We start from the raw sequence: 72,089 nt of genomic DNA, 5'->3' as shown, positions 1-72,089 counted from the left end.
CTTTTTCACCACAGTTGCACAACTTTGATTTACACGATATTCCCAGATCATACACAGAAATTTTACCACATCTACAATACCCAAATAGTTTTTCTCCACCACACTTCCCCTTTGCTACTCTTCACCCTTTTTTAATCAAATACACCTTTTTTATTTTAATTTACCTCATAGAAATACTTCCACCAAAAAAAATACCTGACACTTTTTATAACAATTTTTTTAACTCTCTTCACCACAAAAAAAAAACTCAAATTACTCCATAAAAACAACTTGGAACGTTTTCCTTGGCTTCCTTTAAAAATCAAATCATACCTTTGAGCAACATCGAGGCAAGAATAGTGGTGAATAAATATTCACTTTCATGTGAATTGTAATGCATAAAATATTCACTTCCACGTGAATTGTAATGCAGGACCTCCAATGCACTTACCGTTCTGCAAATTAACCTGCAGCGACACCTACAAAAATACAAAATTAGTTTTATGGAACCACTCCCACATGCACAATAGTGCCTCCTTACCAGTACAGGCACAAGCTTTAGATCGTATTAAACGACTCCTCAACTGGTTCTCAACTCCACACCATAAACTTTGATACTATATTAGAAAATCAGAGAGATGCACAAGAATGAAATCAATTCTCATTCAACAAACTGCTTGGACAACAAGTACATTATATAGGCACACATAGCCAGCTTCTAGGACAATCTAGATCCAAATAATTCGGATCACCAACTCACAACACAAACTATAATGACACAACTCATGACAGATAGACTCAACACTAACTACGAGAATACAACTCATCAACTCTATCTGGACATATCATTTCTACATTATTCCAACATTATGAGGTTCTATTTATAACAAAGGGTGGGGTGACCCTTGACATTCCCCTTTGTGACTCTTGGACTACCCTCATGGCCCTTCAACTTCATTACATAACTCTTTACATTGCATATGACTGTTTGCATTCCACTAATGACACTTGTAATTTCACTTTACATCATGTTTACAAAAATGATACATTTTCAACATATACTCATGTGGGACAAAATTGGCTTGAGTCAGCCAGACAAGACAACACTAAGACTCGAACGGCAATGGAAAGACCAGCTCATCGACATCCTCTTTGTGATCCTCGGTGATGAACTCATGCCATGCTTGGTAGTGCGAAATGGTGTCCACGTACTCTTTGATGATGTCTTTCTGGAAACGAACTCTTACCTCTGTTGCTTTCAGGTATACTAATTTGGACCCTCTGTCCAAATTATCCTGTAACATGCGCAGCTTAGTCTTGAGCAAGGTCAGATTGGCAATGTACATCCACATGTTATCTGCGCCGATGGCCCTCAGCATCAACTGATCAAAGTACATGTTGAGTTCCAGTTTGACTTGGTTCTTTTCTTTGGCCTCAGTGAGTGTACCAATCGATGAGGTCCCATACTCTCTCACCACGATGTCCAAACTCATGTACAATCATGCATATGAAGCCTCAATAATAGTGATGAGCGGTGGGAGTTCCTCATAGTTCTGGATTAGACTCTAGATGCGTACTTTTTCCAACTCTACATGCAGCTTCATCATCTTGTCTAAGTGAAGCGGGGCTCCCTTGTAACTCATTGTCCATGTCTGTACATGATCAACTACAGTATGTATATCTCCAAGTGTTCACGTTATCTTGATGCAGCGCTGTTGATGACATGTAAATGGACAATTTTCTTGTGCATGGTGCCGAACCTGCCATACATTCTCCCCATGATTGTATCAAGGGCTAATTATTTAAAAAGAATGGCTTTCTTCGTCTTCTCTTGCAGATCTTGTTGATTGTTCCTCTCTCTGCCAAGTTGTTTGCAAATCCTTAGCCATGTGCTCATTTTCTGCTATCAATAACTTAACACTCGAGCTTGTGGCTTCGACATAAGCTTTTGTAGCGTTGGCCAAGGTAGTTAGATGTCTTCGTACACCTGACACAATCACCCTTTTTTCAAAGTACGTAGGTGATGCATGTTCATTTGGGGTACGCGCTCTACGTGCTTGTACAACTCTGTGTTGTGACTCATCAAAGGTTATGTTGTACATATATTTTCCCATATTATCTTCAAGGAGAATAGTATCCCCTTGTTCACTTGGGACTTTCTCTGTTGTTGGAGCTAGTGAGGCTTGTGGGGTGACCTCGATTTCTTTTGGCATGATGTCGATGTCCTAATCCTATTCCAGCTGGTCCATCTCCATGTCCATCTATTCTATTATCAGTTCATCCTGCCGATCAAGTTCATGTTCCTGTAGTTGCTCACTATGCTCCTCATCTGCTGTTGGTTCAGAGTCTTCAACCTGTATCGACTTAGTTTTCTCTGTCTGTGCACCTTTCACTTCCTCTTATTCATGTTCTTGTTCTTGTTCATGTTGCAGTTCCTTCTCTCTTCTGTGCAGCTCTTGTTCTTCTTTGAGCTTCTATTGTACTTCCTGCAGCTTCCTCTCTGCATCTTCCCATCTTTTCTTCTCCCTCTTTCTCTGCGTTATTTTCCTTGTCGCGTTGTCCCCTCTTTACATCCATCTCCAGAGGTACTTTCTCCACAAGTGGGTCTTCCTTAAATTTGTAGATTTTCTCCTTCTCTGTGCTTGCAGTGATCTTCCTCTTGCCGTTGTCTTGCACAAGTTTGTTGCTTGTTGTTGCTCCCTATGGTGTTGTTGCCTTAAGTTCTGTTAGCCACTCTACTACCATGTTGACCGGTTCATTGAGCCTAGAGGAGTTATAATAATATCTCCATGGGTATTCCTCTGGCCAATGACACACCTTGTGGATCCAAGAATATTACACTCTCACACAGTGGTCCCTACATAAACCATGTGGATCGTACGAATTGAAACTCTTGATGCCAAACTTAAACTTCTTGAAGTATTCGACCTCGACATCTGCTTCTTTCAAACACCCAGTCGCATACAACCTAATTCGCACAGGAAGCATAGGCCATGGTGCCTTATTCTTCATGTGCAATCCAGTTGATAGCCCTGTCGAGATGTGGTATGCAACCTCCTGCATGACCAAATTGTCTGTGGCAAACCTTAGAAACACATGCGGAGCTTTATCTGCGTTGTACATCCTTATGAAGGTGTCATCGAGTGAGGTGTACCAATCTACAATGTTCAACAACACCGCCATTACCGCCTGGGACATGCAAGGCAGATCTTGTTCAAAGATCATCGTGTACAGAGGGGTGATGAAATTGTCAGGTATTCTAGCCATGACTCCTCGGTAGCTGCAATCTGAGAGAAACTTGCAATATATGTTCACAACACTCTCTGAAGGTGTCCATGCCTAACCCATGCCAGGAAACTGTTGATAGGCACATATTGAATCGAGCAGGTAGGCAGACATGAAGAATCTTGCTTGTTGATCCTTGGGCGGACTTTGGGCATTGGATACATGCACTTTTAGCTGAAGAGCCAACATATCAGACCATTTGAACAATTTTCCTTCACTTTCCCATCGATCCAACATAGCAACCCAACTCTATGGGAATGTATTCATACTCCCTTGGTCATACAAATGGCATGAGAAGATGACCAAGAATTGGTAAGCCTTCCTGAGTGTCTTCATCTTGTATATATGGTTGGGTGTCATCCTGAACTTTGTTGGCTCCCTTAACCAATGCTTCAAGGTGTATCTTGTATTCATGTTATTGTTGGGAGTGCAAAATGATGCATCCATCTTACTCACCATCAATGGAAAATGATACATTTGTTGATAATCTTTCTTCTTGAAGGAAGCAAGATTTGCTCCACAGACACTGCTCAGTATCATCTTCTCAAGATCAGTGTGTGATACAATCTAGTGGATCACATTTGCGCATGGAAATACAGGAAACTTGCATGCAACCTTGTACAATCCCAACTTATGGATATTGACATAGACCTGTAGGTCCTCTAGATTCTCTTCAAAGTTGCCTAAGAATATGGTGTTGATGTCTTTGCCTAAGAACAGGTGTGTGTCTATGTACACGGGCAAGCTCATAAACCCTTTCTCAACCACATCCCCAGTATTTCTTTCAACTGTGTCTTTTGATCCAACTCTCTTAAAGGCCATGATACCTATATTGCTGAGAAGCTGCTCAAAAACATGTGGTACCTGGAGATAGAGAAGATACTCACAATGAGACAATGTCAGATAAAACACATAAAGCAACTCGAGAATTGATCAGGAAACAAACTGGTGATTATTGAGTGAGATTTTGCAGCATTGACTTTGGGAGACTAGGAGACTATCAACTCGAACTATGAATTACACAATCTCATCTACCATTGAGGTCGACTGCTAATTAGAATTGCACAATGCGCAATACAGTGAGGTTGACTACTAACTAAAACTGGGAAATGTGTAGAACAGTCAGGTTGGGTTGCTGGTTGGAACTGCACATTTTGTAGTTCCAGTGGGCAGGACTGGACACTGCTTCCCAGGATTACACAGAGCACATCTAGGAGCTAGTGTGGGTAGCCTTTGTGCGATTCCTAGAGGCAAGGTAGAGACTTGACTGCCAAGAATGCGCAGAGCATGCTGGGAGACACAAATTCAGGACCAAGACAAACCAGATCTGCCCAATGGCAACCTAAAAACATGAAGTATTGAGTGTGTGTGCAAATATGGTGCAGATATGAGTGAATAGGCATGCATACAATTCAAAAAAGTGCAGAAATCATTCAAACAACAAAACCAAGAAGCCCATGAAGATAGTCATTGTAATGGCAACTGTTAGTGCAGAAACAGTGTTACGCGTGCAACACCAAGGAAAGGTAATGAAAAACTTGAAACAACACTTCTACAAGCTCAAACACATTGAAACTCCAGCGTTCATTCAATAAAACCAAGGAAACAACACTCATACAAGCCGAAAACTGAAAAGCTACAAAAAAAGTGGCAAAAGGCATGAAAAGCAAAACTTGCCCGGAAAAGTTGTGCCGACTATGCCAAAGGTTACTATATGCCTTGAGAATAACAGAGATCCAAGATTGAATGTGAAGAATGAGGTCTGAGGCATTGTTTAAATAGATTTGGTGAAATTATGGTTTATGATGTGCATGCCACAAATCTAGGAAAAAGTGACACTTAGCAGGGAGATTCTAAAAATGATTTTTCATGTAACTCATGTTGCTAAAAACATATCCCTAAAATCTAGGGATGCGTTTTATCTTTTTGCTTTTTTGCTTTTTTAGGAAAAGCTACCCGGCATGCAAGTCAGGATTGTGCAGTTCTAGAGGGAACCAGACAACCTACTGGCAGACGCAACGGACAACCATTGAGGGAAAACTTCTACGTTTTTTCTGGGCTCAATGGTCCTCATTGGCTGGCCAGCTCTGTGCAATTTTCCAGAGCAGTGATGTTGGGATACTCTGTGCATTTATAGAGAGCAGTGCATCTGGCCAGTTCTGCACATTCTTGGAGAACATTATAGTTGGCCTGGGCTACTCTGTGCATTTCTGGAGAGCAGTGCAGCTGGCTAGTTCTGTGCATTTCTAGAGGGCAATGCAGCAGGCCTGGCCTGCTCTGTGCAATTTTGGAGAGAAGCGCTAGCTGGCTAGAACTGCGCATTTCTAGAGAGTAGTGTTGGTTCACCTGCTCTATGAAATTTCCAGAGCAAAGCTGGCTGGCCTGCTCTGTGCAATTTATGAGTGTAGGGCAGTTGTTGGGCTTCTCTGTGCAATTCCTAAGGGGAAGACAAACTTCCCTTTAGGATGGCACAGTTTTTCTGGACAGTCGATTGGCCAAATATGAACCAAGTGTTGGGTGAGCTTGTGGTTGACCGACAATACAAGTGAGTGAACTCAAGTTGTTAAACGATAGATGAAATGAAATACACACAACTACCTGATCAGTACAGGATAGTTGCGATGATTTCGAGGAGGGAGGCTCAAAAACAAAGCGAAGGAAAAATTTTGGATGATTGTTGTAGCCACTACAACATTAGCAACACACTAGTAGAACTCCAACTCTCTATATGGACCTTGTTCGTGAAAAGCGAGTCTAACTCCTCCAGAAGTATTGTTTGATTCTTCGATCATCATGGCTTCAACACTTAGCTTGAGTTAAAGATATAGTCCCTTCCATTCTCTTGATCGGTCAGCACACATACCAATCCAAGTCAAGTCAGTTGTTTCGATTGGGGATGAGCAGTATATTGGTGCACAAGTAATATATATGTCAGAGTCTTAGTTTCATCTCTGGTGTTTCTTCGCTGCTGGCAGGCCTGGACGGTACCCCGGTGTAGTCACGCGGGGATACAAGCGTCGCTCCACTGCCAGCGAGCCTGGTCAGGACCCCAGCAGAGTTACTTGCATCACCTTCCTACGTAGGAATCCTTTCTCTTCTTTCACCTCATTTGTTTTTTCATTTTTCATTTTTTTCATTTTTCAAAGAACTGTGCATATGCACTTATTTATTTTAGAGGCGGAAGAGGGATCTCGAATTATTGAGAGCAGAAGAGGTTGTCTCTTCAGAGAAGTATTTTATATATACCTCTGACAATATTTGTGAAGGTTTTCCCCCTCACCTTACTCTACTTGACTGAGCTAACAAGGGTTAACCCAATAGAAACGATTAGAGTAGGCAGTACTAGTTAAAGTGCAAGCGTTGTGTTTTCACCAAGACTCACTTTGAACGTAAAGTATTTTCTATCAGGGTATCATCAACTAAAGACAACAAGCTCTTCATAAAGCAAGAGGATGATAGATAACCAATTGTTGATAGTTGTACAAGTCCTCTTGTACTTTACCTTGCTGGTCTCAAAAGCCACACACGGTTTCATGTGAAACTAAACCTATGGATGAAAAACAAGCAAACAAAAAGAAAGAAAAGGATGGAAGTAGATGAAGGCAAAGAAAGAAAACAAGCAAAGCTAACAAAGTAAACATAGCAAGCATGCAAACAAAGCAAAACAAGTAAGTGAACACTACTCCTACTCCTAAACTAAATAGTGCATGGGCCTCTTCATGTAAAGTGATATTTCTAATGCAGCCATTGGCGCATTGGTTGACCCATGTTGGTGAAGCCGTGGTTTATGAGAAAGATAAGCGTGTAAACTAGCAAACAAGCAAAATATATCAATGAGGACCAAAATTCTCCAAGTTTAAAAATATCCACAAAAAATAAAATAATAAAAGCGCAAGATAAACATTCTACGGACGTATCAAGGTTATGCATCACACTGTGCGCAGACGACAAGCAAGCACACTCTTTTAACCGTGACAAATGAGAAAACATGCGAAAGAAAGACAACTTATGTTTAGCAAGAGTGCTCGTTGTGTATGATTCCTCCAATGCATGAGTGATAGGATCACGTGATACAGGTGGAGGATGTGAATTCCATGAACTAGATTGATCTTCAATGTAAACATGAGAGTGATGAGGAGCCTTTTGTGTTTCAACAGATTTCTAATTTGAAGTGGATCGACCGCAAGACAGTGACGGCCTAACATAACCATCATCTCGGGCTGAAGTGCCTGGACAACTTGTGGGGTTTCTTCTTCATCAATAGGTATATCATCGAATACGGGTGGTTTAGAAAGATCAACAATGAATGTATCACCATCGTGATCGAATGAAGGAGAAAAGAGATCACGACAACCATGATCATAAAATTTGAAAATTTCATTGACATCCTCATGATCCAATGAATCATACGGGGGGTTGATGAGAAGCAATAATTTTCACCCTTTGCGTTTTTGAAAATGACAAATGAAATATTGAGGAGATTTGCAAACACATATGTGTCTTTTGTGCTATGCAATGACATACTGACATCTAGTGTATCGTGTATATGATCAGAATTAGATGCATCCAGGAATAAATTCTCACATGGAAAATTAACAATGGCAGAATCACCAAAGTTGTCAAGGAAAAGCAGATAAGGCGCAAACAGAAGGAGTCACCCTTCACTGTAAGCTCTTCTTCAGATTCCCACACATACTCATTATAAATGATAGTGCAAGTTGGCTGCTCAACACCAACTCCGTCGATAACTTGATCCTCATGAACAACAAGTGTGGAGTTCGGAATGGGAGAACATGTTTTCACTTCCATAGATAGCCTCAGATTTCTTACAAGACCAGTGCCTGGAACATCTAGATTTTGTGTGTCTCATATGATTCTTGGGAAACTAGGGACATCACATATATTTTTGTATATATATATATATATATCTATATATATATATATATATATATATATATATATATATATATATATATATAGATATATAGATATATATATATTCACATATATATAATAAACAGCTTGGTTTGGTTCATTCATCTAAAGGCATAATCCATGCATTTCTAGTACTTCTTCACATATATGACTCACAGAAATATATGATAAAATAGTGGAGGTCGAGTAGTTCAAGGACCTACAGTTTAATAATCTTTGGCAGAGAAATGAGAGAGGATAAGGAGATAGAGTAACTCATCACATAGAGCTTGAAGCGTCAGGAATTCTACACTTATTGCATAGAGCTTGAAGCCTCCAGAATTCTACACTTTTGAGCTAAAGGTAGACATAATGGATGAAAGAGGATGGGAGCGATGATTCATGGAGCGCAATTTTAAAGATATAATATCAAATATCCATATAGGCACATGCATTAAAGAATCAATACAAATGAATCTGTAAGAACATATGAAGCCTTTCTAGTAGCTACGATTACATGAATTCAGAGAGGAAACATGAACATAATGGAATTTAATAGAAGGATAACATATTGTAGTACTCGAAGGAGGAATCACCACCATTTTCTTAATATTCTAAAAGACGCATATCATAAAATCATACAATCATGAAAATAACATATAGTTCTTTCTTTAGAATTTTGAACCTTTGTGAATCGTTGATTCCCCCTATTTATCTAGGGAGGGGGCCATTGAATAGTAATTACAACAAAATATCTTAACCGAGCCTTAGCTATCAGATCAACTAGCTGTCTCAGCCTGGGATGACTCTGTGGCCCAAAAATGACTACAAAAATTAATTGCTTCAATAAATGGCAACACATTATAGGAAAAAAACAAGTCAATCAATCAGATGAACATGCCAACAAAATATCTCCATGCCCATCCCTGTGATTGCCTTTGCTTCAGGTTGTTGCTTGTCCACGATCTGGTCACCTATGTCACAAGTCGATTCCCGTCGCTTCTTCCTTTACTGCTCGAATCATTCATTCTTCAAAACTAGGAGCGGTCAACTATCAATTTAATGCCACAGTACAAAATCAGAGGTTGCCTAGGCAGTACTTCGTCTTCCCTTTGCATGGAGCACCATGCTGGATCATCAAGTCCTCCTGAGCTTCCATGTCTTCATTTACTCTATATTCGTCGACCTTGGTTTCGTGTCACAAGGGGCCTTTCTGGGTCAACCCATGCTGATTTTGAATGCTACACCTCCTTTCTTAAATGCCTTGGTTGTCGACCCACCACACCTTTAAATATTTGCGTTACTTCATCGCAAAGTTATCACATCGGGGTTTTCCATTAAAGGTCCTTATGGGATGGGACATTTTGGTCTACTTTAGCCCCTTTTGCTTCATGTGACCGGGGGCTACGACCAAGCTTTTATTCCTTGGGTGCTAGGACCTTTGGGCTCATGTCTATCAAGCTCGGCCTTTTGTTAAACAAAATCCCGCATATCAGTGATTCTTGATGCTCACCTTTGATGCCTCCCCTTGACAATTGTGATCGCTGATATGCGGGGGTTGGGACCACCTGGGATATCGCAATTAGCCATTACATGGTATTACCTCGGTTTGCTATGTTTGATTATTGTGTTGCTGGATATACGCCAAAAAACACCCTTTTCATCCCACTGAGCGGAAGTGAAATGGACGTTTTAATTCTCATTGATCTGGGTTGTTGATCTAGGCCTGATGGTATCGCAATGGCAATGCAGGAGAGGGACTTTTTACCACATTTCATAGTGCTTGCCGATTGTCTGGATGTGAAACTTCCATAAAGCATGATACATAAAGTATCGCATCAGGAACTAGGTCTCGCATATAACCATCAGAAAGGGAAAAGGGGCTTTGGCGAAGGGGGGAATTTGACTTTTGTGATCCCTGATTGCGATATCGCAATCTACAGGGGAAGGAATTATCGTGATCGACGAAAAATATTTTATCACAATCAGTGAATGGAGGAAATATCGCAATCGACAAGACTGAGGAGGGACTTATGATGTGATAATCAGCGAAGGACTTTGCAATATGCGAGATCACAATCGTAAAATTCAAATAGGGAGACAGGCAGATATCCCAGGCCTTCTTTTCAAACATGGATTTCATCTTCTGTTGGTAATTTTCCAATTTAGCCCCCACCTGTTCTCTATTTTCATGAAGTTCGACCAATTGGTTTATCCTTTGTGTCAAGGCACTTGGCTCTTCCTCGACTTGTTGTAGTAACTTTGCCAGTGGCACTACTAATTGGATTGGGAAGACTACAACCTTATCATACACTAGCTCCAAAGGCGATTTTCCAATGGATCATTTAGGAGTTACTCGGTTAGCCCAAAGGGAAAACTTAAATTGGGAGTCCCAATTCCTCTGATTCTCAATGATGGCGTTTAGTCAATTTAGTGTGTCCTAAATTGCTACATAAGTTATCAATCTGCGAGTCGTAAACTGATGAAGTGTAGTGCACTGTATGTGCTAGACAACCCTTTTCTTACCTTACTATTTTCAGTTTTTATCTTGTTTTGGGGTTTTGTTCTTGTTGGTCTCCTAAAGTGTTTAATGCAAATGGAAATCCTAGTCTAAAGTTTTAAGAATACTTTTAAAGATCAAGTGTGGATGTAGAATTGAAGACAAGGTTTATGCTTCTTATGGTAATTTCCAAACTTAGAACTTCAAAGATCTCAAAACATGCTGTCTACAAAATCAGAATTTGAACAAGAGTGTAAGCATGCAGCTATGTAAACCAATCTAAAAATGAAGTACTGAAAATGATTTTACTATCTCTGTTATCCATCCTAATTACAGAATTGAAATCTAATTAACTACTGCACTCAAAACAAAAAAGTAAAGAAACTGGAATCTAGTCAATGATTTCACCCATAATCACAATATTTCGTCAATTAACTTCTAAAACGGGGCTAAGCTAAAGGCTCCGGTGATATCATCATATAGCATGAAGAACTAATATCTAAACTATCTTAATCAGTAAACAAATCTCACTAAATAAAATCATAACAATTGGAATTGAAAACTAAAGTTCAGCAGAGGAAGCAAGTCTTAGATCACCACTTGATGCAAAAACTACATGAAAAAGCTCGAGCATAACCTATTCTGAAATGCACTGATCAGTATTAGTAGAAACTATAACAAGCTGCAAAAACATGTACAGGATTTAGAATGATTAAAACCATAAGCAAAACATGAGAAATGTATAGCTCAAATAAGAGAAAATATACATGAAAAACTATACAAAACTAAAGAACAACCTCAGCCACACAGGGGCCCTCTACACAGCATTGGACTAACACGTTGTCACTTCAAACCAGGCTTAAACAACCATGTGAAAAACAAAGTTTTTGTATTATGAAACAAAGGATATGTCTCTCGGTTACACAACGGCAAAGTAACGCTAAAACAATAGTATCAAGAACTAAGAACTAACTATCTGCATTACAAATGCTTATATTTATAGAGGAAAATAAATAATTGTATTCTAGAGGAAATTCTTCAGCAATGGACACATGAACAGGTCAAAATCCGAAGATTCAGCCTCTTGGTTGCCATGAGCAGTAAATCTACACAAAGTGGATGTTGGATTGCGTTATGGAGATGGCTTGCAGGCGGCAAAAATGGATCCACGAGTTCAAGAAGGGCTTCAGGCTTCTTTTACGTGCAAGAATAGAGTCCTAGTTGACGTGGGACTCTCTGTTGACCACCCCTTGACCGGTACCTTTCTTCACGAATTTGGCTAAACAAATAGGACCTCATCCATGTGTGGATCATTCCTGAGCTGCCCATGTGTCTCGTTTCTCCTACCAACACCTGTAACCTACAAAACAATGGAAATGGCTGTGGAATTGCGAGTTAGCTGCGAAAAGTGGCTACATTCCGTAGCTGATAAACAAAACCTAGATCAAATAGCACACACAATGATATAATTTGAAAATCACTCAAATATACTCCTAAAATCAACATGTAACAACTTTTGATAGCTTATGAGGCACTGATATGGGAAAATAGAAGAGAAAAGGTTTAGGAAAATGTGTAGAAGAGAGGTAGTTTTGGGGCTCAACATACCCCCACTGTGAAGATGTTGCATGTCCTCATGCAACCAAAACTGTAACTATCCTTCCTTCAATTCATCTGTTCTGAGACTTCTGCTAAGACATCTAACCTTTTCTTCTTCTTCCTTGTTGTCACTGTCATCCTGGGCTTCATCATAAGGCATCTGTACTTGAGATTGATGAGGGCTCTACTCAACCTCCTATTCTTCTTCTTCAGTTTTCTATTCTTCTTGTGCCATAATCCTAAATGCAGCATGGTATTGTCATGGATAAATTTGTCCAATTTGTTTTTCTCTTTTAATGTCTCATTTTCCCTTTGAATATGTCTGTTTAAGACTTCCAGCTCATAAATTTCTTGTTTTAATGACTAGATCAAAGTTTCCTGAGCTGTACCTGGCTGATTAGATGAAGTTCCCTGTTTTGTTGCAGTCTTTTCCAATGATTCAATGAAATCATACATATGTTGCTGAATTTGATCAACTTCTGGTGTTGTCTTTCTTGGACTGATTTCAAAATCTAATTGAGGATAAGGAGAATATTGTGGACTTTGATCAGGGGGAGTGTTATCTGGTGACTGATCTGGAGTTTCACCTCCCAGGTCTATGAAGTGAGCTCCTTTGATTTGTGTTTTCTTCAATTTTCCCTTTAATCTAGAGCTTCTTCTTAGACCTTGTGAGCTTGTGTCTCCCTTTTCTATGCTCTGTTTCTCCTTTCCTTTTTCTTTTGCCTTAGTTGATTGTTCTTTAAGATGAATTAATCTCTCATAAAGCACTTGATCTTCTTCTAAAGAAGGCTCAGGAGTCTGGTAAATATCTTCAATATTCCTCTTTCCTTTCTGTTTTACTTGTTTTCTAATCTCAGTCAATGTTTCAGAAGGCAATTCTTCTTTACTGGTTTCCTTGGTCACATTAGTAGGAGTATCTTGGATTGTTAAATTTGTTCTTTTGCTCCTACTTTTCTTTGTTGAACTTCCCTCAGGCACTTCAGGAGGGTCTTGGAAGAAATTCCTAACTAGGAATTTTTCCCATGTATCTTTCCTCTCTTTCAATTGATTCTCAACCAAGATCTTAATAAGGCCATGATGATAGAGATGAGGCTCCACATCATCTATATTCTTTTGCACAGTAGTAGACATTTTTCTCAAACTACTCAACAAGAAATAAGGAAGATTGATAGTTTCATTCTCCAAGAAATTCATTAATAATCTGATATGATACATGTACATGGAGCCATACCTGCCCTCGCATGTAATGAATTTCTGAATTATCAACAGCAGACTAGTCCATTTTTCCTTTAAGGCTGAAACAGGAATTCCTCGTTTAAAAATTGATACGTCCATACCTGGATTATGAAGAATGACCCTCCAGACCTTTTCATCGAAGTCCTTATTCTTAAACCATCATTCTCCTTCTTATGGAAGCTCTGTTGCTACTATAATCGATGACTCTGTCACTGGAAATTTGATGTCCCCAATTTCAACTTCTACACCATTGAAAGATCTTGCAAACGTTTTTGTAACTTCCTTATTATGACCCTTGAACTTCTTAATAAACTGCAACCATCTTGCCTTCCTCAATGTGCTCTTTAGCTGTGGGTATCCCTCCATGAATTTAGATCCTTCAGGCTTTGTTCTCACTATAAGACCCATTCCTCCTTCTTACTACAAAGATACCTTTGTAGATGATATTTTTACGGGAGTAGAACGGTTATGTGAGCAGAAAATGGAAGAGGGCTATGGAGAAAATCAGTGATTACGAAATGGGAAGAATACTGAGCACCAAATGAGAGTGGGTTCTCGGAGCAGAAGTCTGTGTAAACAAACCATGAACCAAAAATTGTAAAACCTGGTGTGGAATTTTGTTAGGCCCCTATACTACTAGTGTAACCCCTTATTGTTATTAGTACAACCCACTTATTATATTGATGTACCCATGTAGTGCCCATATTGTTACTATTGTGCCCCATAGAAGCCCACTATTGTTATTATTGTGCCCTTACATTATTATTGTTATGTCGGCTCTGATTATGTTATGACCCCTTAGACTCCTATATATAGAAAGGAGGTCTTTTCATTTGTATCATTGAAGAATTGCTCATTTATGTAATGTAAAGGAGGTTTCCCCCTCGAAGAGGCTGAATTCTAAGGCGTGGATCTCTCTTTTCTATCTTTTTCTGAGTTGGTTTCATAACAAAGTGTGGAGGCAGAGTATCACTCATGAAACTTGTGAAAGTGAACAGAGTTTGAGTTCATAAAAGACTGCAAAGTGGACGTCAGTGGGTTCATAAAAAGGCTGCGGAGTGGAACGTCAGTGGAAGAGAGCCGTATTCAATCAGCTCACGTCTGCATGATTAGCCATTTTAACAAGTGTAATGAGGATGTACGACTAAGTACGAGTTAAACTCGGGAGTGGATTATGAGACCGTTAGGATTGATGTGAAGGATATGGTGGAGTTAAAGCAGCCATCAAGTCAAATCATTACACATTATGGAGCTTGTGATTTACAAACTATACAAATTATGCGTTTTGAAATGTTATTTGAAAATGGTTTTGTTCATACCCTGGAATCATACCTCTTTCGTTTTGCTAATTTTTAATTGGCTACCTCTATAGGTGATTTTCAGGTGTTGATGTCTTCAAAGATCTTCTTCTTCCATACCTGCATCTTGCTTTTATTATTATTTGGCTAATCACTTGACTGTCACTGCAAAGTAACAGAGGATTAGCTACGGAATCAGAATTCAGCTGCAGAAACTGACATAGTGAATAATATATGACTTGGCGAATGAATGGAAATGAAAAATGACTGTATGAATGATATATGGAAAGGTGAACATGAAGATAAACAAAAAGAAATTTTAATGATGGAATGTGGTGGCGAGATGGAGTGAAATGAAATGAAATGGAATGAAAACAACTATGAGTGAAATGAGAGATTTTTATTTTTGGAAAATATAGGGCGTCAAAAGCTTCTGATTTTCACCCTATATTTTCTGTATAAGACTGCCAATTAGTGATTGGTTTTCAGGCTTATGCATTATTATTTTTATTTTTTATTTTTTTAGATGATGATGAAAAGAACAAAGACTAGGCTAGTGGAGAAGAATGATTCTTCTTCACCAACCTCAATGCAGAATTATCTTGAAAGATTTTGATAAAATCCTCCTTTGAGATTGGCTTATGATAGATCTTCAATCTGTGACCATACACAATGAGAGGAGTTTGATGCTCATCAATTTTTTTATTCTTACTGCTCCATTGCTAAAATAAATTTCAAACTCATATGGCCCAAGCCAATGAGTCTGAAATTTACCTTGAAAATCTTTGAACTTTGAATCGAATAGAAATGCCCAATCTCCCTCTTGAAACTTTTTGTCCTTGATGTATTTGTCATGCCACTTAGCTCTTTGATGCTGAACTAGATAAGTTCTTTGAATTGCTTCTTGCCTGATCTCATCTAGTTCATTCAAGTGCTCCAGTCTATGCTTTTGAGCTTTTGATAGATCCATTCCCAATTGAACTGCCATCTTGAAGGTATTGACTTGGAACTCAATGGGGAGCAGAACTTCCTCCCCATAAACAAGTTCATAGGGAGTGTGTCATATTGTGTTCCTCCATGTAGTTCTCTAGGCCCATAAGGCTTCAGGAAGCCTTTTTGCCCAATCTCTTCTATGTAGATGCACAGTCTTGGTAATGATGCCTTCAATTACTTTGTTTGTGGACTCCAATTGACCATTTGCTTGCGGATGATAATGAGTGGATTTTCTATGCTTGACCTTTTACTCTCCATCAGCTTCTCCATCATTCTGTATGTGAATTGACTTCCCTGATCTGTCACAGTTTCTCTTGGAACACCAAAGCGAGTAAAAATATCCTCATAAAGAAAATTAACTATTGTATTTTCAGTAGTAGAAAATAATGCTTTGGCTTCTACCCATTTAGTGACATAAACAGTACATACCAATATATACTTTTTCTATTTGGATGGAGGATTAATAGGTCAAATAAAGTCTAAAGCCCATTTTTCAAAGGGTTCGATGAGTACCTGAGGTTGTAATGGCATCTCATTTGAGGGAGTAGGTTTCCCCACCCTTTGGCAGCTGTCACACCTTTTGACATATTGTTTTGCATCTTTGAAGAGGGACAGCCAATAATATCCTAAAGAAAGGATTTTATAGGTTGTCCTCTTGTCAGTAAAGTGTCCACCGCACAGTTCATCATGACATGCTTTGAGAATATCAGGCATTTCATCTTCCCTGACACATCTTCTGATCACAAAGTCTGGCCCTGTTTTAAAAAATTCATTAGAAATCCATGAATATCTTGAACTCTCCTGAATAATCTTTCTTCTTTCACTAGGAAATAAATGTGGAGGTAGTTTCCCTATAACCAAATAGTTAGCCATATCTGCAAACCAAGGAGTTTTAGTAGTTACTGCAAATAAGTATTCATTAGGAAACTTATCCTCTACAGGAGAATCTTCTTTGATATTCTGAATCCTAGACAAGAAATCAGCAACTATGTTTTGTTTCCCTGGTCTATCTAACACAGTAATATTGAATTCCTGTAAAAGTAAGAGCCATCTTGTAACTCTACCATTAGTAATAGGTTTGTTCATCAGATATCTAATTGTAGAATGATCAGTATGAATAAAAGTTTCATAGCCTGTTATATAATGTCTGAACTTATTAATTGCATGAACAACAACTAAGAACTCTTTTTCAGTCACAGTATAATTCAACTCAGTGGGAGTTAAATTTTTACTGGTATAGTAAATGGCATAAGGAACCAAGTCTTTTTGTCCCAATACAGCTCCTAGAGCTGTATCTGAAGAATCTCTAGAAATATGGAAAGGAAGTTTCCAATTTGATCCTCTCAAGATAAGTGCTTCAGATATTCTTATTTTCAAAGCTTCAAATGTTGATTGGTAATTAGGGCCCCACTTGAATTCACAGTCTTTTGTAAGTAGTTTGAAGAGTGGAGATGCTATTTTGGTGAAGTTTTATATAAATCTTCTTAATATCCAGTAAATCCTTGAAAACTTCTAACATCTTTTTGACAATTTGGAATAGGTAACTTGGAGATGACTTCAACTTTGGATTTGTCTACTTTAATCCCATCCCCTGAAATATGATGCCCCAAAACAATACCTTCAGTAAACATCATAAAGCATTTTTCATGGCTTAATGAAAGGTTTGGTTCTTTACGTCTTACAAGGACTTTTTCCAAATTTTCCAAGGCTTCTTCAAATGTATTACCATAGACTGTAAAATCATCCATATATACCTCTACACAATCATGGATTAGATCAGAAAAAATTCCTAGTACTCCTCTTTGAAATGTTGCAGGTGCATTACATAATCCAAAAGGAAGCACTCGGCAGGAAAAAGCTCCCCATAGACAAGTAAATGTGGTTTTATCCCGATCTTCAGGTGCTACCTGAATTTGATTATAACCACTAAAACCATCCAAAAATGAAAAGTACTTTTTGCCTGCTAATGTATCTAATACTTGATCGATAAAGGTCAAAGGAAAGTGATCCTTCAAGGTTGCTTTATTCAATTCCATATAGTCAATGAACACCCTCCATTTACCATTCTTTTTGGGCACTATCACCAAGGGAGAAACCCATCGGCTATCTGAGATTGGGTAAATGAAGTTCACATTGAGTAGTTTTTGGAGTTCTTTCACAATCTCCCTAAGATTTGGATTCATCCTTCTCTGAGGTTGTCTGATTCTTCTACTGTTTTCCTCAATATAGATATGATGAATGCAAGTCTTAGGGTCAATACCTTTCATATCAGTATACTCCCATGCAAATGCAGCAGAATGTTTTTGTAAGATTTTAGTTAGCACTTCTTGTTGTGACTCTTCCAAGTTTTTGTTGATATTCAATGTTTTACCTGGAAAAATTTCAACTGTAGAACTGCCAAACTCTTCCATAGAGTAGAGAGACATTTGCCTTGATGAAAAGTATTCAATATCAGAATCTAACTGAAATTGTGTGTGATCGCATTCTGAAGATGTTTCAAAATTTTCTAATGTATTCAAGATTTGACTATCTTCACTAACTTCAGAGAGAGTAAAGACAGGTTGTATAGTATCTTCATCATCGGCCCATTCATTGTCTCCTACTTCTGTAATTGCTTTTGCTGGAGGATACAAAGTAAATTTCTTTGTTGAACTACCATTAGAAATGTACATGTCACCAGATCTACAACTAATAAAAGTATCAGCTATGGCTAGCCAAGGTCTTCCTAAGATGAGTGTGTGTCCTCCTAGATTATTCTTGGGAGTCAAAATCATGAAATCCACCGGATATTCCCAAGAATCTAAGGAGACCGAAATATCTTCTAGTACACCATCTAGTTTGATTACTGATCTATCTGCAAGTTGCAGTAAGGTAGGTGTGAAAAGAAGATTAGGAAGTTTAAGTTGATTCATAGTCTGTCTGCTCATAATGTTTATAGCAGCCCCTAAGTCAATCAATGTATTTGGAATTTCTATTCCATTTATGTGTGTCTTGACAATTGGACTACCTGGATCTACATATTTATGCATGGTAATCTTTCCCATCATGATATTTTCGATTTTCCCTACCAGGTGGATTCTTTTGTGTCTCTTGGTTTCCTACCTGGTCTCTTGATACTCAACTTCTTTATTGTTTTTACTAGAATAGGAATCTCTCTAATGGCTTGTAGCAAGGGAATCTTGATACAGACATTCTTTAATTCATCTAGGAAATCATAGTCAGGCAACAAGATTTGTTTTTCCACCCCCTTTTCAATTTGCAATCTCTCGGGAAAAGGAGGTGTGGATGTAGATGCAGGCTGCTCAACTATAGGAGTTGTGGGGGTTGACTCTTTTTGTTTTTCTTTTTGAATGAGTGGGTTTTGAAGGGATGCTTCTTCAGAACGTTTATTGACTTTCAGAGAATCCTCCTCAGAAACAACTTGCTCTTGAACATCAATAGAAGGTTTTTCCTTTTCTAAAATCCTACCAAATCTAAGTTGAAAATCATTAAGATCTAGAGGAACAATCATGTAGGTAGGAAATGGTTGTCCTTCTACCATGTAAGCATTTTGAGGGTTTTTGTTGTTTGGCAATGGTTGGGCTGGTAGTTGATTTGGTTTCTATTGAAATGGAAGCAAGAGCTGAGGATTTTGATTTTGTTGAGGAGGTTGTTGTTGTGGAAATGGCAATGAAAGTTGTGGGCTTTGACTTGGAAGTTGTGGATTTTGTTTTTGGTTTTGTGGGGGAGGATAGCCCTGATAAGATGGAGGATATTTATAATATTGAGCAAATCTCCCATAAGGATTTTGTGCCCCTTGTGTCCATGATTGAGATTGATACTGATTTTGAGGTTGAGGCCAAGGTTATTGCCAAGAATTCCAATTTGGTGGGGGCTGAAAATTCATTGGATTTTTAAATCCTTGATTTTGTTGCCCTTGCCAAGGTCTTCTTGAAACAAAGCAAAGAGATTCTACCAAATTTGGATCCTCTTGAAAGACAGCTTTGAGTCCTGGGATTGAAGGACAATCCTTGGTCTCATGACTTTATGAGAAAATCATACATGTTTCTACAACTTTTGCATCTAAAGGACATTCTCTTAGAGCATGTTTCTTTCTACATTTTGGGAAAAAGATGGATAAGGCATTAGCTTCTATTTTCTGCTTGTTTTGAATTTTGAGGGTGTCTAGCTGTTCATTAAGGCTCCCTAGAATATCAGTTTTGAACTCATCAAGCAAATTGCCAATTTCTGCCCTACTTATTGTCCCAGTTGCAGATTTGTTTGCTCTAATAAGAGAAGGATCTCTAGGCCCTTTTCCAGTTTTAGATTTTCTCCTTGAGAGATGGACACATAGTTCTGCTATGTCACTTAGTGGAAGTTGAGAGATGTATCCCTTCCCCATCATGTTTAAAATATCTATCCATTCATCTCTAATGGATTTCAATAAAAGGGCTTTCAAGGTTTCCTCATCTAAATTGTTCATTTTTGCTCTCTTTAAGTTGTATTGAAACCTCTCAAGAAAATCCTCCAAGTTCTCATCTTCTTTTCGCATCATTTTGAATACCTCATCCTTATGATTAGTAGGCATACAATAATCCAGGCATCTATCCAAAAATGTCTGCCTCATATCATTCCAAGTCCTAATAGATTGAGTGACTAATCCCATAAACCATTTCAGAGCAGCCCCTTTCAATGTTGAAGGGAACAATTTGAGTTTTTGAGAGTCTTCTAGATAGTCATAGGTTCGGCATAAGACTTCAAACTCAAATAGAAATGTTTCAGGATCCTTACTTTGCAATCCATAAAAGTTTGGGAGGACAGATGGTGAAATGTTTTTCATTGTTGTATGGGTTTCTTCATCGACTATAGGGAATCCAAATGAGTTATCTCCTTCCATATTTCCCCCATTATTACCTCTACCTCCTCCATTGTTACCTCTACCACCTCCATTATTTCCTCTACCTCTACCTCTACCCCCTCCTCCAAATAGTGTAAATTCTCCATCTTTCTCTTCTTCTACCATGATAGTTTCCTCAGATTCCTCTAGCTCTTCTATTAATGGCTGATGAGAGAGAGTTTCTACCTCCTCTTCTTCTCTAGGTAATTCTACTTCTTCCACTGCAATAGGCTCTCCTATGGAGGTGAAGAAGGGTCCTTCTCCTAGGTCATATTTAGTAGATAGTGTGGGAGAATCTTCTAATTCAGTTGCTTCCCCTTGAATTTCAGGAATCCTAAGGCTAGGAGTATGAATCTTGGATGGAGGTGTATCTTGTCTATTCCTTGAAGTAGTTGGAGTTGTAAAAATTGAACTTTTGCCCCTAGCTATAAACCTTCCCCTAGAATCTCTTTCTCTATGCATGTCATTTTTTTTTTATTTTTTAATGATTTTTAATTGGGCTTATAATCCTTTTTCTAGTCTTCCAGATCACACTAGGTGCAAGAAGAGAGCATAATCAAGGAATTATTGAACTAATAATTCTCTTTCCTGATCCTACAGATCACACTAGGTGCAAGAGGAGAGCATACTTCAAGAAATCACTAATTTTTCCCTTTTTTTTTAATGTAAGAAATAGGCTACCAAGTTACACTTCCCCGGCAACGGTGCCAAAATGTTTAGTCAATTTAGTGTGTCCTAAATTGCTACATAAGTTATCAATCTAGGAGTCGTAAACTGATGAAGTGTAGTGCACTATATGTGCTAGACAACCCTTTTCTTACCTTACTGTTTTCAGTTTTTATCTTGTTTTTGGGTTTTTTTCTTGTTGGTCTCCTAAAGTGTTTAATGCAAATGGAAATCCTAGTCTAAAGATTTAAGAATACTTTTAAAGATCAAGTGTGGATGTAGAATTGAAGACAAGGTTTATGCTTCTTATGGTCATTTCCAAACTTAGAACTTCAAAGATCTCAAAACATGTTGTCTACAAAAACAGAATTTGAACAAGAGTATAAGCATGTAGCTACATAAACCAAACTAAAAATGAAGTACTGAAAATGAGGTTACTACCTCTGTTGTCCATCCTAATTACAGAATTGAAATCTAATAAACTATTGCACTCAAAACCAAAATGTAAAGAAACTGGAAAGTAGTCAATGATTTCACCCATAATCACAATATTTCGTCAATTAACTTCTAAAATGGGGTTAAGCTAAAGGCTCCGGAGATATCATCATATAGCATGAAGAACTGATATCTAAACTATATTAAGCAGTAAACAAATCTCACTAAATAAAAGCATAACAACTGGAATTGAAAACTAAAGTTCAGCAAAGGAAGCAAGTCTCAAATCACCACTTGATGCAAAAACTACATTAAAAAGCTCGAGCATAACCTATTATGAAATGCACTGATTAGTATTAGTAGAAAATATAACAAGCTGCAAAAACATGTACAAGATTTAGAATGGTTAAAACCATAAGCAAAACATGAGAAATTTACAACTCAAATAAGAGAAAATATACATGAAAAACTATACAAAATGAAAGAAGAACCTTAGCCACGTAGGGGCCCTCTGCATAGCTTTGGACTAACACATTGTCACTTCAAACCACACTTAAACAACCATGTGAAAAACAGATCTTTTGTATTATGAAACAGAGGATATGTCTCTCGGTTACACAACAGCAAAGTAACGCTAAAACAACAATATCAAGAACTAAGAATTAACTATCTTCATTGCAAACACTTATATTTATAAAGGAAAATAGATAACTGTATTCTAGAGGAAATTCTTCAGCAATGGACACATGAACAGGTCAGAATCTGAAGATTCAGCCTCTCGGTTGCCATGAGCAGTAAATCTATGCAAAGTGGATGTTGGATTGCGTTATGGAGATGGCCTGCAGGTGCCAAAAATGGATCCACGAGTTCAAGAAGGGCTTCAAGCTTCTTTTACGTGCAAGAACAGAGTCCTAGTTGACGCAGGACTCTCTGTTGACCACCTTTGACCGATACCTTTCTTCACGAATTCAGTTAAACAAATAGGACTTCATCCATGTGTGGATCATTCCTGAGCTGCCCATATGTCTCGTTTCTCCTACTGACACCTATAACCTACAAAACAATGGAAACGGCTGCGGAATTGTGAGTTAGCTGCAGAAAGTGGCTACATTCCGTAGCTGATAAACAAAACCTAGATCAAATAGCACACACAATGATATAATTTGAAAATCACTCAAAAATTACCCTGAAATCAACATGTAACAACTTTTGATAGCTTATGAGGCACTGATATGGGAAAATAGAAGAGAAAAGGTTTAGGAAAATTTGTAGAAGAGAGGTAGTTCTGGGGTTCAACAAATGGTCTTCTTCAACACTCTCACCATAGTTTTGTTTGAGGACTCGACTAAGATGTTACCTTGAGGATAGTAGGTAGTTGAGTGCCTGATGATGATATTGAATTTCTGACAGAAGCTGATGAATTTTTCAGATTTGAATACTTGAGAATTGTTAGGTGATGATTTTGATAGGGCAGCCAAAGCGAGATAATATGGTCTCCTCCATAAACTTGATTACCACTAAGTCTATGGCGTTTCTAGCTGGGATGGCCTCTACCCACTTGGTGAAATAATTTGTGGTCATCAATATCCACTTGTGTTGGCCACAGGAAGGTGGGTTTATTTATCCTATGAAGTCTAGTACCCATTGTCTGAAGGGTTCTTCTACATCTACTAGAATCAGGGGGAGAGGAGAAAGTTTTTTTTCTTAGCAAACACTTGACACTTCTGACATGTCCTGACATGGGAATGAACATTTCTAAACAGTGTAGACCAGTAGAATCCCGCCTTGAGGATTTTGTGAGTTGTGGTCTTCTATCTGTAATGACCTCCACAAACTCCTCTATGAAATTCCTCAATCACTTTATGAGTTTCACCTTCTACCAAACATAACAGCAAAACTCCTACCAGGTCCTTCCAGTAGATATGACCATTGGATATGATATAATTTTGAGCTTGCAATCTCAGAGTTTTGTACTTGGATTTATCTATCCCTAGTGGGTACCTCAGGAATACGAGATAATGGACGATATTCTTATACCAGGGTGATCCTTCACATTTAGCATAGATATTTTTCTCTGATGTTTTAATCTCGTTTTGCTAAACCTATGTTCTACCTTCCTTTGTTATCAAGTTTATCCCTAAAGCTTGGAAATTAGATTCTGATAAAATCTTGGCCAACCCCTGGCCTTTTATGAGCTTAGTAGGCTTTATGTCAAACTCATATTCATGTATCATTTCTATCCATCTACCCCTTTTTCCTTCATTGCCTCCTTGCACAAGGATGCCCTTGACCGTTGTCGTTGGGACAAATGCTGTGATTTCTGATTGTAGCACATACACTCGAAATGCCTTCAAATCCTTGACTAGAGCATAGTCTTGTTTCTCCAAGATGTTATATTTTAGCTCAGCATCCCTCGGGACTTGGCTAAAGAAGGTGATAGGTTGTTCATAACCATCTTTATTCTTCTGTAGCAGAACTACGGCAACAGTATGCGAAGAAGAAAAAGAAAAGATATAGAAAGGCGCTGAGTAGTTAGGGTTGACTAGTATTGGGGCTTCGACCAAAGCTTCTTTAATTCTAGTAAAAGAATCTTGGGGGGTAGGGATCCACTTGACTTCATTTTCCTTTTCTACCATATTTGTAATACCCTTCACTATTTCTGCATAGTTGGGTATGAACCTCCTCAAGAAATTGATTCTCCCCAAAAAGGCTTGGACCTCTTTCTTATTTCTAGGTAGAGGAATATGACTGATAGCTTCGACTTTCTTAGGATCAATTTTCACTCCTTCTTGTGCTACTATGTGTCCTAGTAGCTTCCCCTCACTCAGGGTGAACTGAGATTTCTTGGGATTCAAAGAGAGACCATATCTCCTGCATTTCTCAAAGGTGAGCTTCAAAAGGAGGATGTGTTCTTCATCAGTCTTAGAGAAGACTGTGATATCGTCCAAATATGCCAATATGAACTTATCTTTCTCCCCTACAAAATCTAAATCCATAGCTCTCTGAAACGTGTCCCTTGCATTAATAAGGCTGAAAGGCATGCGAGCATACATGAATGTTCCCCACAGGGTGGTGAAAGCAGTCTTCTTCTGATCATCAGGGTGAATTACCACTTTGTTTTAACCAGAGAACCCATCCATCATGGACATTCTGACTAACCAACCCACCTTCTGCAATATGTAATCCATCTTAGGAAGCGGGTAGTTTTCTTTCAACGATGCCCTATTAAGGTTCTGAAAATATACACATAACCTTATTTCTCCATTCTTTGACTGGGACTAAGTTGGCCACCCACTCTAAATACCTTAAAGTCACTTTGATTTTAGCCTGTAGAAGTTTCCTCACTTATTTTTCAATGGAGGGGAGTAAGAGTGGATTAATCTGTCTGAGATTTTGCTTGCATGGTTTTATTCCACCCTTTAAAGGAATATTATGTTGTATGATGTTAGTATCAAATGATTGTAAGTCCTCATACGACCAATTAAAAACATCATCATAGTTTTTGAAGAGATTAATACCTTTGTTTATATTGCACAGGGATTCCTTTTGATAGTTTGACCATCTGGGTTTCATCCTCTGAGCTGATATTGCAATCTTCTACTTGTTCTTCCATCTCCAAAGCCATTGGTTTGGAGGCTAAATCATCCTTATTAAATAAGCTTTCCAGTGGGACTAACCCACGAGGAATAATATTCCCTTTCAGTTGTAGAATTTTATGTCTAGCCGATGTGCCTTCCCACGAAGTGGGTTGTTGATTTGCCTCTTTTTTTCCTCTCCTTGATCAAAGTTTGAGTTAGTGAAGTCCCCAAATACTTCTATAAATCATTTGATCTTCTCATCGTCCTCGAATACCTGCCAGTGTTTGACATTATCAGGTATAGAGGATTTGTGTCTAACCTCCACCTTATACCTGAGAAGCGGATTTTGAGGGGATTTGAAATTGATTTCTTCTACAGCAAGGGAATTAGCTATTATGTTCCCTTCTCTAGGCATAGATTGGATAATAAAGGCCAGGAAGAAGTTATCAATTAAATCCAATACTTCATTTTGGTAAGTCCTCAATCTAGGGTGTTTAGCCTAGTACTGATTTATGATCTGCTTTACAATCAGCTCAAAGTCTCCATTCAAAGTTAAGCGTTCAATATTCATATTCCTTGTTGTTTGTAGCCCAAGGAATAATGCTTCGTACTCTTCCACGTTTTTGGTTGCCTTAAACTCTAGCTTGAATGAGAGGGCTATCAGGCTGCCCTCGAGAGATACCAACAATACTCCTGCTCCATTTCCCTCTTTGGACTTTGCTCCATCAAAGTATAATTTCCACACTTTGTTTTCATCTGTGTGTTGGTGTTCTAACTGCATCATTAGATGTACTGGTGTTTCTTCTAATATGATCTCATATTCTTCTAGGAACATGCAGGATAGGTCGCTTTCTTTTCCATATACTAGAGAATTTTTAGAACCTTCAACTAGGGTCATAGTTTTTACAAATTTGGACTCTCTGTACAACCTCCTTTCTTTGCCTCCAAAAGTGGGAATAGTGGCATAAGTTAGATCTAATTTGATAGAGCCCCCCACCTTGGAACCCCAATATCTAGATAGGATCATGTTAATCGAGGGGGAATATCTGCCACTACGATGTCCATCACTACGCTCTTCATAGGGATCTAAGCCAGTTTTACCACCAGATCTTTTATCATTCCCAAGCATTTGACCCTCTTAGATTCAAAGGAGTATAGGTCCTTGTAGGGCCTGGTGATCTGCACGCCAAGCTGTTCCATCATGGCTAAGGGCATGAGGTTATCCGAGGCTCCAAATTCCAACATGTAGTTATGCAATAAGAGGTCATGAATTACTAGGGTCACATAGAAGGGTGCAATAGAAGGATCAAGTTCTTCAACATGAGGCCTAAAAACAACCATTGGTCTTTCTTCTTGAAGGTTTAAACAGCCATGGGTCGATGCTGAGGTGGATGGAAGCATGAACTGAGAGACTTAAGCTTTATAAGTGGGTTGCTTTAGAAGTTCAATTAGAGGGACAGGAACCTTTACCTTTTCGAGTTCCTTCTGAAGATTGAATGCAAGTTGGATTTTTTCTACACCTCCTAACTTTGCTTCTCTTTCCTTATCGCTCGTAGTTTTTATCAGAATAGGTGCCCTCTCTTCTGTGTGTACCTCAGAGCTATTTCATTCCTTATTTGAGGGGACTTTTACCTTGGATAAGTCACGATTCATCTTACCTTTCCCTTTATCTGGCACTGGGGGAATACCTTGGGGAGCAGTTCCCTCTTGTTGTTCCAGTTCCCACGACCTCTTTCTTGAAGATCTTAGGTCATACCTTTGGTGTAGTTGTGCTTGCATGAAATCCGCAAATTGTTTACAGTAATCATGTATGTCCTGCTCATTTTTTGTTGCTTCTCTATATTGACTTGTCTCCTGGTGAGCCATATTTTCATGTTTTTCTTCAGAGAAAAAGGAATACAAGTTTCCCTGCATCTCATCTGTATTTGATGATTGTTCATCGGGATCATCTTCTAAATATAGAGGATGAAGGATCTGATCAAGTTGGTCCTTTATTTCCCTTGGAATAATCTGTAATGGTGGCCTTCGTTACTGTGGGTTATAACCCTAGTTGTTACCTTGAGCATTCGATATCGGGGGACTCTTGTTCTCCAGCTCAAGTTTCATCGCCTTCTGTGATAAGCGCTTGATGAGTTTATCCATTTCTTCCCACTTTAGATCTGGAATTTCTTTAGCTTGACCAGAGGAGGATGTTTCTTCTTTCCCCCTTTTCTTCTCAATAGGTTCATCCTTATCCCTTGACTTCCTTGTCGCGATGAAATTTGCTTCTACCTCAAGAGCATCAACTTGGATTTGATCCAAAGTGCAAGACTTCCTTTCTTAAGGTAAAACCAAAGTCAGATTCAAAGGCTCCCACAAAAACTACGCGAGTAGTAGCTTAAGGAGACTTTATCTCACCAGGCAGGTTATTATACAGCTTATTGAACCTTTTTATGAATTCTAAAATCTCTTATTCTAGCTTCTTCCTTATGGCATCGAACTCTATGAGGACATGTTCATGATTTCTCTTTTCGCCCCACTTTTGAGTAAAAGAGTTTTTTAGTTCCTCCCAGACAGTGATGGAGGCATTAGGTAGGGCTTTAAACCATTTTCTGGCTTCTCCATCAAGGGATTGTATGAAGAGTCTCAAGACCACATCCTGTTGTTCTACATTTAGATTCTTAGCAAAAGCACAGAAGGTTTCAATGTTTCTTTGTGCAGTATTTTCATCCTCCCCATTGAACCTAGGCAAAAGCTTTAGGTATTCCTAAGGCATAGCACTTAGGGGTTGAGGTAAATCAAGATGGGCATATTTATTTAGTAAAAAACCTAGAACAACCATATGAATTAATGGAGGGGGGTTGACATTTTCCTGATGAACCTAGGCCAAGACCTCGGTGGTTGGAGTGGCTAGACTAAGAGCAGGGTATGTAAGGATCTTAGGAGTAAATTTGAGTAGTGAATGACAGCGGGTTGGGCGCTGGATGAGGAAGCTTCAAAGAATGATGAGACATTAGCGTAGGTAGTAGGATTTTTCTCCTTCCAGACTCTCCTGAAAATCAATTTCTCTCAATGATATACAAATGGGGTTTTCTGCTGAGAGGTATTTGAGCGAGTGTGAGGCTTTCTAAAATACGGGATGATAAATGATAATGGGGTTTGTGGAGTCGCCAAGGTAATGAGGATGAAATAAGAACGCCTTTGCTGACCTACATAAAGAGTGCTTAACTTGTCGTATCCCATGGGAAAAATCCTTCAATACATTCCTTGGCAACAGCGCCAGAAGATGTTTTCGCTTCCAGAGATAGCCTCGAATTGCTTACAAGACCAGTGCCTGGAACATCTATATTTTGTGTGTCTCATATGATTCTCGGGAAACTAGGGACATCACATATAATTTTGTATATATATATATAGATATATATATATATATATATATATATATATATATATATATATATATATATATATATATATATATATATATAGATATAGATATAGATATAATAAACAAATTGGGTTGGTTCATTCATCTAAAGGCGCAAGCCATGCATTTTGGTACTTCCTCACATATACGACTCACAGAAATATATGATAAACTAGTGGAGGACGAGTAGTTCAAGGACCTATAGTTTAATAATCTTTGGCAGAGCAATGAGATAGGATAAGGAGATATAGTAAATCATCACATAGAGCTTGAATCATAAGGAATTCTACACTTATCGCATAGAGCTTGAAGCCTCCAGAATTCTACACTTTTGAGCTAAAGCTAGACATAATGGATGAAAGAGGATGGGAGCGATGATTCATGGAGCGCAATTTTAAAGATATAATATCAAATATCCATACAAACACATGCATTAAAGAATCAATACAAATGAATATGTAAGAACATATGAAGCCTTTCTAGCATCTACGATTACATGAATTCAGAGAGGAAACATGACCATAATGGAATTTATAGAAGGATAACATATTGTAATAATTGAAGGAGGAATCACCACCATTTTCTTTATATTCTAAAAGACGCATATCATAAAATAATACAATCTTGAAAATAAAATGCAATTATTTCTTTAGAATTTTTAACCTTTGTGAAGTGTTGTTTCCCCTATTTATCTGGGGAGGGGAGCATTAAACAATAATTACAACAAAATGATTCTCTGGGAAGGCGATTCGAGCGACGAGGTAGCACGAAGCTAGGGTTTCGTCGACGGGTCGTGTGCAGGGCAGCAGGGGATCAACCTCGGTTGAATCCCAGGAAGCGAGGTGCAGGGTCGGAAAGTTCCTGAGAAGCAGGAATATTTTGGATGTCTGAACCTCTCCGGACGCATTCACGAGCAGATATTAACCTGTGAAGCATTCAGCACGGGTACTGCGGCGAAGGAATGGGGATGGAGGCAGGGAGGGGAGAGATCCCCTCCTATAAAGAAGTAATCACAGGCGAAGCGAGGAAAGAGAGAGAAGAAGAAGAGGATCGATCCAATGATGGAGAGACTTCAGCAGCAGGAGCACAAAGAAAAGCAGGAATCCAGAGCAAATGCCTACCACGGTCAGCAAATACCCCAAGGTTAGTAATACCGCCTAATAAGCTTGAAAACTACAGAACATATATGAGAGATTATGCTTTAATCTGCAAGTTTATAGGATACTGGCCCGCGGAGAGAGATCTTATGAGATGGATCAATCTGAAATGGAAACCAAAAGGTCATGTAGAGGTAAAGTTAGGAGCAAAGGGGTTCTTTACGGTTATATTTTCTAACTTAGAAGACAGGACTAGGATATTTGAGGAAGGGCCTTACTTCATGAATAACGCAGGGCTGGTAATGAGACATTGGGTTGAATGCTATAACCCAGATAAGGAAAAGATATTAGCTGCCCCAATATGGATAAGGCTCTTTGGTCTCCCCTCAGAATTCTGGAACCCAGATATCCTTCAAGGCATTGGAAACTCAATAGGATCTTTTGTTAAAGTAGCTGAATCAACGAAGAGAGGCAAATATAATACTTATGCTAGGATCTGCGCCTACATGAACATAACTGAACCTCTCCCAGAATCCATTGAACTGGAATATCATGACGAGATATGGACTCAAACCATAGACTACGAACATATTCCATTTCGATGTAGAAGATGCCATGAGTATGGCCATTTAGCCAGAGACTGCCCTATAACCAAAGCTGAAAAAGAAAGGGAAGCAGAAATCTCAAGGAAAACTGAAACAGAGACAACAAAGAGAGAAGCAGAGTTTAAAGTAGTACAAAGGAGGGGGAGAAGAGACAACAAAAGAATGCCGAAAACTAAACAACAGGGAAAACAGCAACCTGAAACACAAAATAAGTTTGAAATCCTACAGGAAGAAGATCCTGAAACAGAGGGTAGTGAGGAAGAAGAAGCAGAGGAAATGGAGATAACTGGGGAACAGAAAAGCAAAAGGAGAGATCAAAGTCATACAGAACAGGAAAACGAAACCTTAAGTGACAACCAAGATTATCAAGGTGAAATGGAGATAGATACACAGAGCATGAAAGTAGATGAGGAGGAACAGGAAATGGCAAAATTAATACAAGAATGGCGAAGGCTAGATGACCGCTTTATCCCAGAAGAACAGAAACAAAGATACAAGGAAGCCTTTCAACGCTACAAAGAAAAAAAAAAAGGGAGCACAGGGGAGAAGACAAGCCAAGCTACAGAGAAACCAGATGTGGGAACGGGCAGAGCAGGCAAAGGTGGCAAAAAACGAGGAAGAAAACCTCTCACTGAGGTAATACAAGATGTAGGTGAGGCACTTGTAAATTCCGGAAGGGTAATACCCCTGTCAGAAGTGTTCCAAAACCCCCGAAAATTGTTAAAATGATAATCACAACATGGAATATACGCGGCCTCAACAGTAGAGGCAAACAAAGGTATCTCAATGAGAGACTGAAAAAGGAAAAACCAAGCATCATGATACTTCAAGAAACCAAAGTAAGCACGGAGAAGATGAGTGAAATCTTAAACAGAAATAGAAGCAGGTATGAGATGATGGGACAAGATGCTTTGGGAAGTGCTGGGGGATTGGTAATTCTCTGGAACCCAGATGAAATCCAATTCACTAACTGGATGAGTTTCCCAAGGATTTTAACAGGAAATGCTCATATACTAGGTACAACAGAGGAGGTAATGGTAACAGGGGTGTATGGCCCACATTTACAGACAGAAAAGGAGAACTTCCTTAAAAACTTAAAAGCATTAAGAGGCCTTATGCCAGAAAAACAATGGATAATTGGAGGAGACTTCAACATGATTAAAGCCACAGAGGAAAAGAGAGGAGGGATAAGGAGATTGGATACGGTCTCAGAAAAATTTGGAGACCTAATAAGAGAACAAAAGCTGATTGATGTCCAGACCATAAATGGAAAGCACACTTGGAACAATCGAAGGGGTGGAGCTAACCAAATAGCTTCGCGCCTTGACAGGTTTCTAATCTCTGAACAAATAATGATCAAGGATATCTTCATAGAAGCATCAATACTTCCTGTTATAGGGTCTGATCATTGGCCAATTAAATTAGAAATTGATATAAAGCGACGACCTCCCAACAGACCATTCAAATTTGAACCCTTCTGGTTGAGAGATGAGGGGCTAATGGAAAAACTAGAAGACTGGTGGAGAGAAAGTAACCCGAGAGGTAAAAACAAAATGCATTCCTTTCAGCTTAAATTGAAGGAAATAAAGACTAAATTAAAAAAATGGAACAAAGAAGAATTTGGGAATATCTTAGAAGAAAAGCAGAAATTAGAACAGAAAATGGAAGATCTGCAACAAATGGACATCACTCAAGGCATTCAGGAAGAGCGAACAAAAGAAGAAGGAGTGATCCTAAATAAGCTTGAGGAAAGAAGGAAACAAGAGGAAATACTCTGGAAACAAAAATCAAGGGTTCAATGGCTCAGGGAGGGTGAAAGGAATACGAAATTTTTCCATAAAGCCATGGTACAACACCGTCAAGGAAACAGAATATTCTCAATAAAAAACAAAGAAGGGCAAAGAGTTCTTCAGCAGGAAGAGATTGAGAAAGTGCTAGTAAATCATTTTAAAGACATCTTGAAGGAAACTCAATCGAACAGAATAGAGGCAATAGCAAAGATAAAAAGAGAAATACCTCAAATTGTGACCAGAGATCAAAACCAGGCTCTAATGAGAAAAATAACCAAGGAAGAAGTGGAGGAGATTGTCAAAAACATGAAGAGAAATAAAGCTCCAGGCCCAGACGGTTATACTGTTGAATTCTTTCAAGCGGCATGGCACTTTCTGGCTGATGAAGTAGTGGAGATAGCAGAAGAAGTCAGGATAAATCAAAGATTATGGCCAGGCATAAACGCTACGCTTCTGGCTCTTATACCTAAAACTAATCAGGCCGACCAGGCAGATGGATTCAGACCCATTGCCCTTTGCAATGTCATTTACAAGATTGTGGCATCCATAGTAGCTCAAAGACTGAAACTAATTCTCCCCAGTATTATCTCACCGGAGCAAACCGGTTTTGTTGAAGGGAGACAGATCTTGGATGGGCTAGTGGTAGCACAAGAAGTAATCCATACATTGAAAACAAAGAAGGAAAAAGGTATGTTGATCAAATTAGACCTATCAAAGGCTTATGATAGGCTCAGCTGGAAGTATTTAACTGAGATCCTTAAAGCTTTTGGATTTTGTGACAGATGGGTAAATTGGGTATTAAGCATGATTTCTACGCCAAATTACTCTATTTTGCTAAATGGAGCGCCTACAACAACTTTTAATGCAACAAGAGGTCTCAGACAAGGGGACCCTCTCTCCCCCTTCTTGTTCATAATAGCAGCTGAAGGTTTAGGAAGATATATCAAAAAGGAATTAAGGGACAGCAACATTCAAGGGCTACAATTATGGGGAACCCGAACCACTGTCACCCACCAACAGTTTGTGGATGACATAATGATATACTGTAAAGCAACCCTTCGTGAAGTAAAAAGGATCAAAAAAATCCTAGAGATTTTTATGGAAGCTACAGGTATGGAGGTCAACAAAGATAAGTCCAGGACTTTCTTCTTTAATATAGTGGAACCTATACAAAAGCATCTCACCAGAGTCCTGGGATATCAGTTAGGGAAACTCCCAACCAAATATTTAGGGACAATGTTAGACTCCTCATCCATAAGAATAAGGAATTGGCATCATATCCTTGAGAAAATCAAAAAGAGAATGGAAAATTGGACATTTAGAGCCCTGAACGTAGCAGCAAGGGTGGTGCTTCTCAAAGCCACGCTACAGGCAATCCCGATATACTCCCTGTCCGTGATGAATGCACCTAAAGGAATATGTAACAAGCTGGTTGAGATGTACAGGAAATTTCTTTGGGGAGGACCAAAACAAGAAAAGAAATGGGCGCTGTGCTCATGGGAGAGCTTAGCCAAAACAAAGGAAAAGGGAGGCTTAGGTCTCAAAGACCCAGGAATTTTAAATCAGGTGATGGCAGCCAAACTTCGATGGAGATGGTTACAAGGAGGACAGGACTTGTGGAAGGAGATTTGGACAACTAAATATCATATGCCCAATAACCCGGAAGAAATTATCAGACAGCAAGAAATGCCCCGGGGATCGGATATCTGGAACCTATCAATTCAAAATAGGGAAATAGTAGATAATAATATATTCTGGGAAATCAAAGGGGGACAGACAGCGAGGTTCTGGGATGAATCTTGGCAACAGCGAGGAAAATTGGTTAATCTCATAGGAATGCAGGAAATACAAAGAAGAGGAATACATAGGAATTTGATAACGGTAAATGATTATTGGGATGCAGACCAAGGCAATGGGGAATGGAGGATATGGAAACCGCTGGAACAATGGGAAAGGAACCCAACAGAAGAGCAAAAAACAACCTTTACTAAGGAAATGAACTCAAGGAAAATAAGGAACAGAGAAGGTAATGACATACTACGGTGGGGAAAAGAAACAAAAGGGACTTTCACTATTAAGGAGGCTTACAAGCTAAAAACATACCAAGAGCAAGGAGAGGAAGATCAAATTTGGAAAAAAATCTGGAGCACAAAGTGGTGGCCAAAGGTTAAATTATTTGCCTGGCTGGTGGGAAGAAAGAGAATCCTAACATGGGATAGAATTCAGAAAAGAGGCTTTTCTGGTCCCTCCAGATGCCATCTCTGTAATTCTGCTGTAGAAGACCAGGAACATATCCTTAACGGATGTACAGTGGCACAGTATCAATGGGAGGAAACGCTAAAGCTCTTTACTAAAACAAACAGAAACTCAACGGACATAATTCAAACCATCAAAAATTGGGGAGAAGCTGAATTCCAGAGCAAAGTAGTTAACAGAGCGTGGAGTGTCACTGCAGGTTTCAATATTTGGAACTTATGGAAGGAAAGGAACTACCGCCTATTCAGAGGGAAGGCATCAGGGCCAGAGGAGGTGTGGAAGCGGTCTTTAAACCAAATTAGGGAGACAATTCTCGCTGAGAACTGGGATGATGAAGACTGGAAAACGTCGGAGGCAGAATCTGCCATCTTGAAGAAATTAAACTTGGAGCCGGGAATGATCTTCCAGCAAGGAACCAAGCAACGACACCCTTCAGCAAATCAGAGCAGGACAAAGTTTAGAAAACCTCCAGACGGGTTTGTGAAACTGAATTTTGATGGTGCGGCGAAAGGCAATCCTGGGCCAGCAGGGTTCGGCGGAATTATCAGGAATGACCAGGGGAAAACGGAGTGGATCTATGCGGACAATGGTGGAACTATGACCAATAATGAGGCGGAGTTTATGGCTGCTTACCAAGGTCTTAAAATTGCAAAGCGAAATGGTTATAGGAGAGTTGAAATAGAAGGAGACTCCACTCTGGTCATCGACTCGATCAGAAAACTAGTACAGGGAAAGAACTGGGAGCATGTGGTGACAAGCTGGAGAAGTGCCAGCACAGTCAGAGACATCGGAGAGATATTAGAAGGGATTGAATACAGTCTAACCGCGCATGTCCGACGGGAAGGTAATAAACCTGCTGACTGTTTAGCAAACTGGGGGTGTGCGGAACACAATGGCAAAGTAGATGACAGTTGGACAACTCAGTCCACGCTGGAAAAATGGGAAGGATTAAGGCAAATGCTGGACAGTGATATTAATGATGCAGGACAAGGATAATCGTTACCCCGCGTGGCTGGGGGGAGGAGAAAATACGCCAAAGCAGGAGGGACGGTGGAAAGGACAACAGGATAGGACAATAAAATCATGGATCGAGGTGACAATTAATTTCACAGCGAAGCAGGGACGCGGCCCAAGGAAAAGAACGAACCCCATGACATTTTTCATCATGCGAAGTAAAGACGTTCATGGGAGCGGGCAGAAATCCCATCACACAGGTAAAGGTGGCAGCAAAGATATAAGAGGAAACAGGGGCAGACGGGAAGGCATTGTAAGCTTGAGAAAGGTAGCGAAAACAGAGGATTTTTGTAATCAAGTCACAGATCAGGAAGAAATCGCTCCAAAAATGAGTGATAGGAAGAGGATGGCGACCCAAAAAGGGAAGCAAATGGCCGAGGAAAGATATCAGGAGCAGCAGTATGTAAGCATCGACATCGAGAGCTCTGAAGAGTCGGAATACATGCAAGAAGGTGGCAAGGGGAACCAGGGTGACTGGGGCCAGAGCAGCAGAGATCCGGGTCCGGATAGGCAAGGAAGAGAGCGTCTCAAAAAGGAGCAGGAAGTAAACAGGCCGACCAGAAACAATTTAAACGAAGCCGAAGAGACCCGACCGCCACCCAGGAAAAGGAGAAGCAACAGGACGACCAGTTCCGCCATGCATGCGGCGGAGCAAGCATACAAGGAGGAGACCAATGAGGACATCAGGCAAGTCTTGGAAGGGATGGAGGCGAGGGTCCTGGATGAACCTTCAGACCCAGAAATGAATGAGTGGGCTTCCCAATTGCCTGATCCTGGGCACACGCGTGGAAGGCTTACGCTGTATCGTAGAGCCCTGCACACCTATTGGGTGCTCAAGCACCTCCTTGCAAAAGCTCTGGAGCAGGTGGCGTCGGAAATGCTTGAGATTGCGCAAGCCTCGGCAATTGCTCAGCAGGAGGCCTCCAGTCTGGCAGAACAGGTGCGTCAGCAGACTGAACTTCTCAAAGAAATTAGAGCTATGCTGAAGGAACTGCAGCAAGACAGAGCCAGTAGAGCAAGTGAGCGCGGTTTTGCAGAGGAGTAAGAGGCAGGTTCCTGCTCTCTTTCCTTGTTTTAAAACTGTTAATTTTGCTGAGAGTCTACTGTATTTTTGAAAAAACTTCCATGGTCATGAAGTGATAGGATTAGCATTTTAGGAAGGCACAATAGATTTTGCTCTGAGTCTTTGATAGGTTTTTAGTATTCTGAAAGACTTGCTTTCCTTTTGGGTTAATTGGAGGAAAGAGATGTGGTAATTTTGAGATAAGGAAACAGGAACCAAACATAGACTTTTTTGACTCTTGGATGATAAGGAGCCAACAGATCTGGTTTCCCCTCGAGGCAGATTGAGGCTCCTTTGTTTTGTACTTTATGTTGATATGTTTATATGAATAGAACTACCGCATCTTACAAAAAAAAAATAATTACAACAAAATATCTCAGCCAAGCCTTAACTGTCAGATCGACTAGCTGTCTCAGCCTGGGATGGCTCTATGGCCCAAAAATGACTACAAAAATTAATTGCTTCAATAAATGGCGACACATTACAGGAAAACAAAACAAGTCAATCAATCAGATGAACACGCCAAAAAAATATCTCCATGCCCATCCTTGTGATCGCCTTTGCTTCAGGTTGTTGCTTGCCCATGGTCTGGTCACCTGTGTCACAATCTTATTCTCGTCACTTCTACCTTTACAACTCGGATCATTCGTTCTTCAAAACTGGGGGCAATCAACTATCAATTTAATGCTATAGTACAAAAGCAAAGGTTGCGTGGGCGGTACTTTGTCTTCCCTCTACATGGAGCACTATGTTGGATCATCAAGTACTCCTAAGCTTCCATGTCTTCATTTACTTTGTATTCGTCAACCCTGGTTTCGTGTCACAAGGGGCCTTTATGGGTCAGCCCATGCTGATTTTGAATGTTGCACCTTCTTTCTTAAATGCCTCAGTTTCCGACCCACCACGCCTTTAAATTTTTGCGTTACTTCATTGCAGAGCTATCGCATCAAGGTTTTCCATTAAAGTTCGTTACATGATGGAACATTTTGGTCTACTTTAGCCCCTTTATCTTCATGAGGTTGGGGGCTACGACCAATCTTTTAGTCCTTGGGTGCTAGGACCTTTGGGCTCGTGTCTATGAGGCTTGTCCTTTTGTTAAACAGAATCCCGCATATCGGTGATTCTTGATGCTTGCCTTAGGTGCCTCCCCTTGACAATTGCATTGGTCGATATGAGGGGGTTGGGCCCACCCGAGATATCGCAATCGACCATTACATAGTATTACCTTTGTTTGCTATGTTTGATGACCGTGCTGCTAGATATATGCTGAAAAACACCCTCGTCGTCCCACTGAGCGGAAGTGAAATAGACGTTTTAATTCTCGTTGATGTGGGTCGTTGATCTGGGCTGATTCAATCTAGGTCGTTGATCCAGGCCCGATGGTATCGCAATCGCAATGCAGAAGAGGGCCTTTTAAGCACATTTCATAGTCCTTGTCGATTGTCTGGATGTGAAACTTCCATAAAGCATGATACATAAACTATCGCATCTGGAACCAGGTCTCGCATATTGCCATCAGAAATGGAAAAGGGGCTTTGACAAAGGGGGGACTTTGACTTGTGCGATCCTTGTTTGCGATATCGCAATCAGAAGGGAAGGAATTATCGTGATCGACGAAAAATATTTTATCGCAATCGGTGAACGGAGGAAATATCGCAATCAGAGAGACTGAGGAGGGACTTATGATGTGATAATCGGAGGGGACTTTGCGATATGTGATATCGCAATTTCAAAAGTCAAACAAGGAGACAAATGGATATGTATCACAAAAAGGGAAGGGGCCGATAGCGATTATGGTTTGTGGGTCCCGACTCTTAAAAAGGGTTTCAGCATGAATTCTGAATGTTTTTTAAAAAAAATTAAAGGGGAATGGGAAACATGACTAGAGTTAGATATACAAAGGGATTTCAGCAAGAGTTAAAAATGGGTCACTGCGGCTAGAGTTTAAAAAACAAAGAAAAAATGGGGTTTGTGAAAGAAATGGTTTTTAGAGAATATGGAAATTTATCCAAAACAATTTAAACTGGACTTGTTCTTCCTCCTTTAATCTCCAATTTTCAAAGCACACCAACCTCCTCTATGTTCTTTTTCCCTCTTTGTACAACTAGAAATCTCTTTTCAGAAGGTGACAACATAACACAACACAGTACAATCTGGAGGATCAACAAAATGCGAGAACAAAGGTTGAGGAAACAAGTCCACATGACAACCAACAGTCTAGAAATCCAAATCTGCGCAGAAATCAAGAGCATGTGGGGTGGGGGGATGTGACAGTTCAACGATGGGTACGCACCTTCTCCCTCCTCACACTGCGGGGCCAGATCTATTTGATGAGATGAGGACAGACAGTCACTTGTGACAACAACTGTGTCTACCTTATATTTAATAGCTCTAACACCAACGTATTTTGGGATGGGTTTGAATGATTCTAACACTTGTGGATTTTCATAAATGTGAAGAAGATATTGAAATATTTCACGAAGAAATTTCCAATCAATTTCATCCTCTGGGATTTGAAAGGCGAGATTATGAAAGTGATCCCAAAATTGTACAAGGGATTCATCAGGTGCTTTCTATAACTCAAGAATTTTCTTTTTGAGTGCATTACAGTCATAATGATGGAAAGCATGGTCTATCTCTTCAACAAAGTGATTGAAAGAGTGAATATATTTATCAAACAGTGTGACACACCATTGCAATGGGTATCCTCAAAGCGTGAATGTGAACAAGGAACAGACCACATAATCCTCAAGGTCTTCCAAAGTATCATAGAGATCCTCAAAAGCAGCTAGATGCCTAGGCCAAGTTGTTCTGCCTTCACCTTCATATGTGTATTGTGACAAGTCATTCCATAAATCCTTGGGATTTCGAAGTCATTTCCATAATACATACATCTTGGAGGACGAATTGTACAGATAGTCATGAAAGATGTGTAGAGATTCTAAGCAAACTTTAGGACTCATCTTGTCATCTGGCCCTCCTTCTAGCACCAGAAATGTTAACGGTGTTGGACCCGCCTCAAGGAATCTCCTTGGTAAGAAGTCCCAACTAGACCTCAGACTGTTTGGAGTAGGAGTCCCAGTAGTGGGTAGTACAGTAGTGCCTTGACTATGATAGCGCACAGAGGTAAGCAGGATATCTTTGTCGGAAGCAAGGGTGTGACCTTGCAAAAAGTCAAGAGAGAGGCATGGGGAGGTTCTAACACATGAAATGGGAAATAAGTGTGTCCCTTAGAAGCCTGTAATAGTACATAGCCTGAAAAGAACACACGAGTTGAAAGACATCATGTAATGGAAAGAATAATAGTTGACGATCCAAAGTGATGAGTTACACCAACAACGCACTTCAATAAGATTCATATAATCACATACCGAATAGTCCATACATCAATGCGTAAGTTAAAACTACATACATTGCTAAAGTAACCAGAATAGTTGAACTACAATAACAACATATGCATGAAACGTGTTGGCTCTGTTATATTATATAAATTGAAAGTTCCATCCATACATACATTAGCCCCAATAGTGGAATGTCACAGCCAACATCGTGTGCTCCTCCAAAGAGATGTACTTGCTCTGCATTATGGAGAAGCCAAGGCTCATCACAATACTCTCCGCTCCCTCTCTAAGAAATCTTGGCTTTGAAAAGAATGTTCTATGAGTTATGAGGTTCTATTTATAACAAAGGGTGGGGTGACCCTTGACATTCCCCTTTGTGACCCTTGGACTACCCTCATGACTCTTCAACTTCATTAAATAACTTTTTACATTACATATGATTGTTTGCATTCCACTAATGGCACTTTGAATTTCACTTTACATCATGTTTACAAAAATGACACATTTTCCACATATACCCATGTGGGACCAAATTGGCCTCAGTCAGTCAGACAAGAAAACAATAAGACTCGGATGATTGATGTCGTGCTTGGTAGTGTATAATGGTGTCCGCGTACTCTTTTATGATGTATTTCTGGAAACGAACTCTTGCCTTCATTGCTTCTGGGTATACTAATTTGGACCCTCTGTCCAACTCGTCCTATAACATGCGCAGCTTAGTCCTGAGCAATCTGATCAGTTGTGGCATGTTCCATGCAGTTTGAGTTGAGCTCTGTTGGTGTGAGTTGTTCTGTAATGTCAGATGTGTCCAACAATGGTGGAAAGTATGGCCGAAGGCGATCTACATTGAACATTGGGTGCATACCAAGGAATGGTGGGATGTTGAGCTCGAAGGCATTGTCACTGATGGCCTTGGTGATAGTGTATGGTCCTTATTGGAGTGGGTGAAGGTTGTGGTGGGGTCCAGCAAGGTGCTCCTTCTGCAAATGAAGCCAAACTTTGTTGCCCACCTGGAACTTGTGCGACACTCGATGTTGATCATGGCACTACTTGTACTTAACATTGGCTTTGTCCAATATATCATGGACCTGTTGGCAGATGTGTTGAATACACTCAATGAATTTGTTAGCCCTTTCATCTTTGGATTGAACGTGACTCGAATCTACCTGAGTGGCTACAAATGGTAAGGCCACATCAATGGGGCATAATGGCTGGAATCATAGCCCTACGTGAAAGGGGTTATGGCTTGTTGAGCTATGGAGAGATCTATTGTAGCTGTGTTGGACATAGGGGAGACTTTCATCCCATGTGTGTGGATGCTTCGAGTTGTACATGCACAGAATGTGTACGATCATCCTGTTGACAACCTCTGTTTGGCCATCAGTTTGGGAATGGAAAGTTGTGGACTTAGTAAGTTTTGTATCCAACATCGACCAGAGAGTTGACCAAAATTCACTCAGGAATCTGATGTCCCGGTCTGAGATAATGGACTGTGGGATCCCAAAGTGCACCCACACTCACTCAAATAAGAGCTTAGTAGCGGCCTGTGTTGTGATACTCTTCTTGCAGGCCGCCATGATGGCCATCTTAGAGAATCTATCAACGACCATGAAAATGCAATCGTTGTCGTGATTAGTAGAAGGAAGGCCCAAAATATAATCCATGGAGACAAATTCCCAAGGCCGACTAGGAGCAGGTAGAGGAGTATACAGGCCTTGCTTCTTGATGATTGGTTTGGCAATGGCACAGGCGGTGTAGGATCTAATGTACTTCCCAACATCCTAACAAAGTTTTAGCCAATAAAAATACTTCTTCAATACCACCACTATTTTCTCTACTCCGAAATGTCTAGCGATCCGACTATAGTGTGCCTCCCAAATCATCTTGGCATGCTCACATTAAGGAATTTTGAAATGTGGCAACAAGAATATTCAAATTTAATTTATCCTTGAATTAAATTGTGAATTAAAATCAAATTTAGTATTAACAGCTACTTGGAAATAATTAATTAATTCATTTTGAAATAATTACTTGGAGAGATTCAAGTTAGAAGTCTTTTTGAAGTCATGCAAAATTTATCCCTTAAATTAAGGAGATAAGATTGAGTTATATTTGTGTTGTAATTAGTTAACTCAATTTACTAAGTTACGTTTAGTTAAATTAGTTCCAAATTGTTTGAAGAACTAATAGAGAGTTAACAGTCAGTTGATGCATGCATGCACTCAACTAGTGTACTCCAGTTAACTAAAGATTCCCTCATCAGAAACTCATGCATGTCTATTCTGAGAAAGACCCAGTTGAGATTAAAGTCAAGGACAGTGTACTATCAGTTGCATGTGTTTTCTTATAAAGAAAGCTCATGCATGTAGTCAAGGAATCATTCCTTGAGGATTGCACAATTTTGATAGTGTGTGAGATCAGAGTGTTCCACTTGGTTGAAGGTGAACCATCCTAGAGGAACAGCGCAAGGAAATAGGAGCTTGGAGGGCAAAGAGGAAGGCTTGAGAGAAGCCAGGATTTCCTATGAGCATATGTGAGGATTGTACTGAGAGCTGGCTAGCTTTGAGAGCTAAGGCTTTGTATAATTCCTATGTATTTCCACATGTATGATAATACAGATAGTGGGGTTCTTAGCTGAGGCTTTCCCCAAAGTATTTTCATGCGTATTGTGCATTGATTATTCTTCTTCTGGTTATATTGTTCAACTCGATCTTTAAGCTTCCGCAAATTGATAGTAGAAGTAGGTTATAGTATTCTACTTTGATTTATATTGCATTATTGAGTTAACCTACATTAGAAATTTCTACATGGTATCAGAGCTGGATTTGTAGAAATTTTCTACATGGTACCAGAGCTGTGAATAGCATAATGAGAAGAGAATTCGAAGTTTGAAGTTCGGGGCTGCAAGTGAAAATCGAATTCATATCATACTTCAAGGTTGGCCAATGGCGTTCTATGGCTTGAAACTCAAGTATGCCTTGGAAGGTAGCTCGAATTACATAGCATGGAAAGATAGAATGGAGGTTGTATTAGAATACAATGGCTTAAAGGAATTCATTGATCAAGAAATCCCAAAGCTAGCTTCAACTAATGCACAAGAGTTGGTTGAGTGAAAGAAGTGTGTGGTGAAAGCGAAACGGATCATCCTTGAGGGAGTTCGAGACCATATTGTCTCGAGTCTCCATGGGAAGGATACTCCATTTTCAATGTGGAAGACATTGAAGGACCTCTACCAAAACAGTAGCGATGAGAGGAAATTGGAGCTCAAGGTTAAGCTTCGAAGAATCAAGATGGAGAAGGGTGATACTATTTCCACATATCTGAACAAGCTCACCACCTACAAAGATGAGCTTAGTAGTGTGGGAATAACTACTTGTTAAGGGAATAAGTCCCCTAGGGCTTTGGGTCAGAACCCTAGCAGAGCAGGAGTATTCTATAGCAAGAAACAAGCATTCAACTCAGGCAACATGCTTAAACAAGCTAACTATGCTAAGATGAACATACCCAGATGTCCTTCGTTCGGGTAGTTCCAGTCAAGGTTCAAACCCTCTGCAACTCCTAATGATCTTCGAACCTGCACATCAGCCAATTCAAATACACATAGCAGCATATAGATAAAGCATCATAGTGAAATCAACTTTATATCATATATATAGATGGTTAGTTATACATCGAAACAATCATTCAGATATAAACCATAATAATAACATCAGATGCATAGACAAAGTTGATATCGGGAACAAGACAACATTTCTTTTATTGTAGAAAACTATAATAAAAACATGCAAAGAGTTCACCTGAGTCTTCCTCTTCCGGCTCCAAGCGGAACCATCCTTCAGGTCTGTCCAGTCCCAGCCTTCAACCTCCTTCCATAACCAATACCATGATATCTCCAAGTATATGAGAGAACATCAAAACTCAAGGAAACAAGGGTTTCCTGAACTTGGGGAAGTGCTTGAAGCACAGGGATTCTTCAAACTTGATCAGGGGATAATCTCAGTATTGTAATTCTATCTCTTCTATCCTCCTTAAGGCCTTCCCGTTGAAGTTTTTTATACTTCTCCCAAATTAGTTTTTTAGTTGGGAAACAGTTGGGAATGGTTGGGCCACGAGCACTAATAGGTAATCAACAGGTAAAACCCATGATTTCCACTCATAGTTAAGGAAATTTAATTTTTTTAAGTGTTTTAACACATATACATGGGTTGGGTATAGACTGACCCACGTGTACATGCTTTTAACACAGGGCAAAGTAGCATATAGGGAGTAAAACACTGTTTTTAAAATATTTGGACCAAGTCTGGAAGGAGGGGTTGCCCTAGGCCATAAACCAAGCATCACAAATACCAAGGGTGATATTTGGAGCTATAACAGATGCCCCCTAATATATGAGGTCAGAAGGGGAACATGATGGCCGAAATGTATTAAGTATATGGAAAGGAAACCTATCAAAAACTAAGATGGACTTCACCAGATTTCAGCCTGCCAAGCCAGCAAAAGAAGATCAGAAAGAAACAACTGTCTGAGGCGGGCATACCCATGCTCAGAGAAAGTAAAGCATGTCTACATATCAAGTACAAGCGGATCCACTATGTATACAAGTATAAGGAATTGAAAGTACATAATGGATCATCTGATCATGATCGAACAAGTACATTTTTGAATATCACATATAAGAAGATGATCAATGAATCTGAAATATGAAGTTGATCACTGATGTCAAAAACTGATCCCAATAGTACCAAATGAACATGATGGAATAAGATGATACTACATTGCAACTCGAATGCCAGCATATAGGATGTCGTTGTGAAGGACTGCAACATATAATGTGGAATGGTGTCAACTAGCAACAAAAGGAGAAACTAACAAGTGAACCAAAGAATGTTGATGCAACCAAGGTCTTCACTGACTGTTGTGGTACATTTCTACACAATGGGAATAAATGATCTGAAGTCGACCAAGTGAGAAATTGTTTGATTACCGGTCATTGATGTATACCGTTAACAAACGCGAGACTCCTTACCGATAATGATAATGAGAGTCAAGGTACCCAATACAATCTAACAAGTGCGAATAGATGAGCTGAAGTCAAACACCTGGAAGAATATATCAATCAAGAGACAATGATGGTTTCCCGCTGTCGACAGCGAAGGATCTGCCACTGATGGTTACAAACCCCAAGGTACTGCCAAATGGACTCTAGACCTTTGCCCCTAGAGTAATGAGTCGTAGTCGATAGGGAAAGAACCGCTAGAAGGAAGGCATTAAGGCATTCTTCATCAATGTAGTGCGAGTGTAACCCGTAGGCGAATAATGTGGAAGGAATCGGACGAAAAAAGATGTAGTAACCCGACCGAAGCACATTTCAGGTGTACACAAGATGTAGCTAGCACACAATAGAAACCCTCTGAACCAACCAATAATGAAAGCTGACACAGAGGCGAGGAATCCACCAATAGGTTCAAATGGAAACCAAGGCACTGCACAAATCCCAATGTGTGATAATGAAAGTTGATGTCGAACACAAGGGAAACCACTCAGTCAAAGACCCATGATACTAATCGATGTTGAGCACAAGGTGACCTATCAATAATGAAAATAGGGCCAAGGTGCCGCTCTAGGCCTATCCTAAGAGCAATATGTCGTCGTCGATAAGGACAAGACCCGCCAGCAAGAAGTTAATGGAGACCTTCTCAAACCGGCACGAGTAAAGGGCCAATATAACTGATGTGATGATAGACAAGACATTGACAACCAAGGATGGCCGACTAAAAAATAGGTCAAGAGACACCACAGAGAGGCCGACTCAGGCTTACTTCCCTTGAACAAAAGCACGACTCAATGATGACCATGTGGCAGCATATGATGACTCTATATAAGCTTGTCATGTAGGAGGCACGAACGAACTCTCCATATGATTGGAAGAGATAACCAACCGGAGGAGAACTGACTCAATAACAAGGTTAAGGCGTACCTAAGTCAAACTAATTCCTGCCCAAATAGAGGAGAGACTTTCTTTTGAGTGCTTTGTTCAAGGGCAACACAATAGACTCTAGCTGCCAGCAATATATGGAAATGTTATCCCATTCCTGCTCTTTTCTGGAATATGTAATTTTTTTTGTCTTTTTCTTTAAGTTTGAAAAAGAATAAAAGAATGCTATAGTACAGTGGAAAGAATGAGTGTCAGTGAAACTGATGATCTAGTTCCTGGCATGGGAACATTCCTATGCTCAATGCAGGGAGGCGAAGCTGGTCAAGGACACTCAAAGGGATGTTCCTTCCACGGGTCTGAAGGTGTGTCAAGTTGCAGAAGCTAAGGGATTGCAAGTTTGATTTTTGCAGAAGACATGGTCAAAAATTGGCTTAAACACGAGTCCAAGTGAAGCTGGCTCAAGGCCAAAAGTTACAAATGGTCAAAATGCAATGCAGTAGTACAACTCAACACAAAGGAGCCTCTAGGGTATAAGGCCAGAACAAAGTGAAGAAGCAAAGAGGAATGGGTCTTCAATGCACAAGTCATGGCGGGACTAGAGAGGACTCCCGAGCCTACTCAATGGAACAGCATGGGCAACCAATGTTAGTGAGGTTCTAACTACAATGCCCATGTAAAGGATGGCTCTACCATTGTGTCATGATTTAAAAAATCAACAAGTGAACATGTTTTACTAACCATAACACGATGGGATCGACCCTATGGCCAGTGTATCGACAAATGGAGGCTAGTATGTAAAATGCAACAGAAAAATGGTTTCCCTAACCTATATTCCAGTGAGTAAACGATACCTGCCATGACGGGTTAGCAGTCATGGAACCGATGTGAAATTTCAGAAGAAGCATCCAAAATGTCCTTAAAAATAACCTATTCCCGACAATCCAAGCTCACAAGTTAAAAGATTCATGAGATGGAAAAAATCAAGTTTTGAACAAAATTTGACATTTTCAAAGCTATAAAATGACTTTTTGACTCACCATTTGTACCATTTGTGTTGAGAGCGAAAGCTGTGGAGAAAAAAGGAGCAAAATTGCCCCCCAAAGAATTGGACCGCCCAAATTGCATCAAAATCATTAGGTAACCCCAATTCTAGCTTGCATTGATTTATGATTGTTTTTAGAAATTTTAATTGGGATTTTACCGTAGGAATTTATGTTAAAAATTTCAACGCGGCGTATATGTGGGTTGGATATTATGAACCCATGTATACGCAAGCCCTACATGCGACTGTTTATCAAAGGGACCCACGTATACGCGGTTTGAAATTTAAACACAAAAAACTAACGGTTGGAAATCAATTTTCTTTCAGGATGACAATCACCTAGAGAGAGAGGGAGCATACTACCATTGATAATGAAGTTATGAATGATCAACAGGCCTTAGATGCATTGAGGGGATGCAGTTTATTAAAAATTTTCAAAATGCCAAATATGAAGGCCAATACCCGCTTGCTTGAAATGTTAATCCACTACTGGAGTATCAAAGATGATGCTTTTATGATTGATCAAATGCCTTTGAGGATAGAGGTAGACGATATTTACTTTATCATTGTCTCTCTTGGAGAGGAGAAGTGGTACATTTGACTGGCCGAACACAAGGTAGTCTTTCAATGGAAGACTACATGCATATATATTGTCTGGGGCATCCAGAGAAGATTGGAAGCCAAATTCCAATCAAACATGGAGAGAGTTTGTCCTTAAGGATCTTACTGTTCACCATAGCCAAGATAAATGGATCAGCCTTATTGCACCAACCGTCACAACTATCCATGAGCATGGTCGTGGAGTGTTTCACTACAGTTTTTTATTGGTGTACACCTCTTCTCACTAACATGAAGAGCCCATTGTCCTCCATTCAGAAAGGACAGACCAAGAATTTTGGATACGGGACCATTTTGTGCTCCTTCTTCTTCGAGAAGGTTCCAGGGCTACGTCCCAGAGTATCAGTTTCTATCAGTACCCCACGAGATCCTCGGATGGGCAGGTGGGCTGACCTGATGAAACGCCTGGGAGGCGGAGACGTGTCATGGACTGCTTTCGATGATGAGTTCTTCTCCTGGTGGGAACAAAAAATCATCGCTATGGACGACTATCCCTATGCTGGCATGGATTTCAGAGGAGATCCAAATCTGGTGCTACCACCAAATGCAGCATGGGGAGAGATAGGTAACCATTTTTTAAATTTTATCAATTTTTAAGATTTTTTTTGTGTTTTTTAAATATGAAAATGAACTTAAAGATATTTTTGATGGGATTAAAATATTGATATAATGATCATGTTCCAGATGTGGGTCTGGTACGACCAAATGGATTTCCGCGACACAGGTGTCGCAGAAGAGGTGCCGAAGAGGCGGTTGCAGAGACTGAGAGAGTCTTATACGTAATCCAACGAAACTTGGTGAGATTGACTCATCGGGCACCGATGGAGGCCATTGAATATCTACCAAAGGATATGCAATGCCGCGTGGAAGGAGTGCCACGCGACTGGGTTTACCTTTTCCGCCGTGTAGCCAAAGCAGTGGTCACCTACTTAGCCACTCATCCTGAGCCGGGTCATTAGATGTACTGGACATGATTATGGGCATTTTAGTTCTGATTTTGTATATTATTTTTGAAACAATTTATGTACACATGGAATATACAGTTCCATATTTTTGATGTTTGATTTTATCTTGATGAATGAATGATATGTCAATCTAATGCTTGATTAGCGATATAATCCACTAATGAATTGTCAGATCGTGGAATGTGCAAATAAGTAATAAAAACAAATGATCTTTGCAACACCCTCACTCTCAAAAATTGGTGATATAAATAAGGATCATGAACTCGATACATGTTATTCAATAATGACACCACCAACTGTGAGTCAAGATACACTACCAACGAATCAATTCCATAAGAAATAGCTTCAGATAGTAAATTAATGATGGCAGTATATTTGGCAATATTATTTGACGCAGAACCAATACATACTCCCCTCGACACCATCAACTGACCAGTTGGATAATAAATCACCCAAGCTGCGGAAGCAAGATTCCGAGTGTGCCGACTAGCACCATCGGCAAATCCGAAATAGACCAAGTCATCCATCAACACCTGCCAAAGCAGATCAAAAAAGTGTCGATATCACAAAAACTCCCGATAAGATATGTACAAAAATACAAAATATTCAAAGAAGCCATTTGCTCGGCTGCAACCTAGGCAAAGTACTTCTTGAAGTAGAGCCCATTTCGGGGCTCCGCCAACTTGTTCCCTTCAAAATCGACTAATTCATAAGCCCCTTTTTCTAAAACTTGTTTCACTATAAAAGGACCATACCACATAGGCTTGAATTTGTCTGCCCCCAAGGCGTCTTTATCTTGGTCATAGACCAAGACAAGGTTGCCTTCAGAAAAGACTCGAGGGTGGATAGCTTTATCGTACTGAGTTTTAACCCTTTTCTTATGAGCCTCATTGATTGTGGTGGCATCTCGACGCTACTCATCGAGATGTTCCAAATGAAGGAGGTGCTCTTTGATATTAGAGGTCTCTGGAAGGAGCTCAACAACTAGCTTAAGAGATGGAATTTTGCATTCAACAGGAAAGATAAATTCCAACCCATAAACTAACTGAAAAGGTGTAAAACCGATGGTAGTATTTACCAAGGTTCGGTACGCCCAGAGAGACGGATATAACATGAGATGCCAATTGGAGCGATTTTTGTCAATTTTCCTTTGCAATATCGTCTTAAGGGACTTATTCATGGCTTCGACTTGCCAATTGGCCTGAGGATAATACGGGGACGAATGCTCCTGCTGGAAGCCCAATTTAAGAGCCAATTCGAGCATCAGTTGGTTCTGGAAATGACTGCCATGGTCAGTGACAATATCTCTCGGGATACCAAACTGTGAAATAATCTAATTGAAGAGGAACAATGTCAATGTTTCACTATCATTTTTATAAGTGGGCATGGCCTCAACCCACTTCGTAAAGTAGTCTACGGCCACAATAATGTACTTGTGATTCGCTGCTGAAGGCGGATTATAAGTATTAAAGTCAATACCCCACTTTGTAAAAGGACCGACAGTGATAACAGGGGAAAGAGGAGCTAGATGCGCGCACATCTTCCAATTATAGACTTGACAAGGGTGGCAACGTTTGACTGCTTCAATACAATCTTTGAAAAGCAAAGGCCAAATGTAGTCGGCACACAAGATTTTCTGGGTTGTAGCAAGCCCTGAAAGATGACCACCACAAGCTCCACTGTGGCAATCATTAAAAATAGACTCTTCTTCCTCTAAGGTTAAAGAACACCTAAGGATTGAATCAACCCCTCGGCAATATAATGTATCACCAATGATGACATAGTTCTTAGCCAGGTGATATAATTTTCGACGTTCATCCTTGGAGGAAGCAGGAGGGAACTTCGAAGTCTGGAGATAGATTATGATATCTCCATGCCAGGGATCTTGTGAAGAGATGAGGAACAGATGTTCGTCAGGAAAACTTTCCTCATAAACAGTATCTTCTCCACAAGGCAGCTCAGAAATTAATTACGCAAAAACCAATGATTTCTTAGACTTGGCTAACAAGAACTCAAGATCGAATTCTTGTAAAATAACAATCCATTGATTGTATTTTCCCCCAATCACTCGCCTACTGAGGACAAAATGGAAAGGATTGACCACCGCTAAGACAAAATTTTTGCATAGCAGAATATAATGGCAAAGCCGCTGGACAGCGTGGACAGTTGCCAAGGCTAATTTCTCAACCGGAGAATAATGTAGTTCAGGGCCTACCAAACCTCGACTCAAGTAGTAAATCACATGCTCTATGAGAGCATCATCTTCCTGAACCAGAATCATACATATGGTTGTTTCTGCGGCTGCAAGATATAAAAGGAAATCTCTACCATAATCCAGTGGACTCAAAAGCGAGGCAGAGATTAACGCCTGCTTCAAGGCATCAAAATATCATTACGCAAAGTCGTCCCATAAAAATGGAACTCCTTTCCTGAGAAAATGCATAAATCCTTTAGTTGTCTCAGCATAATTTGCTATAAATCATCTCAAGAAATTTGCCTTCCCCTGAAGACTTTGAAGTTGTTGGATGGAAGACGGGGGAGGCAACTGAACTATTGCCTCCACCTTGACGGGATCAACTCGAATCCCTTCAGTTGACAGAATGAACCCTAACAACTGACCAAATGTAACCGCAAAAATGCATTTATTTGGATTCAACCGGATCTTGTAAAAACAACATTTCTCAAAAACCAACTGAAGGTGACCAGGATGAACGATTCTCTTTCGAGAACGAGCAGCTAAATCATCCAAGTATGCTTCGATGATATGCTTGATGTCGTGGAAAGCATATGACATGGCCCGCTGAAACGTGGCTCCAACATTTTTAAGACCAAAAGGCATTTTTTTGTACACAAAAGTAGCCCAGGGACATATGAAAGTTGTCTTATGCTGGTCTTCTGGACGGATAGATATCTGATTATAACTGGAGAATCCATCCATGAAGGAAAAAATCTCATTACCCACAAATTCATCAACTATCTGATCAATAAACGGTGTGGGGTAATTATCTTTCGATCAAGCTTTCTTCAAATCCCTAAATTCAATGCACACTCGGATCGTTCCTTGTTTTTTATCAACCGGGATTGGATTAGAAACCCAATCTATTAGAGGAACGGGGTATATGAAACCTGCCTTGAGCAGCTTTTCTACTTCAGTTTTAATAGCTGCTGCTTTCCTGGGATTGACCGGCCAAAGCTTCAGATGAATCGACTTAGCGTTTTCATACGTCTTGATCTCATGCTGAATGATGGATGGTTCAATACCAGGAATTTCTTCATAAGACCAAGCAAATACATCCTGAAACTCTTTAAAGAGGTCGGTGTAAATTTGAATCTCTTCAGGGGAACACTCGGCTCCGATGAAGACATTTTCTATGATATTAGGGTTCCTAGAGATGTTTATCGGTATGGTTTTTGAAATGACCGACATGTTACCTTTGGCATGGATGTGTGCTGGAGCCAAAGGGTTTGAAACTGTACAAACATCGCTAGTGAGCAGATTGGAGAACCTGGATTCGACTTCTTGTAATGGGGGAAGAAAGTATGAATGATGGTGTAAATCTTCCCAAGGTCGATCTATACCCATCATTTCTTCTAATATTATTTCCTCAAATGGTAAAACCGTATCTAAGTAATCCATGGTAGAAGTAGAGTCAAGGGTCCAAGCTGGGGCCACATCACCATCTAACTCTTCCTCTGAAAAAGGAGTAGGATGGTCATCTGCAGAGTTAACGATAGAATGATATCTAAGCTCTACTGCAGACATAGGGAATGCCATTCCACCAACATTTCCTTCATATAATTTGGTTGTAGGAAAAGGCAAGGTCTAAGGGTCTAAAAAATAATGAGTCCACAAGAACTCTTCCCATGAAGACTCTTTGGAGAATGAAATGACATTGATTCTAGCTATAGGAGTGGGAAGATCAAATGTACCCATCAATGAAGAATACATCCCAACTCCTAGATTCTCGATAGGTTGACGAGGGTTATCCACCAACGAAACAATAGAATCTAAATTTGCACGAGGGTCAACTAGAGAATAATCCAATTGATCAACCTTAACAATTTTCCCCTCATGAGGAAAACAAAGGACTCGAAATAGAGTCAAAACAACGACATCCATTTCATAAATCCAATTCCGTCCTAAGAGGAGATTGTAATCTAGGTTGACATCAGCGATTTCTACTTCGATATTAATGGCCTTTCCTCCAACACATATAGGAAAGGTCGAGATAATCACGTGTGGCCTATGAGAATGTTCATCAAATGTTGTCAAGAGTGTGGGTGAAGGAACAGCTGAAGGTGATCCAGTGGCCTTCCAACATGACAAAGACATTACGCACGTGGAAGCTCCCTCATCTATAACTGTTCGGAAAATGTTAGTTTTCCGGTAAGTAGACTTTATTTGAAAATCCATATGATGAGGAAGTCTCTTTTTGACATTGAGCATGTCAAAAGTGAGCACTAAAGAATTGTTTGGATCAACTGCCCCTATCACTAAAAGTAAAGCAATTCGTTGAGCTGGACATGACTGCAGTACCTCTAAAGCGGACATAGCGCATGGACTTTGAGCCAGATCTTCTACAATGGAGTAGTTCTAGGCTACCATAGCATTAGGGTTTAAAGTCGTGTGTTTGGCGGAACCTTTTGGTATCCAAGGTATAGACTCGATAGAGAGTCACTCAATAGGAAATGGATATGTAGTTCCAGGAACATATTTATCCTTGGATGTTTTAGCTTCACCATAATCACGTGACTGTGTGGCCACATTGATGTGAGAACCCATCATGAAAACATTTGAGGAATTGTCCCCCTCCTGGTTGCACCCTGCAAAGGTACCAGGGTTTGAATTCGTGCCAGCAAGCAACTGCCGCCCTTGGGGGAAGGGTTAGTTAAGACAGCTTGGGAGCTAGAAGACCCTTGCTGCACTAACAAGTGCTAAGCATCTTGAATTTTTGAGCAGAGATGAGTCAAATGGTCTCCACTGCATAACTTGCATGGAAACTTAACTTTCTTCTTAGACTCTTTTCCACCCTCACCAGCATTATTGCCGAGCTTATTCGCATTACCCTTCCCATCTTGATTCTAATTTTTACCTCGTCCCTTCTTTTTCCCAGTGGAATTTTTCTTTCCTTTGTGGTTAGAAGCCTGAATGGCGTTTACGGAAGAAGGTTGAGAAGGTGGAGTAGTAGACGGTGTAGCCTGATTGGAAGAAGCAGTTTGTATGGACAACTGCTACAATTGGCTCAGAAGGTTCACCGCATTCACATCATCGATCTAACAATACCATCAGCATGCGAGCCTGGCTTCAGTTTGGCTACATCAACCATGGATCTAGGAGTATCAGGCAAGATCTTCTAAAGAGTCCCAGACTGAGAATATATCAGTTCTAACTGTTGGGCGTGAAAGATAACCTGCTCTTCGGAATAAACTCCGGACATAGAAACTTCCTTAGAGATCTCGGGTTGCAATGATTTTAAAAACCATTCGAGATGGAATTCAGGTGGAATTTCGTCTTTAATGAGCCTCTTTCTCTATCTCCATTCCTGGATATGATCCGAAATGTGAGTAGTTGTGTCCTGATGAAAATTGGCCAAAAGTTCAGTTCCGGCTTCATAATGAACAGGCAACTAAAAATGGTTTAAGAAAATGTTAGACAAATCAGTGAAAGATGTAAAGGTGCACCCTGGCAACTCTATATACCACTTAGCCGCATTCCCAGTTAAAGTGCGCTGAAATAGTCTCAACCTAATCGAATCATCGATTAGCGAGTTAGATGAGCACCATAAATGGAACGTGGTTACATGTCGCCCGGGTCTTTACCACTCTTCCCTTCGAATTTTGGGATATCCGATGGAAGTTTGGTTGGGACCGAAGACCCAACCAGATTGTATCTGATTGGATCATTCGTCAACTTAGTCAAGTCTAGCAGATTGAGCATGGCCAGAAAAGGAAGTCTTGGAGGACCCTGGGGATTCCACCCAGATTGGGTAGGGTTCCCGAAAGTCTGAAAAGAATGACCTGGATTTTGAAAGGCACCAGGTTTCCCGAAGTAACTGGTAGAACCTGCTAAACCAAAAGGTGACCCTTGTGGTCCAGTAAAACTCGGAGTTTGACCAACTCCAGCCGAAAAACCTCCGTAACTGGCAAAGTTTTCCCCTAAATGATTATTATAAGGAGTGGGCAACCCCTGGTAAGGGTTCCAAGCATTAGCTTAGGGTGGAAAACTTCAAAATGAATTGACCGAGTATGGCACATTCCCTTGTTGACCGAAAAACAGATTCCAAGTTTCGATCCCACTAACCGCAGGGTTAGTCCAACTCTGAAAAAGATTAGTACCTTGACCTATGAAAGGAAAAGTCATAGACCCTACCGTCGGATTGGAATGTGGTATATGACCACTTCCAAAAGGAAAACCCTGAAAAGATGTTGATCCACTCATCATGGACATGGAGGCAGTTAATGGTACACTTAATGGAACTGAAGGAATACCTTGAGAGGGCATTCCAAAAGGGAAGAATCCAAAACTGGATTCATGCGCTTGGGAACTTCCACTCATCGACGGAATGGAAGTAGACCCAAATAAGGATTTGCTAGCAGTAGATCCAAATAAGGATGTAGAAGGGATGGAAATAGTTCCTCCCCCTCGTACTGATATAGGAGTCTACATACTCGTAGCACTCGTGGTGGATGCCATGCTTCCAGCACTGGTCATATAAGGTATGTTTGTGTGTGGACCTCGGATTGAAGGCCTGTGTGTCAGAGTTCCGACGTATAACAATACGTCTGGATGATCTAAAGGGAGAGGAGAATTTGGAGCCGCAACCAACTCTGAGAGCTCTTCTACCTCAATATTATCTTCCGACTGGAAGAGTACCCGAGAAAGAACTGGTATGTTCCTCTCTAACTTTGTGGTAGTACCAAGTCTACCTTGTACACTGATGCCCCCAAGCGAAGGATCAATCTCCAAGGCGCCAACTGCCACTGGTTGAAAACCACTGGCAAAATCGCTCCTGCGCCTTCTAGGAGAAGGCTCTGGACTCGCAGGTGAAAGCCCACGAAGTCTACAGGACCGTCTAAGTGATCGGTCAGCCACTTTGAATTATTTTAATAAGATCTACTTAAAGACTCAAGAAAATTGAAAGCTAGGCCGACTAGGAGCACAGAACACACACTAAAAATGTCCCTAAAGAATTCAGCAGTCAAACAACTTCCAAGTATTTTTGCTCCGGGTGATTAGGACTGGACACCAAAATACAAGAAAGTGAATAAAAAGGGCCTTCCGAAAATAGACTAGGGTAATTACGCCCCAGGTCTACTAGCGAAGGTATCAGAGGTAGTTACGTTGACCTCCAGACAACAGCCTTTGCCGGTGCAAGCCCCCAAGCTTCGCAAGGGTGCCCTCTAGAAGTATCGTTGAACGTGATGCAACATCAACCTCAAGTGCCACGGGATTCCCCTCCACAGCCACCTGTGTAAATCCCTAGGATTGGCAACTAAAGACACCAACTCGTATCAGAAGCTGGGCGGAATAGTTGTGAGGTAAGATCTGACAAGTAAGAGGGGGTATCTCTCGTCCTTATCTTCACAAGCCCTCGTGCTTAACTCCCAGTCACGGAGCTTTCCCAGTGTCCCTAACGCTATTGGATTTCACTCTTTATTCAGACTTCTATGTTTCACAATTTAGAGTGGCCTTGGAGAGTTTACTCTCCTCTCGCCTAATCCAAGGCCCTAAATAACCTAAAACTTGTTGGTGTAACTGATTGACAATATAAAAAGTTCTAGTTTATTTTATTAAGCGCTTGATTTTAAGTGGTTGTTCTTTTAAGTCAAAGGGACAATACGGAAGTAAAATTGATGGTGTTCTTATGATGCAAAAGAAATTAATGAAAAACTAACTTATATGCAATGCACTTGTTTGTTTTTCGATGAAAAGCAACTTCTACTTGGGTTCTAAGAAACTTCTACAAAGCAAAAACTTTTTCCTTTTCTTTTCTTGTAGCAGACTTCACATTCATAAAAACTAAAAGACTATTGATGCTCTAATGATGCAAAACTACCCTAATGCAAGGTGTGCATGATAATGCAAAAATTCTAGATTACTCTAAGCAATTTGTTTATAGGCCAACTTAAGTGTTTTGAAAGGAATCTAAATCTTGAACACAAAATCTTTCCAAAACAAGAAGGGCTAATCAAAAAGATCCCAAATCACTCTCAAAAACCAAAAGAAACCAAACTCAAATTCGGCAAAGAAAACAAAAACAATGTTTTTGAAGGACTTTCATTTTTCAAGCAACAATAAAAACAACTTTTAAAAAACACTCAAAATGCTACCAAAGACTTAAAGACCGAAAGCAAATCACAAGGAAACTTTGCAAGTTATCAATTCAACACAAATGAAAACTTGAAACATAGGTGTTTCAACTTGCTCTAAACAATCCAAAAGTATCAAAAAGATCTTTGAGAAAACTGATCAAGAAATCAGGAAAGACACACTTTCAAATTCATCAACAAGAAACTTTCGAAAAGCAAGAGAAAGTGAATGGCCACAAAATTGACGGGAAGCAAAACAAGCAAACCATAAAAATGAAGTTTGACACAAAGATTGCAAACAATCTTCTGTTCCGGAAGACCAGAACAACCAAGAACCTCTATAAGAAGCCTTGTGTGTTCAAACACAAATCATAAAACTCACTGTAAAGCAAACTGAGACCAAAAAACTTTTCAAAGCAAGAGAGAATTCGCAATAGTAAGCTCACTGTAAAATTAAATTCTGGAAACAGAAATTGACCACTCATAAACCACACAGACCAAGAAACAAACATTTCCAGAAAGAAAGATTTGAAAATTTCATGCAAAAAATTGTATACGCGATTGTGTCCCCACACAGCTACGTTTACACGCACTTCTGCCAAAAGAAACTCACGTATACGTGGTTTCAGTTTAGAGAAACAAGCGTGTGTATGCTTCTGTAAATAGAAAAAGGTGCATATATGAAGTTTTACAAGAAAAATAAAAAATGAGGCCTGATGAAAAATATCAGACTTGGAGTCTGAGTTCCTACAGGAGCAGGTAGTACAATGACAACAAGTAGACTAAGAATTGAGCCCTGATTGGCACTAAATAACCCAAACTAGGAATAACAAGATTGTTATCCCCAACGGAGTCACCAATTCTGTTAATGGAATAAGTCCCCTAGGGCTTTGGCTTAGAACCCTAGCAGAGCAGGAGTATTCTACAGCAAGAAACAAGCATTCAACTCAGGCAACATGCTTAAACAAGCTAACTATGCGAAGATGAACATACCCGGATGTCCTTCGTTTGGGTAGTTCCCGCCAGGGTTCAAACCCTCTGCAACTCCTAATGATCTTTGACCCTACAAATCAGCCAATTCAAATACACATAGCAGCATATAGATAAAGCATTATAGTGAAATCAACTTTATATCATATATATATATGGTTAGTTATACATCGAAACAAGCATTCAGATATAAACCATAATAATAACCTCAGATGCATAGACAAAGTTGATATTGGGAACAAGACAGCGTTTCTTTTATTGTAGAAAACTATAATAAAAACATGGAAAGAGTTCACCTGAGTCTTCCTCTTCCGGCTCCAAGCGGAACCATCCTCCAAGTCTGTCCAGTCCCAATCTTCAATAGCCTCCTTCCATAACCAATACCATGATATCTCCAAGCATATGAGAGAACATCAAAACTCAAGGAAACAAGGGTTTCTTGAACTTGGGGAAGTGCTTGAAGCACAGGGATTCTTCAGACTTGATCAGGGGATAATCTTAGTATAGTAATTCTATCTCTTCTCTCCTCCTTAAGGCCTTCCCATTGAAGTCTTTTTATACTTCTCCCAAATTAGTTTTTTAGTTGGGAAACAGTTGGGAATAGTTGGGCCACGGGCACTAATAGGTAATCAATAGGTAAAACCCGTGATCTCCGCCCATAGTTAAGGAAATTTAATTTTTTTAAGTGTTTTAACACATATACGTGGGTTGGGTATAGACTGACCCGCGTGTACATGCTTTTAACACAGGGAAAAGTAGCATACAGGGAGTAAAACATTGTTTTTAAAATATTTGGACTAAGTCTGGAAGGAGGTGTTGCCCTAGGCCATAAACCAAGCATCACAAATACCAAGGGTGATATTTGGAGCTATAACACTACTTTCGATGATGATATGGTGAGCCTCGCTCTCCTTGGCCTTCCAAAGAGTTGGAATAGCTACCAGGACTCTGTGAATGGAAGGGAGAAACTGCCGAATTGGGAATGACTATGGACGGATCTTATGCAGGAGGAGATCAGGAGGAGCACACGAGATGGTTCTTCATCCAAGAATGATGATGAAGAAAATATGGCCTTAGCAAGCAAGGCAAGGAAAGGGAAGGGGAAGGCTTCCCATTCCAAATCGAATTCTTCTCATGGAGGGAAGAAGGGTGACGTGCCTAAAGTGAGATGATTTAATTGTCACGAGATGGGACAGTATGCAACTAATTGTCCATAGAAGAAGTCTAAGAAGGGATCCTCGAAAGGATCGGAAGGTGAGGCATTAGCTTCTCAGTTCAAAATGGACTTTACCCTCATCGCATGCATGGTGTCATCGATGGTGGGTTGTGTCTTTTATCTTGACAATGGAGACTCATTCCACATGACCGGCGATAAAATTTTATTCAGTGCCTTGGAGGAGAAAGACCTCAAGATGCGCATAGAGATGGGTGACGACGGAAGGTATAGTGTTTCAGGAGTGGGAATGGTTGCTTTTTAGAGGAATCATGGAGCTCCTATCACCTTGACAGATGTGAAGTATGTGCCTGGACTGAAGAAGAACTTGGTATCGATCGCGATGTTGGAGGAAAAAGGATACGATGTTGTCTTCAGCAAAGGAAAGGCGTTCCTAAGACACATAGCCACGGGTCAGACCAAGAGGATAGGGATTTAGGTTAAGAATCTCTATAAACTAGAGGTAGATGATTGTGAATCATTGAGTATGAAAGCAGAATTGGTGCAAAGCCAAGACATTGGTGAGTTGTGGCATAGGCGGTTGGGCCATTTTCAACATGGGACTTTGAAGATAATGCAGCAGATATCTATACGACTTCCCAAAGGTAAACTTGAGCAAGTTGACACATGCAAAGATTGTACCTTGGGAAAGTACACCAAGTCTTCCTTTAATGATTGAGACAATCGAGCAGAGGCTATCTTGGAGAAAGTTCATATTGATTTGTGTGGACCATTCTCGACAACATCCACATCGAAGCAAAGGTATTATGTGATTTTAATTGATGACTATTCTCGTAAATGCTGGATTTATTTCATGCAGAAGAAGGACCAAACTTTCACAAAGTTTTGAGTTCAAAGCTTTGGTCGAGAAAGAGACAGGGAAGAAGATCAAGGCCTTGAGAAGCGACAACGGTGGAGAATATGTCTCTCAAGAGTTTAAGGACTTATGTGCAGTGGAAGGAATTAAATGAGAGTTGATGGCACCTCATAACCCACAGCAGAATGGGGTGGCTGAGAGGAAGAACAGAACTATTGTAGGGGCAGCATGGGCAATGCTACATGACCAAGGCCTACCACTTCACTTGTGGGATGAGGCATGCAACACAGTGGTATATTTGCATAATAGAAGCCTGCATCGCATACTGGGGATGAAGACACCAGAGGAAGCTTTCTCTGCTAAGAGACCAGATGTGGGTCACTTCAGGATCTTTGGCTCATTGGTATATTGTCGTGGGACAAAGGATGCACAGAAGAATCTTGAGCCGATAGCAGAGTTGGGGATACTTGTGGGGTACACTGATACACCTCACAACTATCAGGTGTACTTACCTACCAGTCAGAGGATAGTGGTTCGCAAAGATCTCAAGTTTGATGACAAGAAGGCCATGTGAGTTTACCTTGAGAGGGAGCTCCAACTATAGGCTGTGGAGGAACTGTTGGTTCCTAAGGAGGAGGAGCCTCAAATTGATGCGGAGAAGCCACATGCAGAGGTTCCATAAGTGGAGACATCCACTCAAGAAGAGTCTTCTAGAGATGGACGAAAGCGCACAAAAGAAGTTGGCAGATTGTTGGAGGATGCGAGAGAGAATGTGGGAGCACCATCTTCTCAGCACAGACATTGGAGATCACTTGAGAGGTACACTGGATACATGGCCCTTGCTGGGGAATGTGTTGAGACCGAGCCATCTTCCTTTGAGGAAGCAATGCAACAGCCGATTTGGGTTGATGTTATGGTGGAGGAGTATGACTCCATAGTTCGTAACAGTGTTTGGGAGATGGTTCTGAGACCGGAGAACAAGTCAGTTTTGAGTTCCTACTGGCTTTACAAGGTAAAGCAAGCTACTGATGATGGGGGGATCATGTTGCTGCAGCATATTTCGACAGAGGAACAAGATGCTGACATTTTGACAAAGATTGTCAAAGTGTAAATTCGAGTTCCATAGAGACAGGATCAGGGTGGCAGATAATCCCTTTCTTGTTGAGAGGGAGTGTTCAAATATGGCAACAAGAATATTCCAATTTAATTTTTCCTTGAATTAAATTGTGAATTAAAATCAAATTTAGTCTTAACAGCTACTTGGAAATAATTAATTAATTCATTTTGAATTAATTAGTTGGAGAAATTCAAGTTAGAAGTCTTTCTGAAGTCATGCAAGAGTTATCCCTTAAATTAAGGAGATAAGATTGAGTTATATTTGAGTTGTAATTAGTTAACTTAGTTTACTGAGTTAAGTCCAGTTAAATTAGTTCCAAATTGTTTGAGGAACTGATAGAGAGTTAACAGTCAGTTGGTGCATGCATGCACTCAACTAGTGTACTCTAGTGAACTGAAGATTCCCTCATCAGAAACTCATGCATGTCTATTCTGAGAAAGACCCAATTGAGATTAAAGTCAAGGACATTGTACTATCAGTTGCATGTGTTTTCTTTTAAAGAAAACTCATGCATGCAGTCAAGGAATCATTCCTTGAGGATTGCGCAGTTCTGACAATGTGTGAGATCAGAGTGTTCCACTTGGTTGAAGGTCAATCATCCCAGAGGAACAGCGCAAGGAAATAGGAGCTTGGAAGGCAGAGAGGAAGGCTTGAGAGAAACCAAGGTTGCCTGTGAGCATTTGTGAGGATTGTACTGAGAGCTGGCTAGCTGTGAGAGCTAAGGCTTTGTATAAATCCTATGTATTTCCACATGTATGATAATACAAATAGTGGGGTTTTTAGCTGAGGCTTTCCCCAAAGTATTTTCATGTGTATTGTGCATTGATTCTTATTCTTCTGGTTATATTGTTCAGCTCGATCTTTAAGCTTCCACAAATTGATAGTAGAAGTAGGTTATAGTATTTTTCCTTTGATTTATGTTGCATTATTAGGTTAACCTACATTAGAAATTTCTATTATAGAGTTCAGGCTTCTGTGATCCATATCAAGTTTGTGAGAGATTTTTCGGCGTAAAGCACATGGAAAACCATTTGTCGACGCGTTTCGAACCAACTAGTGTGGTTCATCGTCAGGACAAGTTGAAGAAACAGATCCAGCCTAGCAAGTTAAATAGTCTGAGCAGAGCCTCCAACGGCTATCTTGACCAACGGCTAGTTTGACTCTAGGACCGGGGTCAAAGTTATTTAATTAATTTAATTAGCAATCCCAGGGATCAACAAATATATAAAAAAATTAATGGGTATTAGTTCAAAAAATAGGTTAATTAGAATTTAAAGGAAAACCAGAACCTTATAATATATGAATAAAATGAATAAATATATAAATTAATTTTATTAAAAAAAATTATTAAAAAATTTTAAAAGTTAATTAGTAACATAAAGGGCATTATAATATTAGAATAAAATAAAGTAATATCCAAATGGATGCTAGGTTAGTTAGAAAATTATTCAAAAAGTATAAGATGATTAGAAATTAATTTGAAAAATTAGTTATGTAAAGGACCTTATAATAACTTATATGCATAAAAATATATAAAAATAATTGAAAAGGGTGAGTATTTAAAGGAATTATTAAAATTTAAAAGAAAATTAGTACCTAAGGACCTAATAAGTTATAAGAAATGAGAGAAATAAAGAGTAAAAATAAATTAATTAATTAAAATTAAAATTAAAATAAAATAAAATAAATAAAAACAAAATAATATAAAAATAAAAATAAATAAATAAATAATAATAAAAAATAATAATAAGAATAATAATAATAATAATAATAAATCAATAAATAAATAAAAAAATAAAAATCAAATCAAATCAAATACAGATAAAAAAAAAAAAAAAAATTATTATTAAGGAGGAGGGCGGAAAAACGCCTAAGAAGGGAGTGCTAGGACCCAACACCTACTGATTTTCCAGCCATCTCCCCTATTGAGATTGCTTGGCCTCTTTTCAATCTCAAGCGCTTCCCTAAATTTACGATGATGGAAATGCGAAACCCTAGCAATAACACTAGCCTCCTCAATACAAACATGATGATTGGTTTTCTCAGCATGTTCAGCTAAAGCGGAAGACTTAGCTCTCCTATGCTTAAGGTCCGCTGCATGCTCGCTAATCCTTTGATTAATGGAGCGACCAGTCTCCCCAATATAGGGGGTCCCACAGGAACAAGGGATCATATAAACACCTTTCATATCCTTAGGGTCGATAGGATCCTTCACCGATCTGAGGGACATACGAATGGTGTTCAAGGGCCTAAAAGTCACAGAGATACTTTGCTTCCTGAGAATCCTTCCAATTCTATCAGTGACCCCCTGAACATAAGGAAGACGGACACCTGGGCTTTGTTCCTTCGGATCCCTTTTAGTCAGGGAATTCTTGGAAGCTTTAAGGAAAGCCCTCTCACCCATGTATCTACTATAACCATTCTCAACAAAGTCATCAATCAGATGGGATTTTTCTTTCTCAAAGCTCTTCTTATCTGAGATCCTTATGGCCCGCATAGCAAGGGTATTGAGAACACCCATCTTTTGAGCCGGGAAATGGTGGGAACTGGCATGAAGATACTGCTCCGTATGAGTTTTCTTCCGAAAAACTTGATGGGCAAGGGAACCATCACTATTCTTAGAAATAAGAATATCAAGGAATGGAAGGCATCCATCAACTTCCTACTCCTTAGTGAACTTAATGGCTGAGGATTGATTGTTGAGATGATCAAAGAAGAGATCAAGCTCAACCTGGCCATGAGACCAGATGACATTGGTGTCATCCACAAACCTTTTCCAAAGCTTCGGCAAAAGCCGGGAAGAGTTCAGAGCCTTGGACTCAAAATCCTCCATAAACAGATTAGCAACGACAGGGGAGAGGGGGGAGCCCATCGCAACCCCACAGGTTTTCTCGAAGAACTCTCCCTCAAAACTGAAGAAGGTGGAGGTGAGACAGATCTCAACCAACTTGGACGTGTCAGGATCTGTTAGGCGGTTAATCACCTCCATGGCCTCATTAATAGGGATGCAAGTGAACAGGGAGACAACATCAAAACTAACAAGAATGTCCCCAGGTTCAAGCTTAATGTCCTTGAGTTCTTCAATAAAGGAAGCAGATTCCTTAACGAAGGACTCCGTATGACCGACTAAGGGCTTAAGCTTTAACGCAAGGAACTTCGCCAGAAGGTAGGTAGGACCTCCAATGGTGTTGACGATGGGCCTTAAGAGGGCTCCTTCCTTGTGAGTCTTGGGGAGACCATAGATTCTAGGAGTAATAGGGTTGCTTTCAATGAGTTTATGATGCAAGGAACTTAATGAGCCAATGGATTTAATGGCCAATGCCACATTCCTAGCAACCTTCTTCAACGGATTATTGGGGAGCTTTTTGTAGCTACCACTATTATGAAGGTGATCCAACATCTTGCTGCAGTAATCAACCTTATTAAGAATGACGGCAGCACCACCCTTGTCTGCCTTAAGAACAACGATATCCTTGTTCTGGTTTAAGGACCTGAGAGCTAAAGATTCCTCCTTGCTAAGGTTGCTCTTAGGCGGCCTAGCCTTTCTCAAGGCGACAGCACAATCCTGTCTAATAGTATCCTTGATCCTATCATGAAGACCTCTGATCCCAAACTCAATACCACAGATCAGAGGTCTTCATGATAGGATCAAGGATACTATTAGACAGGATTGTGTTGTCACCTTGAGAAAGGCTAGGCCGCCTAAGAGCAACCTTAGCAAGGAGGAATCTTTAGCTCTCACGTCCTTAAACTAGAACAAGGATATCGTTGTTCTTAAGGCAGACAAGGGTGGTGCTGCCGTCATTCTTAATAAGGTTGATTACCGCACCAAGATGTTGGATCACCTTCATAATAGTGGTAGCTACAAAAAGCTCCCCAATAATCCGTTGAAGAAGGTTGCTAGGAATGTGGCATTGGCCATTAAATCCATTGGCTCATTAAGTTCCTTGCACCATAAACTCATTGAAAGCAACCCTATTACTCCTAGAATCTATGGTCTCCCCAAGATTCACAAGGAAGGAGCCCCCTTAAGGCCCATCGTCAACACCATTGGAGGTCCTACCTACCTTCTGGCGAAGTTCCTTGCGTTAAAGCTTAAGCCCTTAGTCGGTCATACGGAGTCCTTCGTTAAGGACTCTGCTTCCTTTATTGAAGAACTCAAGGACATTAAGCTTGAACCTGGGGACATTCTTGTTAGTTTTGATGTTGTCTCCCTGTTCACTTGCATCCCTATTAATGAGGCCATGGAGGTGATTAACCACCTAACAGATCCTGACACGTCCAAGTTGGTTGAGATCTGTCTCACCTCCACCTTCTTCAGTTTTGAGGGAGAGTTCTTCGAGCAAACCTGTGGGGTTGCGATGGGCTCCCCCCTCTCCCCTGTCGTTGCTAATATGTTTATGGAGGATTTTGAGTCCAAGGCTCTGAACTCTTCCCGGCTTTTGCCGAAGCTTTGGAAAAGGTTTGTGGATGACACCAATGTCATCTAGTCTCATGGCCAGGTTGAGCTTGATCTCTTCTTTGATCATCTCAACAATCAATCCTCAGCCATTAAGTTCACTAAGGAGTAGGAATTTGATGGATGCCTTCCATTCCTTGATATTCTTATTTCTAAGAATAGTGATGGTTCCCTTGCCCATCAAGTTTTTCGGAAGAAAACTCATACGGAGCAGTATCTTCATGCCAGTTCCCACCATTTCCTGGCTCAAAAGATGGGTGTTCTCAATACCCTTGCTACGCGGGCCATAAGGATCTCAGATAAGAAGAGCTTTGAGAAAGAAAAATCCCATCTGCTTGATGTCTTTGTTGAGAATGGTTATAGTAGATACATGGGTGAAAGGGCTTTCCTTAAAGCTTCCAAGAATTCCCTGACTAAAAGGGATCCGAAGGAACGAAGTCCAGGTGTCCATCTTCCGTATGTTCAGGGGGTCACTGATAGAATTGGAAGGATTCTCAGGAAGCATAGTATCTCTGTGACTTTTAGGCCCTTGAACACCATTCGTATGTCCCTCAGATCGGTGAAGGATCCTATCGACCCTAAGGATATGAAAGGTGTTTATATGATCCCTTGTTCCTGTGGGACCCCCTATATTGGGGAGACTGGTCGCTCCATTAATCAAAGGATTAGCGAGCATGCAGCGGACCTTAAGCATAGGAGAGCTAAGTCTTCCGCTTTAGCTGAACATGCTGAGAAAACCAATCATCATGTTTGTATTGAGGAGGCTAGTGTTATTGCTAGGGTTTCGCATTTCCATCATCGTAAATTTAGGGAAGCGCTTGAGATTGAAAAGAGGTCAAGCAATCTCAATAGGGGAGATGGCTGGAAAATCAGTAGGTGTTGGGTCCCAGCACTCCCTTCTTAGGCGTTTTTGCGCCCTCCTCCTTAATATTTTTTTTTTTTTTTTGTATTTGATTTTATTTTATTTTTATTTTTATTTTTATTTATTTATTGATTTATTATTATTATTATTATTATTATTATTATTTATTATTATTTATTTATTTATTTTTATTTTTTATTTTTTTTATATTATTTTGTTTTTATTTATTTTATTTTATTTTAATTTTATTTTTTATTTTTATTTTAATTTTATTTATTTATTTATTTTATTTTATTTGTTACTCCTTATTTCTCTCATTTCTTATAACTTATTAGGTCCTTAGGTACTAATTTTCTTTTAAATTTTAATAATTCCTTTAAATACTCACCCTTTTCAATTATTTTTATATATTTTTATGCATATAAGTTATTATAAGGTCCTTTACATAACTAATTTTTCAAATTAATTTCTAATCATCTTATATTTTTTGAATAATTTTCTAACTAACCTAGCATCCATTTGGATATTACTTTATTTTATTCTAATATTATAATGCCCTTTATGTTACTAATTAACTTTTAAAAAAATTTAATAATTTTTTTAATAAAATTAATTTATATATTTATTCATTTCATTCATATATTATAAGGTTCTGGTTTTCCTTTAAATTCTAATTAACCTATTTTTTGAACTAATACCCATTAAAAATTTTATATATTTGTTGATCCCTGGGATTGCTAATTAAATTAATTAAATAACTTTGACCCCGGTCCTAGAGTCAAACTAGCCGTTGGTCAAGATAGCCGTTGGAGGCTCTGCTCAGACTATTTAACTTGCTAGGCTGGATTTGTTTCTTCAACTTGTCCTGACGATGAACCACACTAGTTGGTTTGAAACGCATCGACAAATGGTTTTCCATGTGATTTACGCCAAAAAATCTCTCACAAACTAGAAATTTCTACATGGTATCAGAGCTGGATTTGTAGAAATTTTCTACAAGGAACACATATGTGTCCCAAGTGGTATAATAGTGCATCATGAAGGTAAAAATTTGGAACTTGCTTCCCTTCCAGGAGTGTCTAGTATATGTTGTCGAATTCTGGATCGCTCTTGTAAAGATGTAGCCACCTTGATGTCTCGTTCCCGCAGGAGTTGAGCACAGTGATTAGTGCCATGACCGGTGGTCGACTGAGGCAATCAATGACATTATTTGTGCTTCCCCTCTTATACTTAATGTTCAAATGGAACTATTTCAGATATGTGTACCATTTCTGATTGTGATCATTCTACAACTTCCCTTGTGTCTGTATGAACTATAGAGGGTGGTCGTCTATGTGGATGACCATTCCCTTCCCCCATAATGTAATACTTCCATTGACTACAGGCCTGCACAATAGAATACATTTATTTGTCATAAGTGGGGTACTTTAGGACTATTTCTGAAAGTGTCTCACTGTGGTAAGCCACTGGATGCCCAAGTTGAGTAATAATTGTACCAATAGCATAGTCGATGGCATCTATCTCAATCTCAAATGGTTGTTGTATGTCTGGTAATGTGAGCACTAGTGCATAATAGAGGCGATTATTCAACTCAGAGAACTCTCGTTATTGGGTTTCCGACCAAAAGAACTTTTCTTTCGCCCCTCCCTTGGTGACTTGACTTAAAGGCCAACTGATATGACAAAACCCAAACACGAATCTATGGTAGAAATTGGCAAGACCTAAAAATTTGCAGAGCTCTGTTAGAGTGGTTGGGGCTGGCCAATCCCAAATGACTTGTATCTTGGATGGGTCAACATGTACACCCTGCTCATTAATGATGTACCCCAGGTATTGAACTTGGGTCAGGCCAAAGGTGAATTTCTCCAAGTTAGCACACATCTTGTGTTGATGAAGGGTTTGAAGGACCTTTCGAATATGGTGGAGGTGCTCTTCCCAACTCTGGTTGAAGATCAAGATGTCATCTAAATACACCACCACGAATGCATTGGTGAAGGTTTGCAAGATGTCGTCCATTAGTCTCATGAAGTTTGCAAGGGCATTCGTCAATCCGAACGGCATGACCAACCATTCAAAAAGGCCCTCCTTGGATTTAATGGCAGTCTTCCACACATCGGAGGGTTTTATAGGCACCAGGTGATAACCTGACTTCAAGTCAATCTTGCTGAAATATTTGGCCCCCTTGGGTTGGTCTAGAAGGTCATCAATTTGTTGGATTCGGTACCTATTCCGGACATTGATCTTGTTCAGCACCCGATAGTCAATACAGAGCCTACAGCTCCCATCCTTTTTCTGTACCAATACAATTGGGCTCCCACAGGGTTATGATCTTGGCCTGATATGCCCTTTCTGCAGTAGTTCCTGAATCTACCTCTTGATCTCATCGTTCTCCTGAATAGAACGTTGATAGATCGGTCCATTGGGCAGCGGCGCGCCCGGTGTCTGATCGATGAAGTGCTTGAAATGACAGTGCATAGGTAACCTTGTGGGTGGGGCGAAAATATCCTTATACTCCTCCACGACCTTGTCCATCTATTGTTGTTGTATAGAGGATCCCTACCTAGAAACCATGGCCAAAACCTTCTTCTTGCCTTGGGGGGAAATCATCAAGAAAACAAATTTCCTAGTCTGGGAAATGATCTTACTGCATTTATTTGCAATGATCAAAGAGATGGCAGTAGGCAAGGCTACCTCCAGTATCCTGTACAACTTATTAGCCAAAGTAGTAATCACAGAGCGAGGTCTAGATTCATATACATCATGTCGCTTCCACAAGTAAGAAACTTCAAGAGGAGAAACATCACACAATACCTCATCTGTGAAGGGCTTGATGTTGTAGGGAAGGCAACACTGTTGGCTGACACAAAGATCTCGTCCTTGGTGAAGCCACCCGATGGTGTACAACTTTGAATGTGTTGTAGTATTTAGGCCCAACCACTTCATGACTTTTGTTGAAATGAGGCTCTTTTGGCTCCCACTGTCGATAATGAACTTTAGCAGAGAACCCTTCACCGACATGTGTGAGCAGAAGAGGCATTCCCCCTCCTTTGGATCTCCAGGCTCAATTTTCTAGATCTTTGTGGTGGCCACGGTGACACTGTGCTCTGCATCAATGATTTTATTCTCTTTGTCAGTCCCCTTATCAGTTTCTTATTCAAAGTCGGAGCCTACATCTGATTCGGAAGCCTTGAGCTCAGCCACCAGTCACTGCTTGGCCCGACACTCACTTGTATTGTGAGTGGATCTCTTATGGAACTCACACCATTTTCCCGTGTCCTTGTTCATCTTTGTGTTGTTGTTATTTGCTTGCGGCTTCGGTGGGTTGTCCTGCGTAGCCCCGCCTTGGCTTGGTCCCTTATTCTGTGGTTTGAGGGCGCGTTTTCCTTGCTTTGGATTCGTAGATCCAAAGTCCATCTTCTTCCGTTTAAACTTCTACTCAATCTTTACGGTGTATCGATACACCATACCGATAGAGGAAATGTCCAGGAACTCCATCTCATCCTGGATGTACTTGTGTAGACAGCTGCAGTACTTGAGCACCAAATTCCACTTGGTATCCTTGATACCCAGCTTCGTGCAAAGGGTATGGAATGTATTTGTGAACTCTGACACATCTTGGTCCCTTCCCTGTCGTAGCGTGGTCTACTTTATGTATTTATCTTCATAGCTCCCAACAACGTAATATTGTTCCTTGATGGCTTCTCAGAAAGAATTCTAAGCGGGTGCAGTTGAAAACGGCGAGGGTTCACTCTCGTCCTTTTGTTCACAGTAGGTTTCCTACCAGTCCTTTACGTGTGGGGCGGATTTGAGAAGTGAAAACATAATATTTTCCCATTTGAAAAAGTCATGAAATGAAAAATATACTTCCAATATATTTAACCATTTATCTACGATGTCTGCATCTATTAGGCCTCCAAATATGGGAATATCAAAGTTAACTTGTACCTTAAAAGGAGTGGTGCCTCTAGAGTGGTTTTTAGATGAAGATGCATCGCCTGTGGGTAGTCGTCAAAGGATCTAGGCAAAATTATCCATCATCATGTCCTCGAGCAACATTTTGAAAGGATCTCCTGCCCCCTCATCTTTCTTTTCTTCCGCCATGGGAGGTCGTCGAGTTTTGTGAGGCTGATCCTGTGATGGTTCAACCAGATCGAACCCTAACTCCTTATATCCTAACATCGTTGGGGACATGCAAAGAAAAACAGAGAAATATCATACCGCTCTTATACCACTAATCCGAACTTAAAGAGGAACGCAAAACTTATAGTATAATAATAAACATAGAGATGCAGCAGAAAAACACTTCATTTCATTAATAGAAAAATATTTAACTATGCTTACAAAAAGAATGGAAATAAAATAGCTCAAGCGATAGTAGCTTATCTCTGAGAAGAGATGTGGCGGCTACAAGCCTCTGAACTGAGTTACAATGAGGCTCAAGGGTCTTTTATTGTTGAACAATAAGAGAAAACCCTAACCCAAGGAGATGTAACACCAAGAGTTTATGGGCCCCGTTGGGGTTAGTTGGGCAGCCAACTTCCCGAGGTCATAACTTGGTCATATTATCTTTATTTGACGCGTATGATACCTCGTTGGAAATATCTCTCCAAGGACTATAGTTGTTGATGCATTTGTTGTAACAATTGCCAAAGAAATTTTGCCTAAAAAAAAAACGTCGTTTAGGGCCTCAAAATGGCTTCGAAAGTTCACGACCAAAAAAACTGCCAAAAATAAAAAAATTGTGGTACAATTAAGGAAATAGATGAAACTCACTGGGGGGTCTAGGTGGAATAGGCTAGTGGACAATGATCAGCCTTCCCATGTGTGAATATCATTCACTGGGATGTCTCACACACTGATCCCGAGACGATGACATTGAGCAGCACTAGTGGAACACAACTTGGCACCTTCAGGATAGAAAACTACCATAAGATGTATCACTTTTCATAGTCGGTGAACTACATGGATGCATTGTTCTTCACTCCCAACAACAATGTGAACTCAAGAGATATCTTGAAGCGTTGGGTAAAAGAGCCATCAAAGTTTAGGACAACACCCAACCAGGTCTACAAGACGAAGTCACTCAGGAAGGCTTACCAACTCTTGGTCATATTCACATGTCACTTGTATGGTCAAGAGAGCACAGAGACCTTCTTGCAGAGTTGGGTTACTAGGTTGAATCAGTTGGCAAATGAAGGAAGGCCTTTCAACTAGTCGGACAAGTTAGCTCTTCAGCTAAAAATGCATGTGTCAAATGCCTGGAATTCGCCTAAGGATGGACAAGCAAGATTCTATATGTCCGCGTACCTGCTTGATGCAATCTATTCCCAATAGAAGTTCCCTGGCATGGGTTGGACATGGACACCATCAAAGGAAGTTGTGAATGTTTATTGCAAGTTGCTCTCCGAGTGTAGCTATTGAGGAATCATGATGAGGTTGTATGACCACTTCATCACCCTATTGTACAAGATGATATTTGAATAGGACCCACCTTGCATGTCCCAGGAAGAGATGCAGGCATTGCTTAACATTGTGGATCGGTATGCCTCACCTGGTGGCACCTTCATCGGGATGTTTGGCATGGAGAAGCCTCTACATGAGCTATTGAGATTTTTCACGGACAAGTTGGCCATGCAAGAGGTTGCATACCACATCTCCATAGGGTTGTCAGTGGCACTGCATAGGAGGAAGAAGGCACCATGGCCTACTCTTCCTTTGTGGATTAGATTGTACGAGATATGTACCTTGAAAGATGCAAATGTCGAGACCGAGACTTGATTAAGTTTGGGTTCGACACTAAGAGCTTCAATTCATATGATCCACAATACAT

The 72,089-nt window shown here is 40.0% G+C and overlaps 1 protein-coding gene across 1 annotated transcript; it reads left to right on the top strand.

Moving 5' to 3' along the window:
- The first annotated feature begins 31,363 nt into the window (after positions 1-31,363).
- LOC149234144 (uncharacterized) lies at positions 31,364-35,509 on the top strand. The gene is made up of 2 exons (XM_089368167.1): positions 31,364-32,194; positions 32,432-35,509. Exons 1-2 carry the CDS (start codon positions 31,364-31,366, stop codon positions 35,507-35,509), a joined length of 3,909 nt encoding a protein of 1,302 aa, XP_089224293.1.
- The last annotated feature ends 36,580 nt before the right edge of the window (positions 35,510-72,089 follow it).

Source organism: Pinus tabuliformis, chromosome 8 (genome assembly GCF_031772625.1).
Source record: "Pinus tabuliformis cultivar Carrire ecotype Pingquan chromosome 8, CPIR1, whole genome shotgun sequence".
Lineage (NCBI taxonomy): Eukaryota > Viridiplantae > Streptophyta > Pinopsida > Pinales > Pinaceae > Pinus > Pinus tabuliformis.
This window is presented reverse-complemented; position numbering and strand designations above follow the sequence as displayed.

What these genes read in the sequence shown, in the direction of transcription:
- LOC149234144 (XM_089368167.1), top strand. Translation starts at nt 31,364, where the DNA reads ATGGGACAAGATGCTTTGGGAAGTGCTGGGGGATTGGTAATTCTCTGG. An exon ending in AGCGAACAAAAGAAGAAGGA is followed by an intron (nt 32,195 to 32,431) that starts GTGATCCTAAAT and finishes GACATCTTGAAG; the next exon opens with GAAACTCAATCGAACAGAAT.